Source organism: Lactuca saligna, chromosome 1, assembly GCF_052625555.1.
Source record: "Lactuca saligna cultivar CGN05327 chromosome 1, ASM5262555v1, whole genome shotgun sequence".
NCBI classification, from domain to species: domain Eukaryota; kingdom Viridiplantae; phylum Streptophyta; class Magnoliopsida; order Asterales; family Asteraceae; genus Lactuca; species Lactuca saligna.
In genome coordinates this window covers 84,255,117-84,327,205 of record NC_136417.1, presented here as the reverse complement: position 1 = coordinate 84,327,205, position 72,089 = coordinate 84,255,117, and positions in this window count along the sequence as shown.

The window sequence follows — 72,089 nt, the reverse complement described above, 5'->3', positions numbered from 1 at the left end:
TGATAAAGGTTGCAAGTTAGCAATGTTAATTATAGAAAACAAAAGGTTTCAATTGGGAAAAAGTTGTTTTGCTATAATTAAGGGAGAGGAAATTATACTTCATCTGAAATGTATAAGCTTAGATCGTGAGGCTTTAATCATTTAGTCAAGGAAATATATATGAATTTCATGTTGGAATGGCTCAACATAAGGAAATTCTGTATATGGGTCCATTATTTGCGTTCTAAAAATTCGATTATGATTACGACATCCCTTTTCATAATCTGAATTTTTAGAACTTGGCAAATTGAAATGGAAATAGTATAGCAAAAGACTGGTGTAGTCTTTATGTGAGACATCATGAATCGTGTCCCATATGCTTCGGATATAGGATCGATTACATGTGCTATATTCATCATTTCTAAAAATTTTCCAAATGCCTGGGGCATTAAGAAGGGAGATGGTTTAGAACTGGATATGACTAAAAGGAGTAAACAATTATTGAGGACAATCTAAGGCCTACCAAAGATTGGTTGCTCAAGGACAGTTGGAAGTATAGTGATAATTCTGGAAGGACCATATTGGCATAATCTGTAAGGAGGCAACTCTTGTTCAGAAGTGATAGTCAAAATGAATCTGGAAGTGTTTCAAAGTCAAAAATTTCAATCTGTGTAAGATTAAGGAAACTTGATGCAAGAAGGATGTTTCCAAGGAGTTGATCTCCTTTGGAATGCTCTGTAATGTTTGTTGTCAAGTCTTCATGACTTTGTGCATAATCATTACAAGAGGACCAATGGATATAAGTTTAGAATCTAATAGATTTCAGCAAATGGCATGAATTTGGAATTCCTGCATTTGCAGTAAGGATTTGGGACTGTGAAAAGAGGATCATTGGAGTTATGCTCAATTGATCTAGTTCACAAAGTGAAGATCATAGACAAACATAGTATGCATACTTGGTGTATGGCATGACTAGTGTTTAGAAAACATAGTGTACATGCTTGGAGCATGGGACAACTATTATTTTAAATACAAGAATAAAGTTGATAGCTGAAACAGTATACAATGAATAATGTGTAATCATATGGTGATAAATAAAAGGTGTTTTATTTATGTTTATAGGTTTTGATACCATATTGGATTCAATTATTATTGTGTTTCACTTTCCATGTTTTAACTTCCCGAATAAACTAGGTTATTCTTCCAGAATGACTAAGTTATTCAAACAATCCACAGTCGGTCATATGTTGGAAGTAGATATGAATTAAGACTGCCATGGGTTGGCTTGTAGAGGTCTAAGGTGTTGGACAAAGGGCTACAACACTCATGAGTGCTCATAAGTTCTGAGTATTGGATTCAACCCGTGCTCATTGGAATCACTTCATGGATTTTATCACGAGTGATCATGAGACGATAATATCTTATATTCTTCAAACCTAGAGATATGAGTTGTTACTATGAGTTGGTTGTACATTGATTGCACGAAAACGCATTCGCTAACTCGGTGCTATAAAACGTGCCTTTGTGTATGATTCAACAAGTAGTAGAACAAGCCATATGAGTCGAAGTTTATCCATTCCTTTTACCTTCGGGATAAAAGCGATATCTGTGAGCCCCTCGATGATTTGATGATGACAAATGGAAGTGCTCGGCCGGGCCAGGACTGATTTGATTTGTTCAATTAGTCAGTCGTCATAAATCGGAAATCAGGAAAAAAAATGGATAGAGAGAATGATTATAATCCATGTTTCAGTCCATATGATATCTAGAATGGAGGAATATATGATCCCTTATCTAATGGAGAAGTCATTGACAAAGGTCAGAGTTCATCTACAAGGTCAGAGTTTGACAGAAGCTTTTGAGAGCTACGATTGCTGGTCAGTTCTTGAAGTCATACGCAATAATAGTTTTAGACTTATCCAAGTGGGAGACTGTTGGATTAATGTCTAAGTCCATAACTATAACTAGTAAGACTTGACCCGACCCGGCATGGTCCATTTGGGTTGCATGGCATCATGCACTTGGATAGACTAAATGAGAGAAATAAGACACTTATGGTTATTAATATATTATAAGTTCTAGTATATTAATAATAAGAATAATAAGATTATTTAATTAGTAGTGATCAAGAATTAATCTAGGATTAATTAAGTGATCGAAAGAAGACTAATTAAATACACGGGTTGATTGTGCAAATCATCCATACTTATATAGTGGGCTAATGCTCCATGGATTATCTAGTTGGGCTAAAACCCATATGATGCTCCATGGATGCTCCATGGTGTTTTTGTACCCATGGATCATGGAAATGAAAGGCCATGTCAATTAGGGTTTACATGGTGTAACCCTAACTATATAAGCATCTTATTCTTGACCAAAATCGGCCATAAGAGAGAGTAAGAAAGGGCTAGCCGATTTTCTTGAAGTGTAGAATTCTCTAAAGTTATTCCAAGTGTAGTTGGTGTTGTGTGAACCATTTGAGGTGTCACACTTGGGGTACTAGGCACTCAAGCTTCATGAATACTTTCTACATGAAAAAGGTATGTACTCTATCTTGCTATAGTCATTGTTTTGTAAGCTAGATTAGGATAATACCTTGGAAGTTCATATTTGCATGTATAATAGAGAAAACATAGATCCAAGGTATTTAGGGTTGCATGTACACTTAGGAGTGTTAGAATGCTCAAAACCCAACACATACAACATTACATAAAAATATATTTTCTTAGAAAGCAAAGTATAAACCATATTTTTGACCCAACAATCTCCCCCTTGGTTTATAGCTTTCTTTTCTAATTGACCCAACAAGCTCCCCCTAAAAAGTAGTTGAATTTTCTTGTTAATCTTCATTGGGAACTTGGCTTCAGCATTAATCTTCAAATTATTCACAACTTCAAGATGAACTTGACGAATCTTCAATGAATGACTTCATATTGAGCGGTTGGGCTTTTCTTCAGAATTTGGCTTTGAACGCACGTCAGGTGAGTAGGCTTGATGTACTGATTCTTGAAAGATAACGCTTTTAGCTTGAGAATCTACAGAGAGAACATCAGAGAGAACAAATCTTCTGGATCACTTCAGCAGGTACAAAGATAGCAGCAGACTAATTGAGGAGGATTCAATGCAATCTGTCACATATTCTTCAATTTCAGCTTCACCTTGCTTCTGGGGTTGAAGGATGGAATGTCGAAAGAATAATCTTCATTTCTTTCTCCTTCGAATGCGAATTCTTCGATGCTCATAGATGAAGCCTTGGCTCAGAAATCTTCAACACAAACTCCATGAGTCTTATCTATACCTGAAATCAATTTTCAAGACAAAACAAAACTAAAAGAAAAATTAGCACACAAAAAAAAATATATTTTTGGATTTTTTTTTTATTTTCTGGAAAAATAAAACAAAAATAAAAATATTTTTGGATTTTCTGATTTTTCTGAACAAGAAATAACACCATTTTTGGATTTTTAATTTTCTGATTTTTGTTTATTTTTTGAATTATTTTTAATTCTCATGCATAGAGGAAAACTATGAAACAAATTTAACAAAAATAAAATTATATTTAACTTTAAGAATGATTTGGGATCAAAGTTTTTAGACAACCTTTATCCGCTTGTCGGTACCTTCTATCTTCACGTATTTGTCTGGTCGATTGCCAGTATTATTGTCCACTTAAACACGAAAAATTGTGACAAAATTAGGACATACTATAAGTGACAAGACAATGTAATCCTAAGTTCTTAGATATTATATCTGATCCTAAGTTTCTAGATACTATATCTTAAGGACCATTCAACTGACGACGACCAGGGATATTGCTGTCCACCTAAATTGAGCAGCGAGATCTATAGACAATCTTTGAGTGTTCAATTTTAATTGTACTGGAACATGTTTCCCGTTTCCTGATATGCCCCAGTAATCAAAGACTTCCAGAGTACTCCTTACATCGGGTGAGCAGACCATCATTAAGAGAGAAGATAGATTTAGATTATTATCACTTATAGTTTTTAGAGGGATTGAGAAGTAGAATGTTGCATATGCTGTGTACCAGGTCGGATTGTTAATCACGCAAAGGAGACAGCATATGGCTAATAGATAAGAAGAATTTCATAGATATAATATTCAGAGAAATAGATTTGCATATGTTGCAGTCCAGATCGGATCACTTCCAATCACATCGAGGAGGCAACATATGACTAACAGTAAGAAAGAAAGAAAATAATTTTCTACAAACCTAATTCATCGAAATTTACCAGTTGCCCCATCAATACTGAAATTAAGGACAGAATCCGCACATCGAGGAAAAGTTAAACCATGGTTCCAGATACGTGTTCATTTAATGTGACGAGTAGATTCTCATATATATCTCCCTGCTCAACCTATCCAAGAGTCATATTGTCAGGCTAAACGGAATTATCTAGGTCAAGATTTATCAAGTCTCTAGATTCCTTAAGTTCATCTGCACCTAGTTAAGTTCGTTAAATTCTTCGTGCCTACCGACGCATCAAATCAGAGCATAGACCCTTCAACTTTGGGTATGTTACGCAGACTCAGATTGCCCGTTATCACTTAATAATATCACTTCCCAAAACATCTCCCTCAAGCACATTCTATAACCAACATATTATTTTTTGATTTTTTGATTTTTTAAAATTTTAAAATTTTTGTTTTCTTTTTATTTATTTATTTATTTTTTTAATTTATTTTTTTAATTTCCCTTTGACTTAAAAAACCGAGAAAGTCAACCTTAAAAGTCAAATTTAAAAAGTCAAACTCAAAAGTCAAACCGAAAAGCTAAATTTGAAAAATTAAAAGTCAAACGAGAAAGTCAAAGTTTAAAGTCAAAGCTCAAATTTTAAAAGTCAAAGTCAAAATTTTAAGGTCAAAGATAAAAATAAAATCAAAAATTAAAAAACAAAAAAATTTTGGGTTGAAAATAGAATTAAGAAATAAAGAAAATTGATTTTTGGGTTGAAATTGTCAATCTGCGAAATTATAAACCGCGAAGGACAGGTTATGATTTATATTTCGAAGGGACGACACAAATGCTTCGCTGGTTGAGTTGGTAGAGCGCAATGTTGAATAACCATAGGTCCCTGGTTCGATTCCCGGTACCCTCTGATTCCTCTTCGTTTTTTATATACGAAGGCTGCTGAGCGAGGACGGTTGCGAAGCAAGGACTAGAGCTGCGAAGCCGAGAACGATGCTGCTGAGCCGTGAACCAGAGGCGAGACCGAGCCGTATACCGAGGCCGCACACGGAGCCGCACACCGAAACCCTAGCTGCACACTGATTCACACACTCCGAGCCGCACACTGCTGAGCCGCACACACCGAGCCGTATACTCTGAGCCGCACACCTTCAACAGATTCGCGAAAAAACGACGTTTTTTACCCTTTTTTGCTCTAAAACTCGATCAAAAACCCGTTTTTATGAAAAATGCAAAGAAGTAACCCCCCTTATTTTTGCGAGATCTATCCAAAAATGCTATTATCTTTTCAAAATAAGATCAAATAAGCTCCAGGTCTGAAAAAACTTTGATTGATACAACCAAGCTCTGATACCAATTGTAAGTCCCCAAAATTACTTCTGTATCAATCAAATCCAATTGATGGTGCGGAATCTCAATCAATTGGATGATGTCAGATCAATATAGAAGAGAAGGAGAAGAAGAATTAAGATGAATCTAATGATGTATTAATGAAATTGAGTGATGCTCCTTACAATAGATTCTCTCTCACACACACTTCTTATCTCTAAATTTCTCTCTCTACAAGATGCTCTCCTCTCCCGTAGTGGACACTTCCACATTCACTCCTCTATTTATATGGACCTCTAGCCATACACATGTGTACAGCCGCACACCCTATGTACAGCCATACACAGGGTATGCGGCCGTATACACGTGTACGGTCGTACACACACACCGCAAAAACATACAACATTACATAAAAATATATTTTCCTAGAAAAAGCAAAGTATAAACCATATTTTGACCCAACAATACCATGGATTTTTTTACTAAACTACCCAGAACGAAGAGCGGTCACGACATGATTTGGGTAGTCGTGGATCGATTCACTAAGAATGAACACTTCATAGTAGCCAATGAAAGGTGGTCTATGGATAAGCTTGCAAATGTTTACGTGAAGGAAGTTGTAAGACTTCCCGTTGTTCCTCTAACGATTGTATCAAATCGTGATAGTCATTTCACATTGAGATTCTGGAGAAGTCTACAAGAAGAATTGGGTACGAAGTTGTGTTTGAGTAGGACTTACCATCTGCTGACTGATGGTCAAAGCGAAAGAATGATACAAACAATTAAAGATATGCTGAGAGCATGTACCCTGGATTTTTAAGGTAACTAGGATGAACACTTACCTTTGGTTGAATTTTCCTACAACAACAGTTTCCACTTGAGCATCAAGATGACACCCTATCAATATTTGTACGGATAGAAGTGTCGTACGCCATCTTGTTATCTTGAGGCTGGGGAAAAGCAGTTTATGGGTCCCGAGATAGTCCATGAGACTGCTGAGAAGTTAAAGGTGATCAAGGAAAGGATGTTAGCAACACAGGATCGTCAGAAGAGCTATGCTGACAAGAAAAGACGACCAATGACCTTCGAAGTTGGGGATTCAATTTTGATTAAAGTCTCACCGTGGAAGGGACTTATAAGATTCGGGAAACGAGGAAAGTTGAGTCCAAGGTTTATTGGACCATTTAAAGTTCTTCAGAAGATTGGGAACCAAGCTTACAAGCTCGAATTACCCGAACAACTAGATGGTATTCATAACACCCTCCATGTGTGTTATTTGAGAAAATTCATGGGAGAAGTTCCCGACATAATTCCAATTTCAAAGTTAAGGATGGATGAGAACAAGAGGCTAGTCGAAGACCCCGAGGCAATTGTTGACCATAAGACTAAGAAGTTACGATGCAAGATGGTCGACTTAGTGCTAGTTCGATGGAAACATTTGAATGCGCTGAATCTAACTTGGGAAACAGAGAGCGACATGATGAGTCACTATCCGCATCTGTTCGTTGAGGCATGATTCCAAGACGGAATCATCCTAAGGGGGGAGAGAATTGTAACACCCAGGTTTCAGGGCTAAGCATTATTAGACGATGTAATAGTCTAGGTCAACTATTGTAACTCTTTTTGAAATAATAAAGATGAATTATTTGAGTATTATGTGAATTATGTGCATTTATGTGCATATTACTTATTTATAGATGTATAAAAAAACAAAGAATAAAAATAAGTGTCAAAATTAAAGTATGAGATAAACCTGATATCTTTACATAAAGTTGTAGTGGTCGAAACAAGGTTTCCGGGGATATAAAGAACGCTGAAATCCGAGTTATAACGAAGAAGTTATGACCCGTCGAAGTTTCGCGACGAAACCTGCACGACACCGGGAAACGTAAAATAGTGAATTTACGATAGAGAACTTTTTGGCCTTAGTAATCTAAACCAAATTTTCAATATACATTAAAGTGAGAGCATCCATAAAAAGAACACCGAAATCTAACTTCTTATGAGGAAGTTATGATTTTTCGAAGTTTCGGCTTAGCAGTGTACGACCCGGAACTCGAATTTTAGATCGAGTGGTTTTTGGCCTACGCGACCTAAATGAGAGTTGAAGATCTCATTAATAGGAACTCAATGGTAAAAAGACAAACGAAAATGGAGTCCGTATGAAGGAGTTACAAATTCTTCGCGGTCATTTAACAGTCTAATCTCCTCCTACTATTAAATTTAAGATCGGTCGAGAATTAGCCGATAGAGTCACACAGAGAGTTGTAGATATTATTTTTACCTACATGTAGCTATAAAGAACGTCGAAAATGGAGTTCGTATGCCAAAGTTATGAATTTTTGAAAATCGGCTGATTTCTACCTTATGTGCGATGCCACGTGTCAGCACTAGGCTGTACCTAGCAGTATATAGCTGGATCATGATGTGAGCATCAATGGCTCATGACGTGAGAGTCTCTTCAGCCTCCTATAAATAGAGACACCCCTCTCCTTCATTCTTTACACCTTAGCCTTTCATTCTTCTCTTTATACTCTCTCTCTCTAAGCCCTAACTCCCCCCCCCCCCCCCCTCCCAAAAAAAAAAAAAAGCCTAGCGAACCCCCTAGCATGAGGTGGAAGCCCCAGAGCACCTGAAAGCTCAGAGATGAAGAGCCTTTTGGCTCGGGAACAGTACTCCAGCGAAGCCCGGTTTTTGAGAAAACCCGCTGTAAGTAAGCTATGCCTACCATAACCTTAATATAGCTTACGTTTTAATATAGTAATGTTATTAGGACCTTATCCAATGAAAGTATGATGTGAGGCCTCGATGTTGTTGTTGTTGATTCAGTCATCTAGCGGAGTATCGATGACGACGATGAATTTTTCTAGACAGCCCAGTGGAACGCTAGTAGGCTCGCAACCTGTAGGTGTTTGTTAACGATGTGTATACCGATGTACTCCATCCCCTACATGGTTACCTTTAGGACATTTATTGCTGAGGAACCCCCTTAGCAGTAATGTCCATCCCGATGATGATCCTTAGGATAGGTCCCTTATGATAGGTGTTTAAGGACATAATGTGAGGATAATGGGAACAGGTAATCAGGTTATTGTTGATTGATGAAATTAATTAAACTTGTTTATTGTGGGTTGAAAACCCTATGTGCTCACCAGGCTCCCAAGCCTGACCCACTCAGTTTCATGTATTACAGGTAGTGGCGCTCGAGCATAGATGTGATGTTTTGGATGATGGATTACGGATATAGGCATGTAGATATGAAATAATGTAGTAAGGCTTATATTGCACTGTTTATGCTTTCGATTTGTATCGAACATGACATCCTGAGTCATTTTAATGAAATACATTTCTACGGAAATGCTGTGATAAATCTTTATCATATTTTTATTTTAGGAACAAATGCCATAACACTTTTATGTAAAATGTTACTCTGATTCTCAAACAAAGCATAAACAAAATTGGTCTTTTCTGGCGGTGAAAATATGGATGTCATAGAAACTTTATCCATTATGAAGCTATTTAGGAACTAAATCTTATGTTATGGGCCTTGGTCTAAAGAGATTAAGCACTTAATGAATATTTTGGCCTTATGACCAGAAGTCACGACATGATGGTGTCCAAAATTACAATTGTTTTGTCGTTGCTTTCTCACGACGTGACCACGGTATGGTCACCACGTGATGTTGGCTTTGACTACGCTGAATGTTGACTTTTTGACTAGTTTGACTTTTGGTCAAACTTGGGTAAAATTGAGTATTTGGCTTAGGATTTGTTTCGTTTTGGCTTTAGGAAGCTTGGGTTAGATGTTTTGTTGATGAGGTATTTGTTGTGCTTCTATTAAATAATTCAGGTGAGTTTCCTCACTATGTTTGGCGGGTTGAAGGCACCAATATTTGCTCATGGTTTATTTTGATTAGGGATGCTAGTTGTCTACGTGACTCTACATGTATGGTATCTGATATATATATATATATATATATATATATATATATATATATATATATATATATATATATATATATATATATATATATATATATACCGGGCGAGGCCCAATGCCAGGTGTGGCCTAATGAGTATATTGTATTTTATTTACTTTTGCGATTCTTGCATGTATTTATGCATTTATAAATATACCGCGGGGGGGGGGGGGGGGGGGGGGGGGGGGGGCTGATAACTATCTTGTATGCTATTTATCTTTGTGATTCTTGCATGTGCTTATGTGTTTGTATGTATATTGGGCGGGTATAGGCGGGGCCTAATGAATGTGATATAGCGGGGGCCATCTAATATTAATGACAGATTTGTTCCGAGTGGGGCTCGATGGCGAGCGGGGCTCATTATATGTATGATATGTAGTATTTTGAGGAGTTCACTAAGATTTGTGATTACGGTTTATGTTTAAAATGTTTTCAGGTTTTTCTGGTTTCAAAAAGAAGAGTTCGGTTTGATCGCACTACATCCCTTGGAGATTAATTCTGCACCGACTGTTTAAGATTTTACTCTGATATTTTCGGAATACTTTTATTATAATCGTCTTTTAGAATAATAAATAAATAAATGGTTTTGACTTATTTAAAATGAAATTGTTACTCGGAAATTTTGGGACGTTACAAATAAACTCTTCTCAACTATTTCATTCATGCTCATTTTTTTTTAAACTTTTAGTGTTTTTGGAATCAATGATATATAAAATTCTAATTGGAATAAAATGGTATACATTTAATAAAATGAAGGCATATTGAATTGAAAAAAGGATGATATATATGTTGATAGGTAAGTAAAATAATATTAAATTCAAATACCTTTGAACTTTTAATATAATTATTAGATGTTTGCTAAAACAGTAAACCTTAAAAACCCGTGGCAAAACACGAGTTCAGTTACTAGTATTATATTTTTCTTTAAAATTTCTTTTATGTTATTTTATATTTAGTAGCTAACTTTTAACAAACGTCATTTCTAACGGTTAACGACTAATTTTCTAGTTATTAACTTGACTTTTTAATATCGACTAATTTTTCAACTAATCCCTTAATTATAATCTAAATTGAAGACTAGATTTTATGAAAAATATACTAATATTGGTTCATCAAAGTTAGCGGAAAAAGTGGCAAATTGAAATGTTGCTAACCAACCAACAAAAGTATATTATATAATCTGTTGGAACTTCTAGAGAAAAAAATCAGATCATGAAAAGTTGATGGCATGCTTTTTTATTCCTATACTTTTGCCAATTTTTTATCATCTCGAGCCTTGAACAAATTAAAGCTTTTGTTGGTACATGCTCAGACCAATTTCTACGTATTTTACTTCGACATTAACATAATACTTAAGATTTTCTTAATAATTTGTGCTTCAACCACATTTTTCCCAAAAGATTGTTGTCGACTTTGAAACTATGACAATCCTTGAATAGTGCACAACCTAAAACACATAACAGTTAAAGTCTGTTCTTTTGTACGTAACACGGAAAAACGAATGAATTCGAAACAAAACAAGTATCAGTTTAATTAGATTTTAATTTATTCTAACCGTTTGTAAATTTTAAATAACAAACAGTCTTCTTCATTTAGACTGTAGACGTTTAGTCTATCTTTTCTACTACAAAAATCTACAAATATAGAAATTTTGATTTAGAAAAAACAAACAACAACCTTAAAGTATTGAGGTCTAGTGGGCTAGCAACCATTTCCCTAGAGGACTTAGTATGCATCTTTGCCTTGAGGTGCTACAAAATAGTATTATTGTAGATCTCAAATTACGAATGACTTAAAATTCATGAATATAAGTGAGGAGTTAATCTATCCATATTCCCTTTTAATTTTTACCATATCCTAATTATTTCATTACCTTTTCTTTAAATAACAACAATTATTACATAATAATGATACATTTTTAGTTATAGTTCTTGTGAGGACTCATGAGAATATCTTCAAAAAAATTTTAAAAAAATCTAAAAAAATAGAAATCATAAAATAGAGCAAATATTTATGTTCGGAAAAAAAAATTGGAAGTTTTTTTTTTTTTTTTTTTTTGCATTATTAAAATTGATTCATGATTCAATTTTAATTTTTTATTTTGTATCATTATGATTCATTATTCAATTTTAATGATCCATTTTTTTCATTCTCGATATAAATCTATGCTCGATTTTATGATTTGTTTTTTCTTTTTTAATTTTAATTTTTTAAGATTACCTCACAAATTCTTACTTTAAAATGAACCTTCGCCGAATCTTTATATATATATATATATATATATATATATATATATATATATATATATATATATATATATATATATATATATATATATATATATATATATATATATATATATATTCAGTTTAATTTGAAACCATTCTAATTTTGTGAGACCGTGAGACTAAATCTAAAAATACTTTTAAAATACAAAATAAATGGAAAAATCCACAAATTCTTTTTTTAAATATTATTTTCGGAACTTGAATTAACTAAAAAAAATATAAAAAAATAAAAATATATATATATAAAAAAATCCTGTTCTTTTTTTTTTAAATACGTGAAATATTCTAATAGAATATTACACTAACATATTCTAAAAAATAATTTTAAAATGCAAAATAAATGGAAAAATCTAAAAATTCTTTTTTTAAATATTATTTTCGGAACTTGAATTAAGTAAAAAAACATAAATAAATAAATAAATAAATAATCCATTTTTTTTGAAAAATACGTGAAATATTCTAATAGAATATTACACTGTACGTATTTTAAAAAATAATTTTAAAATGCAAAATAAATGGAAAAATCCGAAAATTCTTTTTTTAAATACTATTTTCGGAACTTGAATTAAATAAAAAAAATAAAAAAATATGTCTCACGGTCTCACAAAATTAGGTCGTCTCACATGAACCTAACTCTCTCTCTGTATATATATATATATATATATATATATATATATATATATATATATATATATATATATATATATATATATATATATATATATATATATATATATATATATATATATATATATATATATATATATATATATGTTGAAACACTCTTAAAATATATTAAAATGGTAACAAGACAAGAAAGCTAATACACTAATTCTATGGACAAAGAACCTCTCGTATCTGCCTCTCTCTTAGTTCGTTCAGAACAAAGTTAATTTACGTGTTAATTTATCCAATACAAAACGATTGTTACAAGTAATTTTACTTAATCCGTTAGCTATTCTACCAATTCATCTCTTCTAATATATATATATATATATATATATATATATATATATATATATATATATATATATATATATATATATATATATATATATATATATATATATATATATATATATATATATATGAGTTGAATTGAGAAAATAAAAAATGTTGAAAAATAGGGGAATCATTTTCAGCCACTCATTTAATCCAAATATAAAAAAACACAGTGACAAACTTGTAAATATGATATAATAGCCTTCAATCACAAATACGTAAGTGTAGAGAATTGGATAACAGTTGAAATTCATTCTAATCGATCGTATCATCCAAATTTCTCCTCCAACCTTCAACAATCATCTAGATTTCTTCAATTAAATCATCGATCAACGTCATCATGTGTTAATCAATCATTGATCTTCGTCAATAACAGGTGTATCAACACCATTCAACAGTTAACAACAAAAATTCGTTTTTTACTCTTTCAATCCAACCTTCAATTATGCTTGAATGCGAACATATCTTAAAATTTATGATTAATTATATTTCCAACATCATTAGAATAACATCATGGATAATCAACAAAAAAAAAAAAATCAATTCGTATCATTCATTCACCATCGATCATCAAATAAAACATCGAAATTAAGATTAGGAAACGATCAAATCATTTTTTGTTTGAAAATTTTCATATATTTTTCTATCAATCTACTATTTTGTAAGATTTAAATAGTCAAAGTATCATATTTATCATATTTTTAAAAAAGTTAACTTGTATGCACTCCAACTGTTTGATTAAATGCATAAACTAAATTAGCACGTTATATTCATATATGAATATATTTTCTCACAAAACAAATATGCAAGTATGTATGTTATTCATATGTGTGAATAACATATAAAAATTATATAAATTTCTGAAAACACCTTGTAATATATTCATATATGAATATATTGTGCAATATTCACATATGAATATACTGTGCAATATTCACATATGAATATACCAACTATTATTTATAAGTGAATATATGATCTAATATTCACAAGTGAATATGCTATGTACTATTGTCATGTGATATATCATGTAATACTATATAATATTCACATATGAAAATATCATCTAATATTCATAAGTGAATATACAATCTAACATTCACAGATGAATATATTATGTAATATTTACAAGTGAATGCATCGTCTAATATTTAAATATGAATATACTATGTGTAGTATATGGTATATTAATATACGAATGATACTAAAATTGTAAAAAAAATTAATCATAGTTTTTATTCACTTATGAATAACGAATGTACTTTTATTTATAGTAAAAATCTGATTCATTTTTATCCACTTATGAATAATGATAGCTGAAAATAATATATATATATATATATATATATATATATATATATATATTATTTTATCTTAAAACTATAACAATATGGATGTCTATTTGTAGAGAATTAAAAATCATGAATTTTGGTATATTTAAAATCATTTTCCGATAAAAATAACTTTTTAAAAATTAATAAAAAAACAAAAAAACTATGTTTTTATATATATATTTAGGTAATCCTTAGCATAGTTTGAGGAAACATGTTTTGTTGGAAAACAAATGTGCATTTCTTTCCCATTTCTGCCGATACGTTGGAGGTTTTTGCAGCAAAAATAAATGATTGGCTGAGAATGATTCCCCCATTCTCAACTTTTTTTTTCTCAATTGAACCCTTCCCCCCTCTCTCTCTCTCTCCCTCTCTCTCTCTCTCTCTCTCTATATATATATATCCTCCTTAATAAATGAAAGTTTTTTTTTTCCACATGTCAATCTCTCATTAGTTTTGACACTTGTCATTTTGTGGTATTTATATATGTAAAGTATTAAATATAATATATATGATATTAAATTGCAACAAATACGTTTCCAAGTTTTTTATTTGAAAATTATAGGTTAAACAATATTTTTTGTTTACATTTTAATGTTTAATCTTTTTTTAAATCAATCCGTGTATTACACGGGTGTGACACCTAATATATATATATATATATATATATATATATATATATATATATATATATATGGAGTGGTTCAAATGAGAATCACAAAAGGTTAAGTGGAGAAGATTGGTGTATATATATATATATATATATATATATATATATATATATATATATATATATATATATATATATATATATATATATATATATGGAGGGTTTACATGTTGCCATAGAAGATGCTATTGCGGCTAATTTGTTTTCGGGGTAAAGATTGGTATTGATAACTTGGTGCTTTCATACTTATTTTATGCGAATGTCGTAATCTTTTTAGGAAAATGGAACAACCAAAATGTCCAAAATATCTTCCGCATATTACATTGGTTCTACTTGGTTTCCGGTTTAAAAATTAATATACACAAGTCTAGTCTGTTTTGTGTTGGAGTATCTTATGAGAAGGTGGTCAATTTTGCATCAGTTATTGGGTGTAAACCTGATAAAATACAATTTACATATTTGGGTCTTCCCGTGGGACAAAACATGACAAGGATAAATGGTTGGAAACCAATTGTTGATAGAGTTCATAAAAAACTTTTCAATTGGAAATGTGCTACCCTTTCTATCGGAGGTAGAGCTATGTTAATTAAATCGGTTTTAGGAGCTCTTGGAGTTTATTTTATGTTGCTTTTTTTGATGCTGGTAACAATTGTGGATCAAATTGAAGCTTCTCATGCAAAGTTTTTTTGGGGTGCTAATGATGAAAACATAAAGTGGGATTTGACTCTTTCTGCAAGAAACCGAGGAGGGTTGGGCATTATTAGTATGTCTACTTTCTACCTTGCTTTATTATACAATTGGTGCTGGCGGTTTTTACATAATCAAGATTGCTTATGGGTTCAAGTGATCAAGGCTAAGTATGGAGTTCATGGTGGTCTAAGTTAAGTGGGTGACAAGTGTGGTTCAGGACCGTGGGCTCGTATTTTGGGGGTTATCAAGAGACTCGATGATTGTGGGATTATTCACGGGTCTGTCTTGAAGAAACGAATTGGAAAGGGAGATACTTCAAAGTTTTGGACAGATTGTTGGATACGTGATCAGACTTTAAAGACTCAATACCTTAGAATTTTTGCATTGGAAACTAATAGGGATTGTTCTATTACCCAACAAAGATGGCAAGGAGAATGGCGTTGGAGTTGGAGATGTCTGATTCTTGGGGGCGAAGAGATGTTGCAATTTTCGACACTTTTAAATTATATTGGAGGATTTCAACTCTCAAATAATTAGGACAAATAGTGTTGGGACATTAGTAATCTAGGTGAGTACACGATTAGTGAAACTCGCTAATGGATTGATGATGTCACTTTGCCGAGGTCAGATATTCATACTAGGTGGAATTCTTTTATTCCTAGAAAAGTGAACATCTTGATTTGGAGAGTGTTACATGATCGGATTCCTACTAGACTGAACCTGTCATATCGTGGGTTAGATGTAACTTCTATTCTTTGCCCGATTTGTGCGATAGGGTTGGAGCAACTTGGTCATCTATTTTTGAGATGTGAGGTTGCAGCGAGAACATGGAACTTGATATATAGATGGATGATATTCAACCAGCAGAGCATAGTTTAATCCGAGGCTTGTATTCTTGGATTGACGGGTGGAATGTTGCAAATAAAAAAAGTTATTAGTCGATGCTATTATTGGTACCACAATCTGGTATATTTGGAAATACATGAATGCTTTATTGTTTGCAGATAAGGAGTTGAGAAAGGATGAGATTTTCGATTCTATTTGACATTTTTCTTTTTTGTGGTATAGTAATAGGAATTTGAAATGCCCAAGTAATTGGGTTTGTTGGTTGCAACAACCTTTAAATATTTTGTAATTGCTTCTTTGTTCTAGCTCTTTGCTAGTGTTTTTGATATATGGTTGCTTCTTAAAAAAAACTAAATATGTTAAACTCCCGATTTTTGTCTTTTTCATAAGTAAAGGGCAAAATCGTAATTTACATAGTCTACTAATTTCATTCATACATTCATTTATATTTTAACATAAAATTTATATAAAATACAAATTTATACAGGCCATTTACAGTTTAATACATAAAAAATTCACAACTTATTACAATCTATTTTACATAAATTCACAGATTTAGAAAAATCAAACCAAAACTCTTCCACTACCACCACCACCGTACACTACCAACAACCACTTATGTTAATGTCGCGACCATCTTCTTTCCAAAATAGATCTATACATCAAGTCATACATTGACATCTTAAATACTATATTCACAATTTAACAAACCTATTAATTCACTCATTATAAATTTAATGTAAAACAATTATTAAAACTAATGCATTTTTACATACTTATACACATAAAAAAAATAAATATATTTACAAGAAAACTAATACAAAAATTCATACATGAATCATTCATATTTTAATACAAAATTATTATAAAAATCACAACAAATACAGTCAGTTCACAACTTAATACAATCAATTACCATTTAATACATAAAATTAATACCTTCATATACTAATTAATAGTTGAATGCAAATAATTTCATGTTCTTAACTTAAAACATACATTTATACTGTTAGATCCAGAGGGTAGCACTTATTCAAAGTTTAATTTAATAATATTCATACTTTAAATTGTTTGTAATTTATTTAAAATTAAAGAATATGATATATAGTTATAATGCTTCTTTCTTCTCATAGAATCAAAAACAAAATCCATAAAAAAATCCACAGGTTAATACAATAAATTCAAATTTTAATACAAAAATTCATAACTTGATACGATAAATTCATAGTTTAACACAAATAAAAATATATATTCACAACTATATTCTCAACTTAAAACTTACATGTATACGTTCATATCTGGAGGCATTATGTGTATTAAATTATGAATTTATTATATTAAGTTGTGAATAAAAATTCACACATTAATACACATAATTCATAGTTTTATACAATACATTCAAAACTCATTTACAAGTACAATATCATATTTCATTGTACTAAACAACTCATTCACAGTTTAATATGTGCATAAATATCTCATATTTCAGAAGACAACATAAAAAAATATACATGAATCATAAAAGATGATATCTTATCTGAAATTAATGACAAAAATGAGTGAGAAATAGAAATTTCCTTACTCTACCACCACCAGCAACATCAACACCACCAACAATTTGTGTCAAGACCTCCAACATCCTTCCCTCAAAAACCAGATCTAGATAAAATATATATATATATATATATATATATATATATATATATATATATATATATATATATATATAGAATTCACAATTTAATACACCATTTCAGACACTAAATCAAATATTAATTCAGACACTGATTCACAACTTAGTGTATCAAAAAACACACATTCACAACTCAATAACTTAAATATTCACAAATTAATACATTAAAAACACATATTCATAGTTTAATAACTTACTGAATTTGGTTGAGGCATTTCATCAAACACTTTATGTGCACCACATACATCATATACATAATCACCATAAAACATCATATCTGATCAGATCTATAAGAGTCACATCATCTCTGACATTAGGTGGCATTTTTTGGTTCTCCAGAGATGTTTGACGGTGCTGGTTTGGTGGTGAAATAAGATCCAGATCTTGATAGGAAAAACAATAAACAATTTTAGCATATCTGAGATTAAGAATACAAAACCAAGTGTGCGACTTGAAGAACATAAAGCCAAATACCTCTACAACTCCTTTAATCTCGCTGAAGCTCACAAATGTGAACATTGATGGTGGCGGAAATCATAGACATGGACCTGAGCTCGTAGATCTGAACATCAGTGGTGGTGCAAATATTATATCTAGACTGGAGTTCGCAAATATGGATGTCTGTTGTGGCAAAAATCACAGATCCGAACCTGATCTTTCAGATCTGGATGACGGTATGACAGATCTGGTGGTAAATGGCAAGCAATGGCGATGTTGTAAGGTTCTTAAGGTGGCGACTGGAGGTGGTCGCAAATTTGGAGGTGGAAAAGAGCTTTGTCAAAGTAGTGGTCGAAAGTTTAAGGTTTTCCGGTAGATTTGGACAGTTCAGATCTTGAACGAAACATATTTGTACACTAAAGAAGACCGGTGGCGTGGTTGCATCATCGATGACGATGGAGGTGAAGTCACCGGAGAAAGGATGTATCATTGCTAGAGAAGATAAGGTATAAGAGGTGTTGGGTTTTTTTCCTTTGGAAGAGAGAGAGAGAGAGAGAGAGAGAGAGAGAGAGTATGAGCTAATTCTTAATGTAAGAGAAATGAGACATTATAAACAACAGATATGATAATATGATTGTAAAAAATGGTTCTTAGAGTTCTTAATCTTTTTTGGTTCTCATTTGAACATTTACCTATATATATATATATATATATATATATATATATACACACACACACACACATACATACACACATGGTTAGGTTCACATGAGACCACCACATTTATGGGACGGGGAGACGCAATCGTAGCCACTCAATTTGTTCACAAACAAAAAACATTTTTAAAATGAAAAATAATTGAAAATTTTCGATTTTTTTTAAATATTATTTTCATCATTTATATTATAGAAAAAAAAAAGTTCTTTTTTTGGAATATCTATGATATACTCTACTATAATATTTTACATATCTAACACAATCTAGTAGAATACTAGAATATTCTAATATTATAAAAGTTACATTAGAATATTTTATTTACTTATTTATTTTTTTAGGGTAAATAAAATGATGATTTTTTTTTGATTTTTTCTTTTATTTTCATTTTAAAAGTATTTTTAGATTGCATCTCATGATCTTACAAAATTAATATGGTCTCAAATGAACCTATATATATATATATATATATATATATATATATATATATATATATATATATATATATGTATATATATATAATTAAGGTTAGGTTATTATATTTTAGGTAACTATTGTGTGCACGAGTGGATGGGTGAGAATTTAGAAAAAAAACAAGTTCAGACCAATTATTTTATTAGAATTTCTATAATTAAAATATAATTAATTAATTAGTTTCTAAAATTAATTGTTATAAGGATATTTTAGTCATTTATTACAAAATTATAAAAAGAAAAATCAGATTTGCAGGGATTTTGCCAAAAAATAAGAGATTTTTTTTTTAAATAACTTGAATGTATTATGAAAGAATACAATAATATGTTTATAACTATCTTGAAAAATAACAACATTTTTAATACATATTTTGACAAAATACATATTTTTATTCGATGAACTTCATAAAAAAACAACAAATTATTGAGGTATTTGTTAAAACTAATAACATTCTTAAATAATACTCATTTATTATTAATATTATTCAAGAATGAAGATCGAAAAATAAACAAAAAAGACACTTTATAGTTACATTTTATAAGAATACAATGTTTTAGAGTTATTGATTCTTATAATCTTCATTATAAGTATTCAATGACATTTTTAAAAATCTCCATTCTACAAAAATACAATATTATTCTTAAAAGTCTTCATTTGACGACTATTGTACGTCTCCTTCTCACACTCCATGTAAAGAAGAAGTTGGAGCTTGTTTTCTTACATGTACCAAGTTTCTTTTTTTGGAAAATTGGAGACTACTATTCATTTTCATTCCATAAACAATTATCTAACCTTTAGACCCTTGATCAAAATGTTTTTTCATGGATTTAATGAGAATAACTCTCATGGTATCAAATTATATAAGAATAACATTTTGTGAATATTCTGTCAGAATTCCAACCATTCACTTTGCAGATGAAAAAAAAATTCTACAATGCAAAATGAATAGAAATTTTCAAAAAAAAAATTTAAAATATTATTTTCGTCAACTTTTCTATTAAAAAATAAAATAAAATTATATCATTTTTTTTAAATTATATGAGAAAAAAATTAGAGTACTTAGAAAATTTAAGATTCTACTATTCATTGCACTATAAATATTATAATATAATTTTTATAATATTATTATAATCTATTAGAACTGTTAGATTAATTTAATAATCAACTAGAATGCTTAAAATATGTTATATATGTTCTTTTAGAACACTACACGTGAAATTCTGTTAGAATATATCACGTATATATACAAAAAAAAAAAATGAAAGTTTATTTCTTATTTTTTGGATCAAAAAATGACGATCTTTCGTATTATTATCATTTTAGAATATATATATATATATATATATATATATATATATATATATATATATATATATATATATATATATATATATATATATATATATATATTATTTTTTGATCCAAAAAATAAGTGGTTAGGATGATCCTTATATCTTAATCTCAAATGAGCATCTGTGTGTCTATATATATATATATATATATATATATATATATATATATATATATATATATATATATATATATATATATATATATATATATATATATATATATATATATATCAGTGTTGTAAAAATTCCGATTAATCTGCAATTAATTCCTAGGCACTGCCCGACCGATTAGAAGGCGTTTAGCGATTAATCCCTGCATAAAAATGATTTGAATAGTAGAAAACGATGAAATTTTAACACATTGAAGAAATTCTATCATAATAGAAACCATTTGAGGAATGATTAATGTTTTATTAATCATATTAACCTATTTTATTAAGATATTAGTGGTATTTACGAACTTTGTTATAATATTAGTCATATTTAATTTTTGAAAATTTAACGAGTTAGCAATTAATGGTCCCGATTAATCCCCGCCTAGCCGATTAATCTCTTAACCCCAATCCACCGACTAGCTATCGTCGAGCGTTTTTTACAACCTTGATATATATATATATATATATATATATATATATATATATATATATATATATATATATATATATATATATATATATATATATACTTTCAAGCAAATTAAACTAGATTGAAACCGATAACAACTCGTCTTCAATAGTTAGGCTTGGGGCTTAATGGGATATGTTGCCAACCCATATACACTTCCATGGTCGGTATAAGAGGCCTTACCTGACCCAAAGAACTATCACATAGGTAGGACGAAACATACCCATAACACTATCATTACTTACAAAAGTACCTAACAATGCATACTCGAATAAAACAGTCTGTTGGAACTAGACTACAATGCCTTTATCGGTTATATATAAAATGACGATAAATCTTCCTTGAAAATATAAATATCACCCTCTATTCAACAAGAAGGTAGACAACATATAGACATGTCAATACATTTCTAGTATACATGTATCATTACACCATGCTCAAAGTTTGGCATCAAAAAGTATTATGGAGGGCCACCCTAAGTCATAGTAATGACGAAGATCCTTCTTATTTTCTACGCGTGATGATTCATATAGATCATAAAAAGTTCCACCCTTTATCCCTCAATTGACAATATAAGAAACCACATAACAGGCAATATAAGTATTGTAACATAACTTGGGAACCCAAGGCATAAATGCGGGAGCACTACCTAGAGTTATTTGCAGTTGAGGACTTCATGGATGAAGTCTGATTCAAGTGGGGGAGAGTTGTAACATCCATTTCAGGTATGAATTATTTTATAAATGTTCTGATTCCATTTTGGGCGGCCACGACATGGTGGAGATTTACCATGGTGTGAGAATATTGTTTTGATCGCGGATTTAAATGATCGTTATGGCGTAGCCATAGGTTCCATGACATGGCAGGTGTTTTTGGGAAAAAAACCCTAATTCTTGGGCTTTGGGTCCTATTTAAAGGACATTAAGGCTAGGGTTTTGTGGTCATTCAGCCTCCACCACCCTCTCAATCTCAGAAACCCTAACCCTGGCCTCCATTGCAAGTGTGAACTCATTCTTGGTGTTTTGGTGATCTTTGAAGCAGAATAAAGCCTTTTGTGTGCTAGTTTACCTTAAAAGCATCATCTTCTGGACCTTGGTAAGTGTCCAAAATCCAATATTTTCCTTGCTAAGTTGCTATGTCTTTACATTTTGTCCATTTTCTTCATGTCTTAATGGGTTTGAGTGATGAGATCTCATAAAGTTTGCAACTTTATCAACCTCCATGCCATTTGGAGTATTTGGTGCTTAGGATCTGAAGTAGGTATGAGTTTTGGTTTCATGCATGGAATTTTGGTAAATAACCCTTGTTTTTACATAATAGGAGTTCTTGACATGCGTTGGACATGCATGTCAGAAAAGCATAAATTTTTATGTTAAGTAATGGTACTAGGAACCCTTCTAAAATTGTTGGACAAGAGACCATCAAGATTAAGCTTTTATTAATTAAGTCATTTTGTGTTTTTGCCCTTTTGGACCTAGGATTTGAGATCTTTATCTCTTGAAGAGTCTTAAAGGATAAAGTTGGAAACTTTATCCTTTTAGACCATAGAATGGACTAGATTTGAGCTTTGGAGCCCTTAGAATCGAGGAAAACGACTTAACCCATTAAGCTATTAGGCACCTAGTTATGACATCTTAATTTTTACGGACTTAAAAGATCAATTTTTTAAGCTTATTAAATCAAAGTATTCTTTTAAAAAGTGATTGATTAAGTGGAATTTGTCCCAAAAACATGATAACAATATTATCAAAACATTTTCGAAGAATTGTGTTTTATATATAAAACTCAGGATGTCATCGTCAATATAGAAACATAAGCATAAACGACCTTTACTTTATGTTAGACTAACAAACTACATCTCCTTGAATCTCTCATCATGCATGCAACTTGGCACTGGTACCTGTGATACAAAAAAGCCGAGGGGGTCAGGTTGGGAAACCTAGTAAGTACATAGGGTTTTCAACCCACAATAATATAGTTAAAGTATTTAATCATCAAACAAGCATTTAACCTAATTACCCATCCCTGTTTTCTTATTTATTTTTCCCTAAAGGGTTATCCTAAGATTCATCACCTACATCATGTTTACCTATCATCCCCTACATCGCATTTCCTTTATATGCTTATTGCTAAGGGCTTTTCCTAAAGATCATCTCCTACATCACATAGATAATACAATTTCGAGGGTTACTCCACCAATAAGTGCCCAATAAGGGTTAGAGTATCATCTCATGAATACATAGTTACTACATCGCCTAAACTCGTAATTTTTCACCAACAGGTTATGAGCCTATCGGTTATTCCACATGACTTGTTTAGATTAGTCAGTGGTCGTCATCTATACTCGGGTAGATGACTACATCGCAACATCACAAGTCACGGTCACACATCTCCTAGTTATCTCCTATCAATCATCATCTATTTATCATTACTCATCTACCATCATCTATCTATCATATCATTATCTACCATCCCCTATCACTACCCAATACATATTTATAAGTGTATAATACTTATATGATTAAATCAATTTAAATGTCATATCATACTATTTTACCTAACACATAACATTTTCGGAACAGATAATAAGCACCTAAAGCAGATAATTATCTAGATACTTCATATCTATGTGTAAGATGAAAGTAACTATGCACTTAATTGTTAAAGTGGATGACTGGAAAGTTGGATTGTGCTTCGCTTTAGAACTTGGATCTTCCTTTTACATGACCTAGGTTCAATTATCTCGAAGTCTTAGTTTATTAACTCTTATGATGAATTAATAGTCTAGATTCCTCAACAATCTCAATGCCTACTGATCTATAGTTAATAAGGGACAACCAGGTAGGATCATATTGGAGGTAGGTTCCATTTGGTATATAGAGTATAATGTTTGGAAATTCTACTTTAAACACCTCACTAAATCCAGCCTAGACATCATCTCAGTAAGTAGATCAATCAGTATAAAGACATTAAATTACTGATAAATCTTACTTACTGGTTCATAATAATGAATTATGACTTTAAACATAAGTTACACTGAAAGAGATGGAGTGTAGCTTAATTTACATAGATTTTCCTAACAAAAGTTAGGAAATTGAACTGGTAGAGCTTCTACTCGCTAGCTACTACTATTTCAGGGATCACAGGGCTTCGTGGTAGACTAAAACTAAGGGAAAATGGGCTAAAAGTCTAAAGGACTCGAGAGAAATGAAATAGGAGAGTGTGAGGAATTGAATGGGGGATAAAGCTCTATTTATAGCCAAATTTGGGGTGCACATCACACATTTTAAGGCTACGTCTCCCCAACCACTTTATGCCACATGCTGGCCTCTCCGTAGTCCATGTTTTCATATTCTAGAAGCATGTTGTGTACCCGACGTGCACCTGGCATGCACTGCGTGGGGCGCAAATCAAAAATTTTGTAAAATTCATAACTTCTTCATACGGACTCCATTTGTGACGTTCTTTTTTTCCATACGTAGCTCTCGATGAGTACTACAACTTTCTTTTAATATCCATCAGCTAATTTCAACTTTATTTTAGCCTTTATTTTTATATGATTTAATGATTTTACAAAAATCATAACTCTCTCGTGCGGATTCCAATTTTGGTGTTCCTTTTACCAAAATTTCTTAAAGAGCACTACGATTGTCCTTTTGGTGACTTTAGCTAAAAGTCAACCTTTCTCTTCTTAACATTTAGTGTCACACATTTTTTTTGCGCGACTGACTTTTTTATCTTTATAAAAATCATATCTAATTTGTACGAACTCAGATTTCTATGGAATTTATATTTTTGGGATTTGGATAACGTGTACTTCCTATATATATATATATATATATATATATATATATATATATATATATATATATATATATATATATATATATATATATATATAGACACACACACACACCTATATGTATATATATATATATATATATATATATATGTTTTGTTGCGCTTAATTTTACAATTTACGGATCGGTTGATTTATCCTATTTTTCTTAATACGAAACTTATATTGCATCTTAAATGTCAAGGCTGATTTTTTGGGTGTCACACCAATGCCCACGGCGTGGCCTTTGGTCGCCACGATGTGGCGATTGGGTTAGAGTCGTCTGTTTTGTCATTTGGCTGCCACGATAATGGCTTCAACAGTGTTCCTAAATCCATTCCCTCCCCCCCCCCTTCCACCCCACCCCCCACTTGAATCAGAGTTCACTCTCAAAGTCCTCAACTTGAATTTCATCTAATGGGATCACTACTTAATCGTTTACTATACATTTCCGGAGCTAGAACATGTGAAAGGTAGTATGAATCTGGAGAAGCTCCTTAGGCAGATCCAATCAATAGGCCACCTTGCATACTCTGGCCACCACTCAGAATGGTCTGATAAATCGGGGTCCCAACTTTCCCCTCTTTCTGAAGCGTATGGCACCCTTCCAGGGTGATACGTTCAATAAAACCATATCCCCAACCTGGAACTCTATTTTTGATCGTCGATGGTCTGCTGAATAAGCTTTGTCAACAGTAGAACCATATCCCCAACTTGCATAACTCTTATGTTGGTTGTGGGCAGTTTGCAATCTCTGTCTGATCTGTTGAGTAAGCTTTGTAGTCTGAAGGACCACCTCGATCCTATATATGACCATGTGGCCGACCTTTCCCCAACATACTGGTGTACGACACTGCCTCCCACAGAGAAGCTCGAACACGGTGCACCAATACTAGAATAATAGTTCTTGTTGTAAACTCAACTAGACAAGGTAGGAATCCCAAATCCCACCATAACTAATGATGCAACCCTTTAACATACCCTCAAGCGTATGAATGGTCTGTTCACTCTGTCCATCAGTCTGAGGGTGATAAACAGTGCTGAAATGCAGTCTAGTACCCAAATCCTCATGAAACTTCTACCAAAACTAGGAAGTGAACTATACATCATGATCAAATACAATAAATATTGGTACACAGTGACGAGTGAAAATCTCGCATACATACACGTCGGCCAATTTATCTGCTGAAGAACTCTCCCGAATAGCGATAAAGGGCACTCATGGTCAACTAGTCAACAATAACCCAAATCGCATTAAAACCCTTGTACATTCTAGGAAACTTTGTGATGAATTCCATAGTGATATCTTCCTATTTCCACATTGGAACCTCTAAGGGCTGCGACTTTCCATGCGGCCTCTGATGCTCAGCCTTGACCATCTAACAGGTCAAACATGTCTCCATATACCATGCAATCTCTTGCTTCATGCATGGCCACAAATAGTTAAATCTCAAGTCTCAATACATCTTCATTTCTCCAGGGTGAATCAAGAACCTAGACTTATGATCCTTCTCCAAAACTATTTGTCATAACCTATCGGGAAATGGCACCTATACCCGACTGCATTGGGTCAAAAGTTCGTGGTTATTGGTAGAAAACTTGACAATCTCTCCCTTGATCCTCTCATGCTTCTAAATTTCCTTCTTGACTTCGTCGGCATGATCCTCCTTGATCATATCCAGAAGTGGGGAGTCTATAGTCATCCTCAAATAATGCCCTTGAAGCAGGAGTACTAGCCGCCTTGCGGCTCAAATCCTCGGCGACGTTATTTGCCTTCCCCGGATGATAGAGGATTTCAAAATCAAAATCCTTGACCATATCAAGCCATTTTCGCTGCCTCATGTTTAGATTTCACTGATCCATAAGATATCTCAAACTCTTGTGATTCATGTAGATGGTACATCAGACCCCATAGAGATAATGTCGCCAAATCTTGAGGACGAACACCACTGCTTCCATCTCCAAATAGTGAGTCGGATACCTAAGATCATGAGGCTTCAACTACTTGGATGCATAAGCAATGACTCTACCCTATATATGAGAATCGTCCCTAAACATGTGATCAACGCATCAAAAAATACCATAAAATCCTCAACACCCTCAAGGAGGGTCAATAGTAGGCCCACACATAACTTCCACCTTAGAGTCTCAAATGCAGCCTGCTGCTCAGGTCCCAATTGGAAATCAACACCTTTCCTCGTCAAGCGGGTCAATGGAACAACAATCTTATAGAAATCCTGTATACATATAATGATAATAACCAGCCAACCCTAGGAAACTCCTAATATCAGATGAGGACTTTGGAATCTCTGGATCGACCAAAATCTCATTTTGGTTAACGAGGTCTCCTGGAAACTGGACCTATCGTAACCAAAACTCACACATGTAGAATTTGGCATAAATCCTCTCCTATAAAATACTCCCAACAACTTTTGAAGATTCTCCTCATGTTTCTCCCTAGTCTTAGATTAGACCAAAATGTAGTCAACGAAAACAGTGACCGACCGATTAACATCGATCTACACACCAGGTTCATCAAATCCATGAACATTTTCGGTGCATTGGTGAGCCCAAACAGCATCACCACGAACTTCTAATGACCATAACAAGTCCAGAATGTTGTCTTCTCCACGTTCTCCTCCCGGACTCTCATCTGGTGGTAACCGGATCTCAAATCAATCTTAGAGAACCAAGATGCACCCTGAAACTGATTAAAGAGATCATCAATGCTGGGGAGTGGGTAATGATTCTTCACTATCAACTTGTTCAACTCCGATTAATCTATGCACATACGATGAGACCCATCCTTGTTCTTTACGAATAGGATATGTGCTCCCCAGGATGAACTACTCAATCTCATAAACTACTTACTTAATAGCTCCTAAAGCTGAGAGGACAACTCTTGCTTCTCTGGTGGTGTGACGTGATACGACGCCTTAGCAATCGGGGCCGCATCGAGGATCAGATCATTTCTGAAATCCACCTGCCTTATGGTAGGCATGCCTGTTAAATCCTCCAGAAATACATCAAGGAACTCCCTAATCACTGGCACATCTGAATCCAAAACTCTCCCTTCATCTCAATGTCATCCACATAAGTGAGATAACCCAAACATCTATGCTAAAGATACTGTCGAGCCCTGGTAGCTGAAAAAAAAAAGCCGAACCAACCTGGGTCCCCCTCATGCACACCTCCCCCATAGGAACAACAATCAAACCGATCGGATAAGACACCTCGAATATCTCCAAGGTACAATCCCAAAAAACGCTTAGTTTAGAAACCACGTGTTCATTGGCCATGGAAAATCACAATGGACACTCCAACTCCCTAAGAGTCATATCGAAACTCCTACTGAAGGACTAAGACACAAAATACTGACTCACACCCAAGTCAAAAAGCACAAGATCAGGAAAGGAATTCACTAAGAAGTTACCTGGCAAAAATACAATCATAAGCATACAATACAATAACTTGACAAAATAATAAATATAACATACTAGTCACGAAGTCAGGCGCTACCCTGGGAGCCTATGCTGTGAGCTGAAAAGCATGACCCCTGGCCTTTGGGACCTTAACTCTCCCCTTTCGTCCATCCATAATCATCAAAGTAGTTGTGGTTGGTGCCTGCATGGGCCTAGAAGTAAGCAAAGGAAACTAGACCTTCACATGACCCACCTGATCACGATGATAATAAACTGTGGTACTCGATAGCGGAGCCTGCTGACAACAATCCCTCATGAAATGCCCCTCCTTGCCACATTTGTGGCACCTTGTAACTGATTGACATTTTCCCTCATGTGCCTTCGCATACTTGCACAAGTGTGGTCCTCCCCCGTCCAGATTGTGAATCAACGGGATTGAACCGCTTTGTTGTCGACTGTAACTGAGTTGGGGTTTGTCTCTTTTCTCTCGTGTGGGTCTTAATTCCAATCTCTCTTTTCTGAGTGAAGGACTGCAGCTTCGAAAGACAATTGTATCATTAGGTCGAAACAAAGTCTTTGATCTCCATCTTGATCATGCTCAAGTAACGGGACATCTAAATCTGCTTCGAAGCAGCATACTCGAGGCAGAAAAGGGCTCACTCAGTAAACATATTGGTGATCTCCATCACCTTCTCTGTCGTCTACTTAAGTTGCATATAGTCTTGGGCTAACCTCTCTATATCCACTAGTGGCACATACTTCGCACAGAACATCTCTGAAAACTGCTCCCAAATCACTACGGTCTTCTCCACATGAGAATAAGTATTGGTCACCAGCTTCCACTAGTCCTCCACACCCAAACTAAGAAGGTTCAGGGCGTACGTGACCTTCTAGTCCTTCGGACATGAACAAGTGAAGATACAATCCTGCACATTGGATAACCACCTCATAGAAACAACCGGGTCCTTGACCACGTCAAACTCCGAGGGCTTCGTGTTACTGAAATCCCAGTACTAAAATGACCCTCTCCCCTAGAGTCCTACAGTAGCAAGATTTGTGGTAACTACGACAGCAGCAGCCTCTGAAATAGTGGCGTAATGCTAATTGGACATCTCAATCATGGTGGTGTTAATAGACCCAAAAACCTTGAGGATCTCCACCTTAACATCCATGGTCACCCGAGAGGTGATCATCTCATGGATCTCATCATCCGTCAAACCTGGCGTCATTAGACCGCTAGCTCCTGCTCCCGCTCCTTATCCTGAGTACAAGCCATACTACCTAACATACATACGCATATTTGTCTCAAGAGATCGTCATCAACCATCTGGCTACAAAGCCCCAAACTAGGATACGTATACATCCTATACATACTCTCTCAAGTGTGGCTAATCCTACATTATGCTGGCCTACTACAACCCATACTCACTCATGAAACTTCCATTAACCATGCAGCCGCTCGTGTATGCTAATCATAACATTGGGTTTGATGGACAATCGAGTACCTGATTCTACCTTAATACCACAACCAAAAAAGGAATATGAAATAAGGCTAAATCGAACATTCTCAGGCTATAAAATCTTAGTTATGTACAACAATGATGCATACACTAAGCAACTACAGTAATAATGCCAGTTCCATATAGCATCAGAAGAAATTCTCCTAGGCTATCAGACATCATAGGAAATTCTTGATGGGTTTTAGCCATAAGAACTTTCCTATGTGCGCATGCAAAACCCTAATGCTTGGATCTAGGCTTTCTAATCAAACATGCTTTGAATCCAAGACTTCTAAAGACTATTTAGGTGTTATGACAATATTGAAACAGATCTAGAATCATACCTTTGGATTCCTTGTTGATCTTGTTTTCTTGGAGCTTCTAGATTCACAATTGTCACTCCTCTAATGGCTCACAAACACCAACTAGCAAGGAGGATGATTTAAGAGAGAGGAGAGGGAAGGAATTCGTGCAGAGTATCTTTACTTTAGATGATGTACCGAATTCTCTATCCCATAGGGTCTATTAATGTAACTATCAAACAATTGACAATTTATACCCTCTTATTTAATTAATCTCCTTAAGTCACCAAATTAATACTAATTAATCTATGAATTATATTAATCAAATAACTATATATTATTCTTTATATTATTCTCATAATATACTAATAATATTTACTCTCTATTAATAAATCATCCTATCAAGTTGCTATGGTGAAGGCAACCCAAAAGGACCATGCACAATCGGCTCAAATACTTGCCTAATATAGTTGCAGCCTTAGACACTATTCCAACAGTCTCCCACTTGGATAAGTCTAGTAACTATATGCGCAGGTACATTCCGATTTGCAATCGTAGCTCTCAAAGACGCTGTCAAACTCTGATCTAATCAATCTTGTCCTTTAGATAAGGGATCCTACAGTCCTCTGTTAGATATCATGCCGACAATACTATGGAATAGTTAGTCTAGCATTTGGTTTCTCGATCTCCGACTTATTTGACATAGAACTTAATCGAACACATCAATTTAGTTCTGACCGGGCCTGGCACATAAGTCAAATCAAATCATCGAGCGGTCGAGATATCACTTTTTCCTTCTTAGGATAAAAGTTACAGATAAACTTCGACTTATGTGCATTTACTTATTCATTAACCAACTATACACAATAATGCGTTTTATAACATCGAGTTACCAATGCGTTTTCGCATTATCAATGTACAATCAATTAACCAATAACAAACCATATATCTAGGTTTTAAGACTATATGATATTATCGTCTCGCGATCACCCTTTTATATCATATTCCATGAGGTGATTCCAGCAAGCGCGAGTTTGTTCCAATGCTCAAACCTAGTTCATAAGCACTCATGAACGTTGCAACAATATTTTGCTATGTCTAACACCATTTAGACACTCTACATACCTATTCATGACAATCTTTATTCATATCTACTTCCAACATATGAACGATTGTGGACTATTTGAACAATTCGATTATTCTTAATAAACTCAGTTATTCTGGAAGTCAAAACATGCAAAGTGAAACAATAGTTAAACAATTAACATAAGACAGTAACATTACTTATAAATAAAACTCCTTTATTTAATCATCAAATGTTAAGTACATTTATCTATTACACGTTTCTAATACTATCTAATCTATACTAATATCATCTTCCAGCCCAATACTCCTAGCATGCTGCAAATGCTTAACCCTACTCAGTCCCTTCGTAGGCGGATCTGTTGGGTTATCTTCCGATGATATTCTCTTAACTATGAGTTGTCCTTCTTCTACACGATGTCTAATAAAGTGATATTTTCTATCGATATGTCGTGATCTACCATGATCTCTCGGTTCCTTGGTCAAGGCAACCGCTCCCTCATTATCACAGAAAATCTCCATGGGCTCCTTTATGGTAGGTACAACTCCAAGATCATCGATGAAGTTCTTTAGCCATATTGCCTCCTTCGATGCTTTGCTCGCTGCGATGTACTCTGATTCGCACGTTGAATCAGCTACAGTTTCCTGCTTGGAACTCTTCCAAGTTACTGCTCCTCCATTCAGGGTAAAGACCCAGCCCGACTGCGAACGGTAGTTGTCCCTGTCGGTCTGAAAACTGGCGTCACTATACCCTTGCACCTTCAAGTCATCACTCCCTCCAAGGACTAAGAACCATTCCTTCTTCCTCCGAAGGTACTTAAGTATATTCTTCACCGCAACCCAATGGGCTGTGCCAGGATTCCCTTGATATCTACTAACCATGCTCAAAGCAAAGGCTACATCAGGGCGAGTACAAGTCATAGCGTACATGATTGAGCCAACTGCGAAAGCGTATGGAACTCGGCTCAGTTCAGCTATCTCGGCTTCTGTACTCGGACTTTGAGTCTTACTCAACTTGGCATTGCTTTGTATTGGTAATTCTCCCTTCTTCGAGTTTTCCATACTAAAACGTTTTAGTACCTTCTCTAAGTAAGTGTTCTGACTAAGTCCTATTAGTCTCTTACTTCTTTCTCTTACTATCCTTATTCCCAAAATGTAGGAAGCCTCTCCGAGATCCTTCATAGCGAAGCACTTCCCGAGCCAGGACTTAACCTCCTGTAGAGTCGGGACGTCGTTTCCTATGAGTAAAGATTCCATCTGCGAGACATATACACACGATTCATCTTTGCTTACTACACTCCCACTGGCTTTGACATATAGAACGAGAAAGCTTACTACACTCCCACTGGCTTTGACATATACACACGATTCATCTTTGCTTCGTACAAATCCAAACTCTTTGACTTTCGCATCGAAGCAAAGATTCCATCTGCGAGACGCTTGCTTTAGTCCATAAATGGACTTCTCAAGCTTACACACTCTATTCGGATGCTTCGGATCCACAAACCCCTCTGGCTGAGCCAGGTAAACATCCTCAGCCAACTTCCCGTTAAGGAAAGCGGTCTTGACATCCATTTTCCAAATCTCATAATCATGAAATGCGGCAATAGCTAGCATCACTCTAATAGATTTTATCTTCGCAACTGGTGAGAAGGTCTCTTCATAGTCAACTCCAGGAGTTTGAGTAAAGCCCTTCGCAACTAGTCGCGCTTTAAACGTGTGTACTTTTCCATCCACGTCGGTCTTCTTCTTGAAGATCCATTTGCACCCAACGGTCTTACGTCCAGGCACATTATCAACCAAATTCCAAACTTGGTTATCATACATGGATTGGATCTCACTATCCATTGCCTCTTTCCATATCGCAGACTCCGGGCCTGCCATGGCTTCCTTATAGCTATTAGGTTCATCAAGATTTATTAGTGTACTATCACTAATATACGTTTCCCCTTCGGTACTAATATGAAAACCATACAATTGGGGTTGAAACCTAACTCTCTTGGAACGTCTAAGAGGTAATGATATGTCAATCGGTTCAACCGGAGTTTCCTCCTCGGGTTGAGCGCCAGCGGTTGAGGTTCCTTCATCTATCAACTCTCTAATCTCTTCAAGATCGATTTGCCTCCCACTGTCTCCTTGACCTATGAGTTCTCGCTCTCGGAAAACTCCTCTCCTCGCAACACAGACAACATCGTCCTTCGGTCTATAGAAGAGATATCCAAAGGATTTCTGCGGGTAGCCGATGAAAATACATCGCTCACTACGAGGTTCGAGCTTGTCGTGAGTATCTCGTCTTACGAAAGCCTTGCAACCCCAAACCTTGATATGTGCCAACGAAGGAGCTTTCCCTGTCCACATCTCGTGAGGTGTTTTGGCAACCTTCTTAGTAGGGACTCGGTTAAGGATATGGGCGGCAATCTCTAAGGCATACCCCCAAAAAGAGATAGATAGCGAAGCATGACTCATCATAGAGCGAACCATGTCCAACAAGGTTCGATTACACCTTTCTGCCACACCATTCAATTGTGGTGTCCTAGGTGGCGTCAATTGTGAAACTATTCCACACTCCTTGAGATAATCGTGGAATTCAAGACTTAGGTACTCTCCTCCTCGATCGGATCGAAGCATCTTGATCTTCCTGCCCAATTGATTCTCCACTTCATTCTTAAACTCTTTGAACTTTTCAAAAGTTTCTGACTTTTGCTTGATTAAGTAGATATACCCATATCTACTATATTCATCGGTAAAAGTCATGTAGAAGCGGTTACCATCCTTCGTGGTAGATCTAAACGGTCCACACACATCGGTATGTATGAGGTCCAATAGACCTTCACCCCTTTCGCACGTACCAGCGAAGGGTGACTTAGTCATCTTTCCAAGTAAACAAGACTCGCATGTGTCATCTTCCCTAAGGTCGAATGACTCCAACACTCCATCCTTTTGGAGTTGGGCTATGCGTTTGTTGTTGACATGTCCAAGACGACAATGCCATAAGGATGCTTTATCCATACTATTGGAAGAATCCAAGTACAAAACATCATTTCCTAAGTTATCAACAATCATAACAGTTTCATAAATTCCATTACATGGTATAGCTTCAAAGTAAAAGACACCATTTAGATAAGCTAAAATAGAACCATTCTCATTATTAAAAGAAAATCTAAAACCTTGTCTAAACAAACCATGAAAAGAAATGATGTTTGTAGCCATTTCTGGCGAATAGCAACAATTTTTCGAATCTAAAGATAAACTATTCCTAAGCACTAAAGAATACACTCCAATCTTGGTCACAGGCGACGATCTTCTGTTCCCCATGATTAGATTTATTCTTCCATGCTCCACGTCTCTACTTCTTCTTAGTCCCTGCGAAAGATGGCTTGATCTTTCCTTCCTTGATGGCTTGCAGGTACTCCGTGTAGCTTCTCTTCCAATGTCCTATCTTGTGGCAGTGGTGGCACTCTGCCTCCTTTGGATTAGAGCAGGGCTTAGTGGGATCAACTTTGGTCCCACTAGAAGAGGCACCATCTCGGGCTTTCACCTTGCGATGGTTCTTTGAAAAAGCCTTCCTCTTCTTTCCTTTTCCTTGTCCAATTGCCAAGACAGGAGCAGCGGGCGGATTGGGAGTTGGTGCAACAGACTTGTCCTTGAAGTTGCTCTCAGCGACCCTCTAGAGACCTTGGAGTTTGCTTAGGGTGACCTCTTCTTTGTTCATGTGATAGGTCATTCTAAATTGATTGTAGCTCGGAGGCAAAGAGTGAAGCACCATGTCGATTGCCAAGTCTTCCCCAAAGTCAACATTTAACTTGCGAAGGCGGTCGACATTCCTTTGCATCTTTTGCAAGTGCACGGTAAGAGATTCTCCATGACCCATCTTAGCGGAAATCATGTTCGTGAAAATCTCATAACGCTCTTGTCTCGCGTTTTGATGGTATCGCTCCAATATGTCTTGATGCATTTTGTACAGATACATGTCCTCGTAGGACTTTTGGAATTCGGAGTTCATAGTCGCGATCATGATGCAATGCACTTTCGTTGCATCACGCTCGTGAGTTTCAAAAGCGGTGATTTCAGCGGGAGTAGCGATTTCGGGGTTGATTTTCTCGAGCTTCTCATCGAGGACATACTCCTTATCCTCATAGCGAGCAATCGTGCGAATGTATCTTATCCATTCGCTAAAGTTCGTTCCATCAAAGGTGACCTTTTGACAAAGGCTCATCAAAGTGAAGGAACTCACAACAGCATTGTTAGCGTTCGACATCTACAAATACAAAGATAGATTAGAATATGAATCCCTAATTATCACCCAATAAGAAGAATTAGGGCTAGGATCCAACAACAATGTTTACACATTAGAAAAGGGGTGCCGTAATCTAATATGCAAACAATTTGAAGGTAAGTGAATGACGATTCACTAATTCTCCACCATGAAAAACATATCTTTAAGTCCTAAATGTATTGAGAATTCCTAGGTTTGGATGAGATTCATTGAAACTTTTCAATGGCATGTTTAAATCTCGATATGCCCCTCTTGTTTGTGATTGGGATACCGAGGATCACAAAGCGGGTGTGAATTACCATGCAAATTAACGTGGTGCCTTCATTGTAAAGATCACTTATTCGATGTGCCGGTAAACCACACACGCTCCATCGAACTATGATAAACAATGAATCACCCTTTGCCACCTTCTCTTAGAACCAATTAGTGTGTCGATAAACCACACACACTCCACTAACTTCTTAACAAGGTGCAAAGTGTAATTTCATGGGATTGCATCAATTCACTTTTCCTAAAGTAACTAAGATTGGGAATTTTAATAAAACATGTAGTTACTTTGTATTTCTTATTATACTTTTAATGAGAGGATGAGGTTGCCCTATCCTACCCGTTCGGCTAACGACCCTCCACCAATCAAGCGAGAGGTGGGTGTGAGTGTACACCCATTAAGCGCCATTTTATAGGCCGCAACCTTATACCCACCTTATAGACCGGCTTCGTGAATAAGGCCTACTAACGGTAAGACTAGCATTTAAGTTATATATATATATATATATATATATATATATATATATATATATATATATATATATATATATATATATATCTTGTAATATTATATTAGTATAGGGTTGTATTTTAAACTTGTAAAATTCTAGGGTTTGAAATTTAAATTGTGTAAATTAAACTTTTAATCACAAAACATAAATTTCAAAACTTGAGGAAAAGTTTTATACATTTAAAACATAAAGGATCAAATAACAAATAATCAAAATCACATAATTATCTATATTTGATTAATAATTATCATATAAGGAAATCAAATATTTTATTAATTGATAATTATCTTCAATTAGATCAAAAATATAGTCATATATATCACAAAATCGGATTAGGGTTGATCTAATATGATTAAGGTAAGTTTCCATAAGATAAACATGAAAAAATCCCGTTTTTGGCTAATCCTGACGCTCGGACTCGCCGAGTACACAAAGAGACTCGCCGAGTCAGGCCTACTCGCCGAGTCCATGACTCAGAAACATGAAAATCGAATTTTTCAGTTTAGTTTCATACAATCAAGCAACAATTCAATGAAAACCAAGCTAGGCTCTGATACCACTGATGGGTTTTAGCCATAAGAACTTTCCTATGTGCGCATGCAAAACCCTAATGCTTGGATCTAGGCTTTCTAATCAAACATGCTTTGAATCCAAGACTTCTAAAGAATATTTAGGTGTTATGACAATATTGAAACATATCTAGAATCATACCTTTGGATTCCTTGTTGATCTTGTTGTCTTGGAGCTTCTAGAGTCACAATTGTCACTCATCTAATGGCTTACAAACACCAACTAGCAAGGAGGATGATTTGAGAGAGAGGAAAGGGAAGGAATTCGGCCAGAGTATCTTTACTTTAGATGATGTACTGAATTCTCTATCACATAGGGTCTATTTATACTTGTAGACTCCTTAAGGGTTACAGCTTAAACCCTAATTGGATAACTTAGACTTTAAGTGATCCTAATCCTTACTTTGATAACCCTTGGACGAATTTGAGGCTATCCCAAGCCCTAGAATTCGTCCATCCTCTATCCAATAAGGATTTACAGTCTAAAGTGTAACTATCAAACAATTGACAGTTTATACCCTCTTATTTAATTAATCTCCTTAAGTCACCAAATTAATACTAATTAATCTATGACTTATATTAATCAAATAACTATATATTATTATTTATATTATTCTTATAATATACTAATAATATTTACTCTGTATTAATAAATCATCCTATCAAGTTGCTATGGTGAAGGCAACCCAAAAGGACCATGCACAATCGGGTCAAATACTTGCCTAATATAGTCGCAGCCTTAGACACTATTCCAACAATTCTATCATGTAATTCCCGAAGATCCTTAACCTACATACTAGCATGCAGTTCTATCGTATCATCAATACACAAAACAAGTATGGGTATCTTGAGGAATCACTTTCCTTGGCGCTGGCTGATTGTACACATCGCATCCTGTCTATCGGTTCCTTTAGACCTAAATTTTTGAAAAACATTTTGGGGGATCCTTTAGTTTGAGCCTGGAACCACACAAGTGTTCATCCAATTCTCTCAAACCAGGGCTCTAATACTAACTTGTAAGGGCTCTGATACCAACTTGTAACATCCCAAAATCATGACAAAAAAATCAATTTTAAAACCATTCAAAAATCCACAAATTAAAAAAACCTAGTTTCCAAAACCAAAATCATGAATCATAGTATCCCAAAATCATAAGTCAAATAAAAATTCAGGATGACGTGCACAATCACGCCTTCACCTTGCCTTTGTCCTCTAAAGTACCTAAAACCGTAAAATCAAACTACAAGCCAAAGTGTAGTGAGTTCCCCCATAGTACACCATATAATAACATACATACAATGCATGCAACTAGGTCTACAACACAAGGTTGGACTGTCACAGAGCCTTTAGCTACAAGCTGGACCGCTCTTGAGCCTATGACATAAGCCGGACCACTCCTTTGGGCCTATAATATCAACTAGACCACCCAACTATCTTGTCCTTCAGCACAAAGTGGGACTGCCTTAACCCCACAACACGACAACATGTCAACATATACAAATATAACCATTAGACAGTAGGTACAGGTAATCATATAGATCTGCCGATATAACATATAATTAGTAGATACAGGTAATCATACAGATTTATCAATCTAACATATAACCAACATAATGTGACACCCGTCAAAATTTGAGACAATCTTAGATGTGAATAAACTTAGTTGCACATATAGTCACAATACATACTATACTTTGTACCTAGGAGCTGTGTTATAACCTACTAGAAACTAGGAAACAATTAGAAACGATGGATAGTGTACTAAGTTTTCACATTGATATATGAATTCTACCACTACTTAACAGTATTGAATATCCATATTCGGGTCGTTATTTGACTCGAACACATTTGCATGAATCATGTAGACATATGATGCACTTGACCTAGAAGTAGAAATTAGGTCAGAGTCTCATAGCATCTTAAGTCAAAGTTGAAAACTAGTACTAGTATACTTGATTCCTTAATTTTGTTTGAATCTCGGAATCACTACATAAAATTCCAATAAACCGATAAAAAATAAATTACAAACATTATTTCTAAATTGAATAAGAGTTAGGAAACACAAAATAATTTGAAGTCTAAAAGATTCAATTTATTTTGATATTCAAAGTTTAGCAAAATCCGAAAAACCCTAAAAACCTTAAATACCTAATTTTATAAACTTTAACCTAAAAAATTATATGAAAATAATTATGAACCTTATAATATCAATTTAAAATAATTAAATTCAGGGAAATATAATCAAAGAAAATAAAATTTAAGTCATTAATATTTACCCTTACTTTATAAGTCAAAAATCAAGGTTTTATGAATAAAAACTAGGTTAAGGAGTATATTTTATAAAAATTTGATATTTATATAAAATGTTTGAATTTAATAAAATTTAAAGAGAGAGGGAACCCCTCTCACCTTCAAAAATTCGGACCTCTCTCTTTCTTACTTGAAAACCCACATTTCCAATCAAATTCTTTTCCAACTCCAACTCCACCTTACTCTATCTCTCTCCATTCTCTCTAAAGATGACGAACGTAAAGGCCAAATCTGTGGGAGAGATTTTTACAGTCAATTTGTTATGAATTCATAAGCATCACAATAATTTGGTGGACAATTTTGTTGGAGTATAACCTGAAAGAGATGACAAAAGAGATGAGCTATCAGAGAGATAAAATCTCTCTTTTATCTCTTTTCTTCTCTAAAATCCCCACTCTTTACCTCTATGAAATAGCTCCAAAACCCACCAAATATGCAGAAAATATCCCTCATTTTACTCAAGAATATTAATCATTTGAAGTTGATCTTCAAGGTAAAATCATTTTCCTTACATTTTGTTCATTTTTCTTTCAAAAATATCAAGTTTTCTTGCATTTTTCTTCTCCATAAACACTTTTTTTGAGATTCTTCACATGCATGTCAAACTTGATGATGATGGTGGTAGCATTTCACCCAAAACAACATGCATGTTGTTAGAAGGTGAAATTCAATGATCAAAACCTAAACCAAATCCATCAACTTGAGTTTTATAAGTTTTAAAGATCCAAAATCACATGCATTCAAGTTTTTCATTTAGAATTATCATTTTGAACAAAATACGTTCATACATGTTCTTCAAATCATAGTGCATGTGATGAACAACAAGCTTAAAAGCTTGATTATCAAAGTATGTTGTTAAAAAGCTTTCAAATATGTCATAAAAGATTTATTCACAAATTAATATATAAACCTTCTTTTATTCTCAAATCCGCTTTTTCACAGAATCTAGACAACAAAACAAGATGATCTGGAAATTTTCAGAAAATAAATCATTTTTCTCGATTTATTGTTATTTTTTCAATAAAATAGAGCAATAATTCATATAAAATACTTTCTATGGTCAATAAATTTTGGTAAATTTCGGATATCACATATGCACTGAGTAAAGACTTTTCTTGAAGCTTCATGCATTTCTAAGACTGTTTTCTGTTGATTTCTAATTTATTTTTGTTGAAGATAAATAAATATCAAAATACCATTATGAATGACAAAGCCATATTTCATAATTTTCAAATCTTCTAGACATCATAAATACTTCATGTAAATTTTTTCATATTTTTCCAATTTAGTTTCTTATTTTTGCACGATTTAATGAATGTTTAATGGATTAAACTGATGAAAACTAGCTACACTTATCAAAAAATTATGAACCTTTACCAGAATATCTTATATTATATTAGGAAACCATATAAAAAGTTGTATGATTTTTTTCTCCTATTTTCCTAGTATTAAATACACTTAAATCCATAAAATCAGACTCCATTAAATAAAAATCACCTTTGGTATTTTTCTCATATTATTTACACTGTGTATGAATTTTACAAAAAGTTTTGTAATTTACCTTAAAATTTTAATAATTATTCACGAATTAATGATTTTTTAAGTGTATAAAAGAAAAAAAAAATAGTCAAACTGATTGAAAAATAACTATTATACTTTTCACAGCTTATATAGGTTTAATAACACTGGTACAAAAAGTTTGAAGAATTTTTAAAACTATTTTCTATTTATCTCTATTTTGATAGAATAAATACATAAAATTTGAAAAAACACGTTAAACTATTTGAAAACATATTTTATTATTTTTCCCAGACCAAATATATTTTATATAAGTGATTCACAAAGTTTGCAGAATTTTCTTAATTGATTGCTATTTTTAATGAATTTTTATCTATTTATAGAATTAAATATAAGAAAAATGGCTATACATATATAAGATCCATGAAAATTTATCTGGAACTATTTTAAATACATTTAGAACCAAAATCAGAAGTTTTGTAATTTTTGTTAACTTCTTAGTATTTTTCATGATTTTATGATTAATCAAGAAATTAAAATGGTGGAGAATAACTAGACAAATAAAAAATGCAAGAAAACTTATCTTAAGGTCTTGGACTTCAATTAAAACCGAAATGCAAAGTTTCGGAAATTTGAGAACTAAATTGACTTAGTTTTTAAATATTTAATGATTGCAATACTTCCTAAAATGTTAGCATTTTAATAATGCGAAATTCCACTTGAATTTGTTATACAATAAATTAATTCATAGAAATCTAAATTTTACAGAAAAATATTTATAACTTATCAATATCAAAATTTTGACACATTATTGGCATAAGTCTAATGTAGTAGTAAGTATATTAGTATTAGATTTCAATTAGAGACTCATTAGTGTGTAACATCGTTGTAGGAATCAATAGTGGTACAAGTGGAGTGTAGTTCAAGGCACCATTTGCATTATCTCAAAGCATTTTGAGTATTCGCGACTCCTCCTATTTTCACTTTTTACGTTTTGGGGTGGAAAATCATGTCCAAAAACTGTTTATTGTACGTTGTATTTAATTTGACTTGTGTCAAACTTGGTTGCTATATTTTGTTGTGTATATGTATGCTATTGTAAATTCATGAGGCCATATCGCGGTTAAGTCCCTGGAATCAGATCACACAACTCATTAACTCATTTGAACCTAAAGTAATTATGGATAGCTCTATTAGGAGGTAGACAAGTCCTCACTCGCACGATTCGCTTGAGTGCATTTTACCATATTTCCCTATGTTAGCGATATACATAGAAGAGGGCACCCTCTATCATTAGGCTTGGATTGTGAACTCAGGGTATAATCATTATGCACATACAAACCTTGTATCTCCTTTTAGCAACAAACTTTATTTCCCATGAGAATATGAACGTTGCATCTCATTTGGGCAACATACTTTATCTCTCATGATGACAACGAAATTTGTTTATGCAAACTTATTTACTCATTTTTGCAATATATTTCTATTTATGGAAACTTTATTTCCCATGAGAATATGAACGTTGCATCTCATTTGGGCAATATCTTTTATCTCTCATGATGACAACGAACTTTATTTATGCAAACTTATTTACTCATTTTTGCAATATATTTCTATTTATGGAAACTTTCTTACTCGTTTTAGCAACAAACTTTATTTCACATGAGAATATGAACATTGCATCTCATTTGGGCAACATACTTTATCTGTCATGATGACAACGAACTTTGTTTATGCACACTTATTTATTCATTTTTGCAATATATTTCTACTTATGGAAACTTTATTTCACATGAGAATATGAACGTTGCATCTCATTTGGGCAACATATTTTATCTCTAATGATGACAACGAACATTGTTTATGCAAACTTATTTACTCATTTTTTCAATATATTTCTATTTATGGAAACTTTAATACTCGCTTTAGCAACGAACTTCTATTCATGAAAACTTATTTATTTATTTTATAAATGAACATTTGTTTAATGGAAATTATTATTAATATTCTGATTATCATGACCTCAAACTATATTATGTGATAAAACTGTGAGTACTCACTAACTATTATTATAGTTCACGCTCATTTTACATGCTTTATCAGGAATCATCTAGTAAGAGGCACGTAGAGACACAACACTTGTAGGAGCATTTGCATGTGTTGACTTTTAATACATTGTAATTTGTTTTAAAATTTTGTTCAAACTCATTGTAAATTTGTAATGAATTTTAATACTATGGTTGGTGTTGTCTTTTAGATTTTGCTATGAAATCCTTTGTACTGCCACGCCCCGTATTTCTGCTTTGGCGGGGTGTGGCAGAAATGGTATCAGAGCCGAAGGTTATAGAGAATACCGGTTTTCCTTTGGAGAACCACAACTATAGCCAAAATATTTCAAAACGTTTTTAAAGTGCTGAACATACTACTAGTATAACTAATTCGAGTACGCATTATTGGACTTTAATTAAGTATAGTCTGGCCAACTATGCTTAATTAAGGAAAATTAATGCAAGGATGGAAACGGTTATAGTAGAATTATGTTCAAAACGATTTTCAACGTATGGGTATTGCATATTATAGGTATTCATTTAGGTACACTTAGAACCTAAGTGCACTTTTATTAAAATGTCTTTATTTAGAAATATTCTTATAATAATCAAGTGCTAGGCTAATCAGTTAGGTTATATCACTAGCCACTCTAGGAACAATCCACTTAGTACTGGGAATGAGTATTCCTCGGTAGCTATTGACATTAGACGTAAGGTTAGTAGCTAGATAGACACTAGTAATACTCTTAAGTTGAAACCTATACCAATTATTCCTTAATACCTCTTTATCGTCTTCGTACTAGAGTTACAAATAGGAAAAACGTTTTGATACCGATACGGATGAGAATTGGATCATTGTGTAAAGAGGTAGATGAGTCGCCAGTCGTAATCACTTGGATACCATTAGCGAGCATTCACGGTTCAAACCAGGAGGAGACACATGGGTTTAACCCATATGTGTGACCTTATTTCTACGCTACGATTTAGCTCCAGGTTGTTTCCACCTAGACCTTAAAACTTAACATAGGATATCCCTTTGACCTCTATAAAAGGCCACGAAACTGTATTGACACCATAAAACATTTACAAACAACTTTTCTTGTCCCTTATCTTGGGGAAAAGAAATCGGTACTCGCCTTATACTTGCTTTGTACTCTCCTTAGTATTTAGGTACAATCAACTACACCAATATACTTATTCCTTACTTCTTAATCTTCCATCGAAACATTTTTCCCATGTTGTTCATGTTTGAGCAAGCTTGAATGGAAGGAATTCATGAAGTTGGCAACATTTTTGATTCTAAGGGTCCCTTGAGTATCATAAGGTTAGGATATAGAAATTGATTAAGTATTAGGTCCCTGCTTGTGAGTTTTGATGTAGTTGTAACATCTTGTTTACTTTAATTTCTTAATGCAGGGCCCTGGGCTAGATGTCGATTATATAAAGGATTTGGGCCTTAAGGAGGTAATTTTTAGACCTTTTGGAAGGAGGCGATGATGGTTGCAAGATTTTAACATTTGAATTGTTTTTTGGGTCGAAGGGTAGAAAAGGTAAAGTCATAGGTTGGGGTCTTGCATGAAATATGGATTTTTTTCAAGAAGTTTTTAGACCAAAATATCTAGATAATATTGTGGGGCTCTTCAATACCTTTCTGTGGATATAAAGATCGTTGAAATCGGAGTTAGAATGAAGATGTTATGACCGTTCGAAATTAGGAAGGTTTTGGGTTTAGCCTAATATATTGGACTTACAAGGTGTATGTTGAGCGTTGTAGGCATGGTCGATTGCGGAGGCCCAACGTAGTATGATGGGCGTACCAACAGCACATTGGGTACACGCAAGCCTGGTGTAAACCCTAATATTTAGGTTTTGGGACCTATTTAAAGACCTTAACTCATTCCAAAGACTTATTACCTTCAGCCTCCAACCTCTCTAACCCTAACTTCGAAACCTTAGCCCCATTTGTGAGATCCTTGAGTTTTTTGGTGCTTTTGAGTGTTCTTGGTGCATCTTGGAGAAGAAGGAACTCATTGGAGAAGTGTTGGTTGCATTAGAGTTTGTAGATCCAGACCTTTTCACCTTCATCTTTCCGCTAGAGGTATAAAGCTTCAATCTTAATTATGCATTCGTCAGATCAAGCTAGTTTTGAGTATAGTAAGCTTTTGGTCACTGTAGTTCTTAAAGTTTAGATCTTGAAAGTTTGTGACCTTGTTATGGATAAAGTTGGAAACTTTATCCATATAATCATCATATTTATTCAGATCTGAAGGTTAGAGACATGGAATTAATTGATTAAGTTGAGAAAGATGGCCTTTTGGTCCATTTGAGACTTAAAAACCAGATCTTGTTGTTTTGACCATTCTAATGGATAAAGTAGGAAGTTTTTTATGGAGCTATTAGGAACCATAAAAATGTGATATTGGTCATTCTATTCCTTCCATGCAAGAGTTATAATGTCTTAATGGGTTAATAGGTTAGGGTTTTAAATTTTGGACATTTTCTAGCCATGGAAAGTAAATTTTATGACTTAATTCGATGTTTTGAGTCTACATCTAAGCTCAGGACTAAAGGCTTTAATGGATAAAATGCTTAGTGGAGGAGTGAGAATGGGTCGCGTACGTTGGGCATACTCAGCAACCTTGGACTATGACTTTTGTTGACTTTTTACCAAGTTGTCTTTAGGTTAAACTTGAGAATTTTGGGGTATTGATTAAGATTCTATCTATTTCTATTGTTAGTGGATTCGCGGGTGCAAGTTGTGCAGAAAAGGACCATATCGCAATGTTTTAGAGTTCTTCGATTCAGGTGAGTTTAGCCTCATTGTGTGGTGGGTTGAAGGCACCAATGCAGTCCCACTAGTTTTGGTTATCTTTTAGTAGTGGGGTGTCATATAGTCTGTATGTAGTCATGTAGGATAGACTGATTACTCTTGATCTAGGCTTCTTTCATGTTCCTTTTTTGGTTGTGGCTCTAGAGTAGGATCACCTGTCCGAGTGTCTATCTCACCTTTGAGTATTTACGGTTATGCATTCCTTGGATTGTTGGCTATGTATCCTTATGTATAATATGTTGTTGTGCTGTAGTGATATGTTAGATCTATGCATATATGTATGTATGTATGTATGTATGTATGTATGTATGTATGTATGTATGTATGTATGTATGTATGTATGTATGTTTGTATGTATGTATGTATGTATGTATGTATGTATGTATCTATATATATATATATATATATACTTGTATGATCGGATGTTGTAGTAGTGGTGCGCTAGTTAGAGTGCTAGTAAACTGGTTATTATTTAGTGGAGTGCCCTAGGGGTTGTATGTAGTAATGTAGGATAAGACGATAACTCTTGATCTAGGCTTTATTACATATTCCTTGTTTGGTTGTGGCTCTAAAGTAGGATCATCTGTTCGGGTGGCTATCACACCTCTGGTTACTTATAGTTACACATTTCATGGAGGACAATATGTTGTGAGAGGACTGGTAGGTGGTAGTGTGTTGTATGATTGATGTTTGCTTGTATTATGTACTTACTTGATCCGTGATTGTTTATATGTTGACATATGGTAGTAGTGAGTTGAGGCGGTCCTGCTTTGTGTTGTAGGCCAAGATAGCTGGTGTGGGCCGACAATAAGCCGTAGGCACAGAGGCATGGGAAGAGCGGTTGGGTTGAGGTGGTAGGCCAACAAACCCTGTTATTCTAGGACGATGGCTGAATGGACCTGTTGCATGTTTGCATTCTAGTCTGAGGACTGATTGGGCCTGGGCCTTCCAATCTGATAATTATTGGTCGTTATGCATGCATGTATGTTTATTGTATGAGATATGGGGAACTCACTAATATTTGTGCCTACCCAGTTGTTTGTGTTTTTCAGGATTTATCCGTGATCGTAGGAAGACGAAGACATGACTACACACACTCAGCAACAACATTGAGGATACCGCATTTCTTATATTATTCTAATTTTCTATAAATATATTTTTGAATAAGCGGTTTTCTTTATAATGGATTTATAAATGGGAAGTTTTGCTTTAATAAAATGAAAAGTTTTGGTTGTGAAAATGAGACGTTACAAGTTGGTATTAGAGCCCTGGTTTGGGCGAATTGGAGGAGTTCTTGTGTGAATCCAATAAATATCAAACCAGGATCTGAGTATTTTCAAAAAATAGTTTTTTTAAAAAGAATTTATAATAAAAAGGTTCGGTTTGGGACACAGGCTTGGTTTCTTGTAAAGTTCTTGTTTGATTGTTGGCTTGGGATCAGGAAGGTGAACATTTAATTAACCTTGGTTTTACAAGAAGATGCGGTGTGTCCAATCATCCAAAACCCGAACAAGAGAATAATTTTCAAAATACCCATACTTTTTATATGCGCTGAGTATTGACTTTGTTGATATATGAAATATTAGAAAAGCATGCTAGTGGATAACCTAGGGTTTCTTATAGGGACCATTGGATAGATTGCCTGATTTCGGTGATGTCTTACGATATAAGGAATTGCTTTCTATATGTTACTTGATTGTGCGATTGTTGCATGTATGTTGATTAGTTGTATTTGGTGGGGATTAAATAATGATCGACTTAGCCTTACTTTTGGTTCCTTGTGTGGTTGTGGACTTATAGAAGAGTTGATTATTTGATAGTCTATCTTAGGGGTGTTCGTTTGGATGGATCGGTTTGATCCGATCCAATCAAGTGAATCCGAATAGATTTCGGTTTTCACTACATTGATCCGAATAGTCCAAACTAAATTTAAATCCGATCCGATCCAACCAAATTACAATTTGGTTGGATCGGTTTTTACAATTCGGCTTTCAAGAGGCAAGACATTTTGAAAAATATATAACTTGAATATTTGCAAAATCTAAAAAGAAACTACTTTTTATTTATAAATTATAATTTATGAACAAATACTAAGAAAATGTATTATAGTTAATATTTCAGTCACAAAAAACTTTTGATAAGAAGTAATTTTAAAGTAGTATATTCGATGAAAATTTTCTAATAACTAAAAATATTAATTTAGTAAATTTATAAATAGTTAAAGATACATATGAAAAATAGATAATAAATTATTCGGGTTTTTTGGACTATTCGGTCTTTAATTTATAAACCAAAACCAATCCGAAATCCAAAATAATAATTTGGTTTTGCTGAAAACCAATCCAAAAATCCGAACATCCGAACCAAATAGTCCGATCCAAATTATCCATTTGGACAATTCGGTTTTATCCAAATAGTGAACAACCCTAGTCTATCTGATCTCGCATTATGTATAACAAGCACGCATAAAAGCAACCGGTTGTGCAGGAGCATGGGTAATCCTAGGAAGAATGCCTAGGAAGTTAGTGATAATTCGTAGGTGAAGTAGGTGTTAGCGTACCTAGGAGTGGTCTAATAGTGTGACTTAGGACCTTTGGATGAATTTTGAATCAACTACGAATAGGTGTGGAAGGTATTATGGGCCCATACTACTGAAAGCACAGGATCTGTATGAGATTTGGGAGGAACCTCGAGGTTACTAATGAAATAATAAGAGGGTAGCCTAGTGTGCTGAGCAGGAGCTATTGAAGGTGTATTTTTCATTATGGCGGCGGTTGAAGGTTCTGGATCAAGAGCTAGCAGCTCTGGGAGAGCAGGTCAGAATGAGGAGGAGATCTACGGGATCATTGTTGGCGGAGTAAACGAGGGGATCAGGAACACGACTCTGATCTGACCGAGGATTTTACCGGTGTTATGCCGCCGTCACGCAGGTAACTGTTGCCGCAACCACATCAGTCGTTGCCATTGCAGGATCCCAGGGAGGCGGAGTGATGCAGTACCGAGAGTTCAATTATACAAAGCCTTTGGAGTTCAGTGACGACAGGGACCTAATCATCACTTCGAGATGGATTTCTGATGGGGAGGGACGTTTCTTCACGTGTTCATCTCATGTGGGCCAGAAAGTGAAGTTTGTGTTGAATCTTCTTCATTGCAGTGTGAAGCACTGGTAAGGAGTTTATGACCCCTGGCTTTTTGCTGGCCGAGCGAATAGTAATGACTTAGGAGCGGGAGCAACTGGAACAAGGGTACATGTCGCTTAAGTAGACGACTGAGTCGGTGATAGAGATCACCAAGATGTTCGTGGAGATAGCTCTTTTCTAACCTGAGTATGCCGCTTCAGAGCACGCACAAATGTCATGATACTTGAGTATGCTCAAGATGAAGATTCGAGAGTTTGTATCTACAAAGTAGTACCATACCTTGACCGAGATGCAGTCAAGCGCCAGGAGGAGGGAGATTGAGTTGGAGATTTAGCAAAAGGAGGAGGGATCAACTTTAGGATAGTATCACCTAACGGCCAAGCAAACCAATTCCGTTAACCCCGCTTCAGGATCAATTGAGGAGAGGAGTTCAGAGTGTGGAAGGTGCGGAAAGTTTGATGATGGGAGGTTCCAATCGTTTGTGTGTCGTAGGTGCGGAGATGAGGGTCATTTTGGTATGGATTGCAAGCAGAGTTCGAGGGCTTGTTTCCATTGCAGCCAGGAGGACCACATCAGAGCTCATTGTCACTTTCTTGTTATTAGTAAGGTGTTGGACCCTACACCCCTAGCTTGGCAGTTACTTGACGGTCGTCATGTGATAGCCGGTGTCCCGAAAACCAATGTTTGAGTTATTAGTTCTTTTATTTAGCAATTGTTGCAATGTTGGTATTCATCTGTAATTTTTGTTTATGTTCAAAGTTCAGTTGTAATTTTGGATGACCAGTTGAATGGAATTATTTTATTTAGCTCTATTTAAATTGATTTCTTAATATGAATGGATTAATTATCTTCGTCTTTGGTTGTATGTGTATCGGAATTTATGAATGTTGTGTGGGTTCAGATTCTCCTACGCATCTGATGGGATTTGAGCAATCTAACACTCCTATGGTGTACATGCAACCCTAGAAACCTTGGATCTTTGTTTTCTCTAATATACATGCAAAATCATTTTCCATGGTTCTCAATCATAACTAGCATGTTATGGGGTACTTATAATACAAAATTTAAGTAGAATAACATACCTTTTTGTAGCTTGGATTCCTTCAAGACTTTATGAGCCTAGCACCTCAAATGTGATGCCTCAAATGCTTCACACAACACCTTAACTTCTTAGAATAACTAGAGAATGAACACTTGTATATGATTTTTGGCTAGCTCTCTCTTATCCTTCTTAGTGTCCAAAAATGCTCCATGATGGGGTCTTTATATAGTGTGCCACATGTAGGGTTACACCATGTAAACGCTAATGTGCATGGCTTTTCATTTCCTCATGATCCATGGGTTATAACCTCTATGGAGCACCCAATGGGTCCTAGCCCAATCTAGTGAATCATGAACCATAAGCCCACTATTCAAGAATGAATGATTTACATATCAAACTCCATATATTTAATTAGTCTCCTTTTGATCACAAAATTCATTCTAAATTAATTCTTGATCAAATACTAATTAAATAATACCATTACTATATTAGAACTTATAATATATTAATAAACCATAAGTTTCCTAATTCTCATTTTGTCTATCCAATTTTTATGATGCCATGCAACCCAAATGGACCATGTCGTGTATGGTCATGTACATACCAAATATAGTTATAGACTTAGACAGTATATCAACAGTCTGCCACTTTGATAAGTCTAATAACTATAGTTGCAAATATAACTTCAGAATCCGACCAGAATCGTATCTCTTCCAAAGTCTCGCAGAACTAAGATGATGATGATGCGCCATTTAAGATAAGTGATTATATAATCCTCTGCTCTCAAGATACCATCCGGACAAACACGTGGAACATTGTCGTACTTATTGTCCAACATTTGTTTCTCGATCTCTGATTTGTTTGATATAGAACTAAATTGAACACATCAATTAGGTTCTAACCGGGCTTGATACATAAGTCAAAACCAAATCATCGAGGGGCCCAGATATTGCTTCTAATCGAACAGATAAACTTTAACTAATATGCTTGTACTGACTACTTGTTGAATTATGCACAAAAGCACGTTTTATGACATTAAGTTACTGATGTGGTTTCATATAATCATAGGATTACCAACTCATAGTCAACAACTCATATCTCTAAGTTTGAAGATTTATAAGATATTACCGTCTCACGATCACTCGAGATAAATTCCATGATACAAGTGAGCGTGGGTTGAGTCCAATACTCAGACCTTATGAGTACTAATGAATGTTGCAGCAACCATTGCTATGTCTAATACACTTTAGACAAATCTACAAGCCTAATTCATGATAGTCTAAATTCAATACCTACTTCCAAAGTATGACTGACTGTGGAGAGTTTGAATAATACAATATAATTATTCAGGAAGTCAAAACATGCATGTAACATCCATAAAATCATGCCAAAATTTAAACTTTTTAAAAACATTTAAAATATCAATAGTTATTACAAAAAGGTTTCCAAAATAGTTTCATATTATAGTTCCCAAAATCATAGTCATAAACCGCGGAAAGTGTACGGTCACGCCTTAGCCTTCCTGCGGTCATCCGCCAAACCTGAAATAATAATCGATAAATGTAAGCTCGAAGGCTTAGTGAGTTCCCCGGAAATACCAACCTCATACAACCATAAACATATCATATAAGAAGCACCGATCAACCATGCATCTCGAGTCTACATAGTGACTGGTCTGCCTACACTGGGCCTTTAGTATGTCTGGTCCACTCTCTGAGTCTACAGTATGAATGGACCGCCCGCAATGGGCCTTCAGTCTATCTGGTCCACTCTCCAAGCTTTGACATGTCTGGATCGCCCTCGTGGGGCCTTCAGCCTATCCGGACCGCTCGCCAAGCCTTCGGCCTAACTATATACCCTCCCGGGTCTGTAGTCTATCCGGTCCGCCCTGGGTATGTTAGCCTATAGCAAAAAGTAGGACCCATCTCAACTTATCCCCCATACCAAACAATCATGTGCACATAAATAGATAATCACATAACAATCCATATATAACAAACCGATCTATCAGATTATATCGCATAGCAACATCCTATCCAGGATACCGACCTAACAGGTCACTAGCATAGTACCATCCTATATACCAGGATACCGACCTAAACCAGGTCACTAACATAATACCATCCTATATACCAGGATACTGACCTAAACCAGGTTACTAACATAATACCGTCCTAATTACCAGGACCTGATCTAACATATCAATAAGCATATCAAACAAATACAAGTATACAATCCGAACAAAGGCCGACCTTGGTGACTCATATTACAAAAGTCCAATTTTCCTTTCCTCTAATTTGGGCCAAGGCCCAACACCGAATCCATTATCCTCAACTTCATATGACAAGGCCCATCATTGACCCAACTTTCCAAATTGGGCGCAACCACCTAATTAGGCCTAAATCCAAGATACATTACCAAGACTTGGCCCAATACACCATATCCATAAATTCTAGCAGAGGTCCAAGCACAGCTAGTCCTTAAGCGGCCCAACACTTGAAGCCCAAATAACATAAGCCAAATAGAGGAAGTACGCGAGGCGTACTCCTCTTGTATGCGGGGCGTACTCTGATTCATGTTGACTGGAAAACGGGGCTGTTGACCGTGTACACTGGGCATACAACTTCCTATGCGGGGCGTACATGAGTTTCACAATTATCCTCATATGTGCTTAATGGCTTAAGCACATAATCCAAACTTCAGATCCATCGACCAAAAATGCCTTGGACTCATAAAGCCTAGAGCTTTATCACTTTGGACGTCTAGAAAGTTATTAATCCAAGGTCTTAATCCATTAAGACCTTTCTACTACTTGCATGGGACCTCATAAGCCATTGGGACCTCATTTTTATCACTCAACACCACATCAAGAGTCGAAAAGGACATATCATTTCGTCCAAAACACAACATACATCATCTTGGAACTTTTAAGACAAGAAAGGGTTCCAAAATGCTAGAATGGCTAGATGTATGATATACAAGCATAAAGTTTGACGCTTTTTACCATCTGGAGTTTTAAGGACACAAACCAACTTCAGATCTACAAGCCAATCTTCTTCTCCAACTTCTTGGTGCAATGCCTTCACCTCCAAGAGCTCAAAATACCCACCAACTCACACTCTCACACAAGAACTAGGGTTTGGGACGTTTCTGAAGGATGGAGGCTAAGAGTGATGAGAGAAAATGAACCATAAGGATGTTTATATAGATCTCAAACCGGGACATTAGGGTTTCCATCTTTTATGAGTACGCCCAGTGTACACAAGTGTACGCCCACGGTACTAGGGTGCACCGTAGTATACTCAGCGTACCCTTATGTACATGCAGCGTACTCCTCCTGGTCCCAGAAATTACAACTTAGCCCTTGGGTTCTTATGGCTTTACCCTTCCATCCCGAGAGAATACAAATAAGAATTATTGGGATGTACAATGAAAAATTGAAACAATAGTAAAAGATTAACATAGGATAGTAACACTTTACTCATAAATAAATAACAACTTTTATTTAATCATCAAATGTCAATTACATTTCACAAGTTTCAGAAATAGCTATCTAAATATTAAAACTAATATCATCCTTCATCCCGATGCACCTCGCATGATGTATATGCTTAACCCTACTTAGTCCCGTTGTGAGAGGATCTGATGGGTTCTCATCTGATGATACCCTCTTTGCTACAAGGAGTCCTTCTTTTATTCGATGTCCAAAAATGGTATTTTTTGTCAATGTGCCTAGATCTGTCGTGATCCCTTGGTTCCTTGGCTAAGGCAACCGCACTTTCGCTGTCACATAAAATTTCCATTGGCTCTTTTATAGCTGGTGCAACACCAAGGTCTGCAATGAAGTTCTTTATCCATATCGCCTCCTTTGCTGCCTCGCTTTCTGCTATATGCTCTGATTTGAAAGTTGAATCAGTTACTATCTCCTGCTTGGAACTTTTCCAAGAAATTGCTCCTCCATTTAGGGTAAAGATCTAGCCTAACTAAGAGCAGAAATTATCCCTATCAGTCTGAAAACTAGCATCATTATACCCAACCACTCTCAAGTCATCACTGCCACCGAGGGTAAGAACCAGTCCTTAGTCCTCCGCAGATACTTGAGAATGTTCTTTACCGCATTCCAGTGAGCCTTGCCAGGGTTCCCTTTATATATACTGACCATGCTCAAAGCAAAAGCCACATCAGGGCGAGTACAAGTCATAACAAATGATTGTGCCCACAGAGGAAGCATATGGTACATGACTCATCTCAGCTATCTCAGTCTTTGTACTCAGACTTTGAGTCTTACTCAGTTTGGTGTTACTCTGGATCAGTAAGTACCCTTTCTTGGAATTCTGCATGCTGAACCTCTTTAGCACCTTATCCAAGTAAGTACTCTGACTAAGTCCTATTATTTTCTTACTCCTATCTCTCAATATTCTTATCCCTAAGATATAGGTAGCTTCCCCAAGGTCCTTCATAGAGAAACACTTCCCAAGCCAGGACTTAACCTCCTGTAAGGTTGGGATGTCATTTCCTATGAGTAATATGTCATCCACATACAACACCAAAAGGCTAACTATTCTCCTACTAGCCTTGACATATACACAAGATTCATCCTAGCTCCTCGAAAAGCCAAACTATTTGACTTTCTCATCGAAACAAAGATTCCATCTGCGAGATGCTTGTTTCAACCTATAAATGGATTTTTCAAGCTTCCACACTTTATTAGGGTACTTTGCATCGACAAAAACCTCTGGCTGAGCCATGTAAACATCCTCAGCCAACTTTCCATTAAGGAAAGTGGTTTTGACCTCCATTTTCCATATTTCATAATCATGAAATGCAGGAATGGCTAGCATAACCCTAATAGATTTAATCTTCGCTACTGGTGACAAGGTCTCATCATAGTCAACTCCCAAAGTTTGAGTAAAGCCCTTCGCAACCAGTCGTGCCTTATAAGTGTTTACCTTTCCATCCATGTCAGTCTTCCTCTTGAAGATCCACTTGCACCCAACTATCTTACGACCCGGTGCATTGTTAACCAAGTTCCACACTTTATTTTCATACATGGACTGAATCACGTTGTCCATAGCCTCGTTCCATTTTGCAGACTTACGGCCTGCCATGGCTTCCCTATAGTTATTAGGTTCATCCGAATCTATCAGCGTACTATCACTGATAAATGTATCACCTTCAGTAGTGATATGATAACCATAATAAAAATCAGGTCTGTTCCTAAATCTAGTGGAACGCCTCGGAGGTACAAACTCATGTATAGGCTCAACAAGAGTTTCCTCCTCAGGTTGATCGCTAGTGATTGAGGTTCCTTCACCAGTTGACTCTTGAAGCTCTTCAAGGTCAATTTGCCTCCCACTGTTTCCTTGGCTTATAAATTCTCTCTCTCGAAAGACTCCTCTTCTTTCCATAAAAACCACATTCTCACTCGGTCTATAGAAGAGGTAACTAAAGGATTTAAGTGGTTATTCGATGAAAATACACCTCTTACTTCGATGTTCGAGCTTGTCGTAAGTCCCGTGCCTCACGAAAACCTTGCTACCCCAAATCTTGATGTGTTCTAGATTGGGAACTTTCCCATCCCATATCTCATAAGTTGTTTTGGCAACCCTTTTAGTAGGGACCAGATTAAGGATATGGGCGACAGTCTCTAAGGCATACCCTCATAATGAGATTGGTAACGAAGCTTTACTCATCATGGAATGAACCATGTCCAACAAGGTTCGATTGCACCTCTCAGCCACACCATTCAACTGTGGTGTCCTAGGAGGTGTCAATTGTGAGACAATCCCACATTCCTTGAGATAGTCAAGGAACTCGATACTAAGATACTCTCTTCACCGATCAAATCGAAGCATCTTGATATTCCTACCCGGTTGATTCTCCACTTCCTTCTTCAACTCTTTGAACTTTTCAAAGGTTTCTGACTTATGCTTGATTAAGTAGATCTAGCTATATCTACTTTAATCATCAGTAAAAGTCACATAGTAGCGATTAGCATCTCTTTTGGTGGTTTTGAAGGGTCCACACACATCTGTGTGTATGAGGTCCAACAAACCCTCACACCTCTCACAAGTACCTAGTGAAGGGTGACTTTGTTATTTTTCCAAATTTACAAGACTCGCAACTATCATCCGACTTTAGGTCAAATGATTCCAAAACTCTAGCCTTTTGGAGTTGGCCTATGCGCTTCTTGTTGACATGTTCAAGGCGACAATGCCACGAGGATGCTTTATATAAACTATTTGAAGAATCAATATACAATACATTATTCTCTAGGTTGTCTACAATATTCACAACTTCGTATACACTATCACAAGGTAGTGCTTTAAATAAAAATACACCATTGCAATAAACAATAATAGCACCATTATCATTATCAAACGAAAAAGAATATCCTTGTTTGTACCAGCCATGAAAGAAAATAATATTTCTTGCAATTTCAGTCGAGTAACAACATTTATTCAAATCTAAATTTAACCCATTATTAAGCAATAAAGAATAAACTCCTATCTTGGTAACAGGTGATGCTTTCTTATTGACAATGATTAATTTTATCTTCCCGTGCTCCACATTCTCACTTCTTCCTTGGCCCTGCAAATAAGTACAAATGTGAATACCACAACCTGTATCAAGTACCCAAGAGTTAGTATGCAATGAGATATTAGACAATATAGTATAAATACTTGCATGGGTGGGTTTAACTTCCCCATCCCTTACACCCTGCAACTATTTGGGGCAACTTCACTTCCAGTGCCCCTTTTCCTGGTAGTAGAAGCATTGTGCTTCCTTAGGGTTTGAAGAAGGAGGAATGGAACCCTATTTGTTTCCACTTGAAGAGGAGCCATCAAGAGACTTTTCCTTGGTACCCTTCAAAGGGGTCTTCGTCTTCTTCCCCTTTCCCTACCCAATTGCCAGAACAGGGATTGTAGTAGGAGTAGGAGTAACAGTTGCTTTACTTTTAAGGCTAGTTTCAGCAGTCCTTAAAAGTCCTTGAAGTTTACTCAATGTGACTTCCTCTTTTTTTATATGATAAGTCATGTGAAACGGATCATAACTTGGTGGTAAGGAAAAGAGAATGATATTAATCGTCATGTCCTCAGGGAAGTCCACATTAAGCTTCAATAACCAGTCCACGAACCTTTGCATTTTCTGCAAATGGCCGGTGATGGGTTCACCATCCTTCATCATAGATGTTATCATGGAGGATATGATTTCATACCTCTCTTGATGAGCACTTTGATGGTACCTATCCATCAGATCCTTGTGCATCTCAAAAAAGTAGAAATCTTCATAGCATTTCTGGAGTTCTGCGATCATTGTGGCCAACATGATGCAATACACCTTAGTGGCATCTTTCTCATGGGTAGTGTACTCAACAATCTCCTCAGTAGTAGCAGTTGACTCATCAACAACCTTCAGTTCCTTATCAAGGACATACTCCTTCCCCTCGTAGCGAGTAATCATCTTGATGTTCCTAATCCATTCATTAAAATTAGACCCACCAAAAGTGACCTTCCCACACAAGTTCATGAGGGAAAAGGAGCCTGTAGGGTTTGAGCTAGTAGTAGTGTTGTACGACATCTTAAAAGAAAGAAAGACAAGTTTAAGTTAGATAAAAAATCCTTAATAAGTCACCCAAATGAAATATTACGGCTAGGATCCAACAAACTATTTCATAACATGGAAGATGGATTCTGTAATCCAAGCTATAAAATATTTGAAGGTAGGTAAATGAGGATTTACCAATTTCCATGATGAAAAACGAAATGGTTTATTAAGTTTTAATTGGATTTGAAACTTCTAGATCTTTTAAGATTCATTGAACTTTCCATGGCATGTATAAATCTCGATTGTGCCCTCTCAAGTTTGTGACTGGGATGCTGAGGATCACAATCAAGGTGTGAATAACCATGCAAATTGACTTGACACCCTTAACTTTATCACCTAATCGATGTACCGGTTAACCACACGTGCTCCATCGATCTATGATAAACATTAAGTTACCATTTGCCACTCTTACTAGTCCTTATTAGTGTGCCAGTTAACCACACGCGCTCCACTAACGACTTGGTAAGGTACAAAGTGTAATTCCATGGGTTAGCATGTATTTCACATTTTCCTAAAGTAACTAAGATTGGGAATTATTAAAAGTTTGGTTGCTTTATAATTTCATTATACTTTTAATGAGGATTAAGGTCATATCCTACCCGTTCGGCTAATGACCCTCCACCAGTCAAGGAAGCGGTGGGTGAGAGTGGATACCCCTAAAACTGCCATTTTATAGGCAGTAACCTTATACCCCCCTTATAGACCGACTTCGTGAATGAGGCATACTAACGTTAAGACTGACTTATTCTTATACATATTTATATAATTATACTTTTAATATAATAATAATATAAGGGTTGAATTTTAAATTTTTAAAATTCTAAGGTTCAATTTGGAATTAAAGTATCAGGGTGTTATACTTTAAAAATTCGAAAACATGAGAGAAAAGTTTTGAAACTATCCAAGATTTTCATTTCATAACTTATGAGTTTAATTGTCCATAAAAATGAAGACTCTTCATCTTATGTAACTTATTATTCTTTAATAACACTTTTAAAGAAGTGACTTTTGGTAATCCATAACTTGAGAACAAATTATGGACTCCATCAATAGGCATTAAGATCAAGAATTATACTAACAAACAAGTTACAAATAATTCCTATGATATTCTAAAACTCATAAGTACAAACACTCATATCAAGAATTTCAAGAATCATATTTACACATGTAAAACTTGAAATTATATAATAACCATTGAAAATGGATTAACATAATCACTACCACCTCAAAAAACAGGTTTTATAAGTCAAAAACATTTTAGGGTAATGATTCTAGTCCATTTCCAAAAGCAAAACTCGAAAAACTGCACACAAGGCCTTCTACTCGTCGAGTGCATGATCCTGCTCGAAGAGTAGGATGAATTTACACATGGACTCGGCGAGTTCATACGAGCAGTGAACAATTTCTTAAATTTTTCAAGCATTTGCATCAAGTATACAGAAAACAAGCCTAGTCTCTGATACCACTGATGGGATTTATGAAATCTAACACTCTTGTGGTGTACATGCAACCCTAGAAACCTTGGATCTGTGTTTTCTCTAATATACATGCAAAATCGTTTTCCAAGGTTCTCAATCCCAACTAGCATGTTATGGGGTACTTGTAATACACAATTTAAATAGAATAACATACCTTTTTGTAGCTTGGATTCCTTCAATACTTTATGAGCCTAGAACCTCAAATGTTATGCCTCAAATGCTTCACACAACACTTTAACTTCTTGGAATAACTAGAGAATGAATACTTGTATATGATTTTTGGCTAGCCCTGTCTTATCCTTGTTAGTGACCGAAAATGCTCCATGATGGGGTATTTATATAGTGTGTCACATGTAGGGTTACACCATATAAACCCTAATGTGCATGGCTTTTCATTTCCTCATGATCCATGGATTTTTACCCTCCATGGAGCATGCATGGAGCACCTAATGCATCCTAGCCCAATCTAGTGAATCATGAACCATAAGCCCACTATTCAAGAATGAATGATTTACAAATCAAACCGTATATATTTAATTAGTCTCCTTTTGATCACAAAATTAATTCTAAATGAATTCTTGATCAACACTAATTAAATAATATCATTAATATGTTAGAACTTATAATATATTAATAAACAATAAGTGTCCTAATTCTCATTTTGTCTATCCAAGTACATACCAAATATAGTTATAGACTTAGACACTATATCCAACAGCATTTGGAAATAAGGTGTTGGGATCAAGTGGTAGAGTTCAAGGTAGTCTGAGTATCGAAGGATTGTGAAGTTATCAAATTCTAGCATATCTCAAGTGGGGGAGAGAGGAAACTCACAACAGGAGGACCTTGTGCCAAGGTTCGGTTCTCAGTTGAATTTCTCCAAGTTCAAGACTTCCGTGGAACTGCTGAGTATTCTAATTTCGTGTCAAGATCATCATCAGTTGTTGGATTTCCCTTAGACTTGTATTAGTTTTAGTTGTGATAGCATCTGGAGGAAGTGCTTGTGCTTTAGACTCTAGGGTGTTTGCAGCCTAGGTTAAGGGATGTGATGAGGGATTTCTTGTCTTGACTTGTTTAATTGGGGCTTAGAGTTCTGAGTCATGGCCCAAAGGCTTGGTAGGATCAGTTAAGTCTTGTACATCCAAGTTTTGTTGTTGGTTAGTGGATCGGGGTAGGCCCGAATGTTGTTGTTGGTTAGTGGATCGAGGGTAAGCCTGAGTGTTGTTGTTGGTTAGAGAATCAGGGGTACGCCCAAGTGTTGTTGTTGGTTAGTGGATCAGGGGTAAGCCCGAGTGCTGTTGTTGGTTACTGGTTAGTGGATCAAGGGTAAGCCTGAGTGTTTTCAGTGGATAGCTAAGTTGGGTTGTTAGAGACGATTATGACTATGGACTAGTTAGTATGCGACTAGTTGGTTTCATCGTGATGGTGCATGTAGTACCTGGTTCGTGGTATGTATTTTAATCTAAGTATTTTGGCATTTTTAGCTGGAACTCGGTGAGTTGTAGGCCCGACTTGCCAAGTAGAGTTGAGATATCGAGCACGTTTAAGTTGGCGACTCGATGAGTCCATATCTTAGACTCGGCGAGTCTACTAGTCTGGAAGAAACCCTCATTTCAAGGGTTTGCACCCTATTTAAACCATGTTATGCGCCCCCAAGCTAGTCTCCTTCACCCTCAGAGCATCCTATACCAAACCCTAACCCTCTCCTTGTGATTTGAGTGTTTGTGTGCTTGTTCTTTGAAGTTTGAAGAAGAGAAGGAAGGAAAGACCAAAGGAGAGGGTGAAGAGCAAGGATCTAGGACCTAATCCAGAGTTCATTGAGGTATAATTCGGATCTATTCTGTTTCTATGATAATATTCTATTAGAAACCCCATTTAAGCCATCTTTATCCATCTCCAAGCTTGATAGTAGTATAGGGATCATAATGGGTTGAATAGCCATTAGATCTATTCATAAATGAGCTCTAGAAGCTCAGACCTAATGCCTTTATGGAGCCATATTTCATGAAAACTCTAGATCTACTCTTTTAGTGCATTTTGAGCCCTAAAACCTTCATTGGTGTTTATTTAAATGCAAAGCCCTAAGAACCCAGATCTATGAATGGAATGAGCAGACAGATAGTTCCCGCACGGATCAGCAGCTACTTCAAGGTGAGTTACCTTCCAGTAGCGGTGGGTCTAAGGCCACAATGTCGGCCCACCAGTAGGAGACGTATGATAGATAATTGTCTTTGTGATATCATCTAGGTTTGCTACTACCTGATATGTTATATGCTAGCATGATATGTTGAGGCACCCCAGATAGGTCTGATAATCTGTTATGATATGATATGTGATAGTATTAGTAGTAAGGGGGTGAAATAGTCCCAGAGGTTTGGTCGTTAGGACCGAAGGGTAGTTAGCACCCCAGAATGGCTTGACATGGGTAGTCAGCACCCCAGAACGGATTGACACGGGTAGGACAGCACCACAGAATGGGCGCATGGGTAGGTCGACACCCCAGAATGGTCGTACCGGGCAGGTCGGGCACCCCAGAATTGCCTGGCAGTATGTATGTTATGTGATTGTATGGTATGTGGTACGATGGGGGAACTCACTAAGCTTCATGCCTAAGGTTTTCAGTTTTAGTATCAGGTACCTCTTCGTCGAAGGGGAAGGAGCTGGCATGGTAGCGGCACATCGTACACACATAGTGTTTTCCGCATTTATGAGATTCTTTTGGGATTTATACTCTGACCTTTGGATTGATTTCATGTTTTGGTTTTCAAACACTACATATGTTTATGAAATGAATTGATCAGGCAATGTTTATTTACAAATGTTTTTACAAGGTATTGATTTAAAAATGAAATTTTTGGATGTGAAAAATGGGTCGTTACAGTGCACGTATGTGCGGGATTAGCATGGCGACGCTTGTCCGAGACGGTCTTAAGCCAATCAAATCTGCGGATTTCTAAACAACTTGCTTGATGTGAGTGGTTGCATCATTACATGGAAGAGAGAGCTGATTTCGAGCACCAAATCTAATTTAAGTGGGGAATAATTGTAACATCTAGTTTCCTGTCATTTTTTATATCATGGTCATTTGCGGGAAGTCAAATGTGTAAAGGATTTGGGATTGTGAGATCTTAACCTTTGAATTGTGTTTTGGGCCAAAGGGTAGAAAAGGGAAAGTCATAGTTCGGGGACTTGCATGAAATATGGTTTTTTATTCGAGAAGTTTCTAGTCCAAGATATCTAGATAATATTCTGGGGCTCTTGAATACCTTTCCGTACATATAAATATCGTTGAAATCGAAGTTAGAATAAAGAAGTTATGACCCTTCGAAGTTAGGAAGGTTTTCGGTTTAGCCTAGTACACTAGGCGTACAGGGTGTATGTTGGGCGTACTAGGCATGGCTGATCGTGTAGGCCCAACCTAGTATGATAGGGTTACCAAGACTATGTTGGGCATATGCAATCCTGATGTTAACCCTAATATTTGGGGTTTGGGCCCAGCTTATTGAGCTTAACTGATTCCAAACCCTTATTACCTTCAGCCTCCACGCTCTCTAACCCTCATATCAAAACCCTAGCACTATTTATGAGATCCTTAAGCTTTTGAGTGATTTGGAGAGTTCTTGCTGCTTCTTAGAGAAGAATGAACTCATTGGAGAAGTGTTCGATGCATTGGAGTTAGTAGATCCAGACCTTGTTCACCTTGATCTTTCTTCTGGAGGTATAAAGCTTGAATCTTGATGATACATTTCTTAGAGCTAGCTAGTTTTGAGTATTATGAGCTTTTGGTCACTTTAGTGCATAAAGTTTAGATATTGAATGTTTGTGACCTTGTTATGGTTAAAGTTGAAAACTTTATCCATCTAATCATCATATTTATTCATATATGAAGGTTGGAGACTTGGACTTAATGAATGAAGTTGACAAAGATGCACTTTTGGTCCCTTTGAGACTTCAAAAATAGATCTTGGTTTCCTGGACCATTCTAATGGATAAAGTTGGAAATTTTATCCATTATGGAGCAAATAGGAATCATAAATTAATTAGTCTCTTTTGATCACTAAATTAATTCCAAATTAATTCTTGATCAATACTAATTAATTCATATGATTTCATATTAATATATTATAACTTATAGTATATTAATAAATCATATATAACCTTCTCTCAAAAGTCCATCCTAACAAATTGTGCTGATGATATGCAAACCAAATGGACCATGCTACTATTGGTTCAAGTACGTACCAATAATAGTTATGGGATTAGACATCTAATCCAACAGTCTCCCACTTGGATAAGTCTAAAACTATTATTGCAAGTATGACTCCAAAATCCTGATTAGCAATTGTAGCTTTGAAAATCGTTGTCGAACTCTGAACAAATCAATGATGCGTCCATTAGATAAGGGATCATATATTCCTCCATTCTAGATACCATATGGACTGAGACATGGATTATAATCATTCTCTCTGTCCATGTGTTCTTTCCTGATTTCGGATTTATGATGAATGACTAATTGAACAAATCAAATCAGTCCGGGCCCGACCGAGCACTTATGTTTTGTTATCACTAAATCATTTAGGGGCTCACATATATCGCTTTTATCCCACCAAGGGTAAAAGGAATGGATAAACTTCGGCTCATATGCTTGTACTAACTACTTGTTGAATCATACACAAAAGCATGTTTTATAACATCAAGTTACTGATGCGTTTTTGTACAATCAATGTATAACGAACTCATAGTCAACAACTCATATCTCTAGGATTGAAGAATATAAGATATTATCGTCTCATGATCACTCGTGATAAAATCCATGAAGTAATTCAAATGAGCGTGGGTTTAATCCAATACTCGGATCTTATTCCAGGAGCACTCATGAACACTGCATCTATGTCTAAATATCTAAAACACCCATACAAACTATAGACCCATTCATGACAGTCTTGCCTCAATAACTTCTTCCAAAGTATGATCAATTGTGGATGGTTTGAATAACCTATTTATTCGGAAATTCAAAACATGCAAAGTGAAACACAAGAATAATACTAATCCTATATGGCCCCAAACACCTTTGAGAGTAAATAAAAGACCTTTTATTTAAACACCATATTGATTACTCATTATTCATTGTATAATGTTTCGAATATACCCACTTTATACTTGAATTCAAACAATAGTTATGCCATGCGCCAAGCATGTAGACTATGTTTACCGATGGTCCTTTCTTTGTGAAATAGATCAATTGACAATATTTCAATGATGCTCCTTTCACAATTCCAAATCGTTCTCGTAAATGTAAGAATACCAAAACCTTGCCATTTACTATAATCTTTCAGATTCAAAACTTTTATGCAATGAGCCTGTTGTAATGACTATGCATAAAAGTCACAGAGACTTAACAACAAACATTACAAAATATTCCAATGGAGAGAAATTCCATGGAAACGAAGTCTCATATTCAAAGTACATTCCTTTGAACATCCATCTTGCATTAAGTTTTCTAATCTTACACAGATTTGAAGAATTACTTCCACTTATGGAGACATTTCCATATTCCCATTTTGACTATCACTTCTGAACAAGAGTTGCCTCTTTTCAGAATATGATGATATAGTCATTTCCAAAATTTGCATTATACTTCCAACTGTCCATGAGCACCAAATCTTTGGTAAACCTCAGATTGTCCTTGACAATTGCTTAATCATTTTAGTCATATCCAGTTCTAATCCTTTTTCCCTCTTAATACCCTAGGCATTTTAAAATTTTAGAACGAATAAATATTAGAGCACATGTAATCGATCCTACACCCGAAGTATATGGGACACGATTTATGATGTCTTACATAAAGACGTGATACTTTACCAGTCTTTTTGCTATAAAAAATTTATTTGCCAAGTTCTCATAAAACGGATTATGAAGAGAGATGTCGTAATCACAGTCGAATTTTGAGAACGCAATATATATAGAATTTCCTTATGTTGAACCATTGCAATAGAACATCCATATATAACTAAAGTTGATTAAAATCTAATTTTAAGCTTTTAGAATTGGGATGAAGTATAATTTCCCCTCCCTTAATTATAGCAAAACAAATTTTCAAACTGTCACACCCTCGAACCGGACGGCGGAAACGCCCGATGGCTCGTGTGACTATCAATTGAAATATCATCACAATGATTATACATGAACACAACATAAACATACCCATGCATTACATATTACAACCATCATTGTTTACATCAAATACATTGTTTAACCTTACATATTTCAAAACATAAAATTGTAAGAGAGTTAACATTCCACAAAATAAGATTCCAAAAAAAAAAAAGAAATACACTTGAAGTTCATCGGCTTAACGGTTACCTGAGAATACAAGTTATTTTTAAAATGGTCAACATATATAATGTTGGTAAGTTCATAAATATGATTGATTTAAATGTTCTGTATCGTTTGTATAACCCAGAAAATCCGATATTTTCTGTAAATTTTGTCTAAGAAAATAATGTGATGATCAAGTATAAATGTATGTGTGATTTTTTTTTAATTCAAAGTATACACAATGATTGAATCCCAAAAGCTTTCTTGTTCTATAGTTTATGTAAGTAGAAAAAAGTGAATGAAATTATTTTCCCTAAAAATCCGATATTTTCCGATTTATAACAGTATTGTAATTCTTGTATTGTAATTCTTGCATTATCGAATGAAATATTTTGTATTAACATAGTGTAAGAATATGATTCCCATGAATGTTTAGATGGTAATTGATCCCTATGTGAGTCGTTATAACCATGCATGATAGTGACTAATTCGCTTGTCTTGACATTTTTCCAAACGCCGGTTTTGATCAAGATTTTGTAACCCTAGACTGGCCGAGTCTAACTTAGCAAACAACTCAGGTGTGGGGGGGGGGTCACCCCTGTATAGATCTATACACAAACTCTCGTTCTCCCTCAAGGAGACTCTGATTATAACTACGGGCTACGATCATACACTCGGTGGTGTCAACCGACAGGTCTCACTGGGTCTTAAATATTACCCTATGAATATGTATATAGTTAAATGTATTTTTGATTTTAACCCACTTGATGATTACATGAACATGAATGACTGAAGCCTAACAAACATGAAAAAGGACAACTATTGTCAATTAGTCATGTAAGTTATTTCCAGGCTAACAGCTATGCAACGGACACGTTATAGCCCATCAAGCATATATTACATGTTCCAGGCCCATTTAATAACGCAATGGGCCACTAAGACTCAATAGCATGTGTAGACTAATTTAGGCCCAATTAAGCATGTAATTGGATCACTAAAGCCCAACAGACATGTGTTGATTATTTTGGGCCCATTAAACATGCGATTGGGTCACAAAGGCCCAATAAGCATGTGTAGGGAATACTAGGCCCAATAGTCACGTTCTTGTTCTATTCTCGTATATTCGTTGAAGTATAATGTTTCTATACGAAGTAATTACATGTGATATTAAAATACCCAAAGTTTGGTTTATAACGATATTCTTAATTTTTATATAAAAAAAAAATATCATTTTTAAACCTTTATGTAATTACTGTTTATATCTATAGTCCAATAGTTTTATAATTAACATATTTGGTTCAAAATATTTATTTGACCATTTCAGCCCCTTTTTCACATAAAATTTACATTTTCAGCCCTTACTGGTATAAAATGTCATTTTTAGTAATTTCTTAATGAAAAATGACATTTTAGTGCATTTGATTATTCAACTTGCCATTTTTGGCCCAATTAAAATCTTAAATTACAATTTAAGCCCAAAATACAGTTATTGACATTTCCAACCCCTATTTAATAAAATTTTACATTTTTGGCCCATTTCCCGTAGATTTTACATTTTTGGCCCAAATTCCAAAAACTTTGCATTTTTAGTCCAATTTAGAAATAAGTATCATTTTCAACCCTTAATTTGATTTATTTACGTTTTTGGCTCAAGCTTTGATCAAATAACATTTTTAACCCAAAAATTTCTTATTTTTCGTAAATTTGGGCCCAAAACTGTGAGGCCCAAATATCAAGCCCATTAGGCTAAAATTTATATTTTTGGCCCTTTTAAAATCATGATTATTATAAAAACTGAAATTTATATAAATATGGCCATTTGTATCTCTTTAAAACCGTGAATGTCACAATTTTTCCTATCTTTTGTTTACTTATCAAAAAATAATCCTTAAACAAGATTTTTGTTTTGTTTTTCTCATTTTAAGTATGTGTAATACTCTTAGCTTTGTAATATGATGTATAAGGTGTCTTTGTTCATGTATTTTTACTTATTATTGTTAAAGATTTCAAGATGTGTCAAGATCTAACACAAAATCACACATAACATACAAAAACACATAGATCTACACATTTTACTTGTATTCTCCCCCAAAATCATGTAAAACCAAAAAAAGGGGGTATGAACTCACCTTACTTAGCTGTTCTCGGTTTTGATGAAGAAGTGAGTGATTTTTCGGCCCTAGCAAGCTTTCTTGAGTGGATTTCGAATTTAAGAAGTTTTAGGAAGCTAGATAATGAAATAGAGTGTTATAGATGAGAACTGCATGAAATTGAAAACAAATCATTTGAATGTGTTAACAACTTACCTAGAAGTGATCTTTCTGGAAGAATTCTTGGATACACGTGAAAAAATCTCGAAAATCTTGATGGAAGTAGGAGTGTTCTTTAGAGATTTGAGAGTGTTTAAAAATAAAGTATGTATGTATGTGTTTGATGTTCACGACCAAAGAATTACGAGGGCAGGGGAAGATAGAGTCTTGCATGGATACATGAGAGTGGTTAGTTGTTTGTTGTATAGAATGCCTATTTATCCTTTAAATAAAAATGATGTGTCATGGCTAGGGTAATTTATCCTTTATTGTTATTATTTTTTTACACACATGGGCCGAGAAAGGGTAAGTATGGAGGAGCTTGGGCCTTATCTCGATTTGGTTCGAGTTTAGGAGGCCCATAGAAAAATGTTTTCGGCCCATTGGGCCTTTAGGTGTGTCTACGGCCCAATGAAAGTCCATTAGGTAGTTTTATGACTCTCTAGGGTGATTGGAGTTGTTATGGCCTAATAAGGCCTATTAAGGGTAAACTAATTCATTTTAGGCCCATTATGGCCCAAAATGTTAAGTTTCATGATTGTGGGTCCAATTTGAGCCCATCTAAGGGTTCTAAGCCCACAATAGTCAAATTAGAATCTTATTAGTCCATTAGGCCCAATAAGGAATTCATAGTTAATAATGAATTTAAACCAGAATTCGTAGGGTTTCCAATTTTAAATTGACCATTTCAAAATTTATGTATAGAGTTTTGATCTTTACTTGGTGATTCCGAACTGTACTTGGTGTCATTAAATGAGCATCACACATATTATTAAGTTAAGGTTACAATTGTTATCATAGACCATTTTACAAGAGCACAAAATTTCCTAGCTTAAATTACTAGTTGTGACATCATCCCCCCGTTAGAGGGAATTTTGTCCCGCAATTATTTTGAAAACTAGGTTTGAGGATGCGAGAATAAGTAAGAGTACTTCTGTCTCATTTGGTCTTTGTGTTCCCATGTGAATTCTGGTCCACACTTTGCGTTCCATCGAACTTTCACAATCGAATACGACTTTGTTTAGTACGCTTCACTTCCCTGTCCATGATTTCAACGGGTTCTTCAATGAACACGAGATTCTCGTTGATTTCGATTTCTTCCAATGGAATGAAGAGAGTTTCTCGGATAAGCACTTCTTCAAATTAGAAACATAGAACATGGGGTGTACGTTGCTGAGCTCAACAGGTAGCTGCAGCCTATAAGCCACTGGACCAATTCGGGCAAGAAACTCGAATGGTCCAATGTATCGTGGGTTTAGTTTCCCCTGTTTCCCGAAATGAATCATCCTTTTCCAGGGAGAGACCTTCAATAACACCTGATCCCCAACTTGAAATTCCAAGGGCTTTTGCCGTTTATCAGCGTAACTTTTCTATCAGTCTCGCGATGCTTGAAGTCGAGCTCTGATTTGAACTATATTCTCTGTCATCTCACGTATGATCTTTGGCCCTATTAAATTATTGTTCGGAGCTTACCCTTTTGCTAGCTGGGTGTCACCTATCTCATCCCAACATAACTGTGATCTGCATATATAACCATATAACGCTTCGAATGGAGCAAATTTTATGCTCGTGTGATAATTGTTATTGTATGAGAACTCAATCAAAGGAAATTGGGTATCCCATGACTTACCGAAGTCGACCACACATGCTCGGAGCATATCCTCAAGCGTTTCAATGGTTCGCTCGCTTTGACCATCCATCGGTGGGTGGTAAGCAGTTCTCAGGTCGAGCTGTGTTTCCATAGCCTTTTGAAGTAACTGCCACAATCGTGATGTCAATCTACTATCTCGATCCGAAATAATAGATACTAGAACCCCATGAAGTCTCACAATTTCCTTGATGTAGATTCTAGTCAATCGTTCCATATTGTAGGATTCCATTATTGGTAGGAAATGGGTGGATTTTGTTAACCTATCGACTATTACCCATATGGCATCCAACCCAACAGTTTTCTTGGGTAATTTGGTCACAAGGTCCATGATAATCCTTTCCCATTTCCACTCGGGTATCACTGGTTTTTGTAATAATCCTGAGGGCTTTTGATATTCCACTTTCGCTTTAGTGCAAGTGTGGCACTTGCCCACATAAGTGGCTATTTCTGCCTTCATATTTAGCCACCAATAATGTTCCTTGATATCCATATACATCTTGTTTGACCTAGGATGTATGGAGTATATTGTCTTGTGAGATTCGTGCATGACTACTTCTCTGAATCCCCCAATCTTAGGAACCCAGATTCTTCACATGAAGCAGTGAGTTCCATATTCTTTAATTTCAAATTCCTTATCCATTCCCCGTAGCGACTTACCATATACATTCTCTGGTTTCAATACGTCCAATTGGGCTCCCTTGATCTGTGAGCTTAGGTGGGATTGAATGGTTATTGAGAGAGTTTTCACACCACGATTCAAGTATTCTTTTAGGCTCATGGCATCAACTACCATGTTAGCCTTGCTCGGGTGATACTTGATCTCGCACTTGTAATCATTTAGCAGCTCAACCCATCTCGGTTGCCTCATGTTTAACTCTTTTTTATTCAGAATGTGCTGGAGGCTTTTGTGATCAGTGAAAATGGTGCACTTTGTACCATAAAGGTAGTGCCTCCAAATCTTTAAAGCAAAGACCACATCTCCCAGCTCAAGGTCGTGTATGGTGTAATTCTGTTCATGTGTCTTTAGTTGTCTGGATGCATAAGCAATTACTTTCCCACGTTGCATAAGAACACAACCTAAACCCTGATTCGAGGCATCACAATAGACTAAAAAGTCTTCAGTTCCCTCTGGCAAGGATAGTACTGGTGCACTACAGAGGGATCACTTCAAAGTTTGGAAGGTAATCTATAGCTTCTCCGTCCAATTGAAAGGCACACCTTTTTGTGTCAATGTGGTGAGGGGTTTAGCTATCGTTGAGAAGTTCTTAATGACTCTTCAGTAACAGCCTACAAGACCCAAGAATTGGCGAATTTTTGTCGGTGTCGTTGGGATTGCCCATCCTTCAATGGCTTTGACCTTAGAAGGATCTAAATGTTTCCCTTTTTTACTGACAACATGACCTAAAAAGTTTACATTGCGGAGCCAAAACTCACATTTAGAGAGTTTCACGTATAAATTTTCAGCTCGCAGGGTTTCCAATATTTGTCGGAGGTGTTAACTATGCTCTTCTTCACTTCGGGAATATACGAGAATATCATCTATGAAGACAATTACAAAATGATTAAGGAATGGGCAACACACTCGATTCATGAGGTATATAAATGTAGCAGGGGCATTTGTTGGACCAAAGGGCATCACGACGAATTCATAATGTCCATAGCGGGTTTGGAAAGTAGTCTTTGCAATGTCCTCATCTCGGACTTTGAGTTGATGATAACCGAATCTCAGATCTATTTTCGAAAAATAAGTAGCTCCTTGAAGTTTGTCAAATAGATCATCGATTTGTGGAAGTGGGTAGAGGTTTTTTATAGTGATTTTGTTAAGTTCCTATAGTCGATACACATCCTGAAGGATCCGTCTTTCCTTTTAACAAAAAGAATTGGAGCTCCCCATGGCGAGAAGCTGGGTCTGATGAATACTTTATTCAGGAGCTCGCTTACTTGGCTTGATAGTTCCTGCATTTCCGCTGGTGCCAATCTATAGGGTGATTTGTCAATTAGATTGGCTCCAGGTACAAGGTCAATTCGAAATTCAAACTGCCTATCTGGGGGTAGTCCCAGAAGATCCTCGGGAAATACGTCTGGAAAGTCGCATGCTACTGGGATATCTCGAATGTTTATTTCATCTTTGAGCTTATCTACAATGTGTTCTAGGAATGTGTAGTTCCTCTTGTTCAGGCACTTCTGCGCCTTGATGCACAAAATGAGACGAAGATTGACGTCGGGTTTATCTCCATAAATAATTAGGGTTTCGTGGTTGGGGAGGTGAAGGCGAACGGCCTTCTCGTGACACATAATATCATCATCATGGGGGCTTAACCAATCCATGTCAACTATCACATCAAAACTCCTAATATTCACATGTATCAAATCTATTAGGAAAGTGTGATTGTTTAGTGTTAACGTGCACCCTACATAACTATCTTTAGTTGATTATGTTTTCCCATTAGCC